We start from the raw sequence: 72,089 nt of genomic DNA, 5'->3' as shown, positions 1-72,089 counted from the left end.
TGAACATACTACTTCAAATCTTGTTCATATGGAATGACATCAACTTCAAAGACTGTAGAGAGGTTAATGATTACTTATGAGCCTATGGAAGTAGTAGAGGTAGAACAAATTGTGTCGTATAATGTATTGTCAGAAGTTCTGAGTGGAGTTGTGATCAAAGGTGATTTGTCTAGTTACATTGATGGAAAGATAGAAGATTTAGGATCTCTATACATTTATACATAGTTGAAATCACTTTGTGATAAGAAAGGAAAGATTGAAACAAAGTATGCTAGGGTTTTTGGAAAGAGTTTTCATAATGCCGCTTACTTTCTTGAAGATTTTGAGGATGAGCATATCGATATCATTTTGAGTTGAGTTCATGGAGAGAATATGTATTTAGAGAGAACTCACACAATAACTAAGGAAGCCATTCAGGTTGTAACTGGTTATTTCTCAACTGATGAAGTATCTACTCTCAGAAGAATTTCAAAAGACATGACATTCTCTTTAACCAGTTCTACTTCTGATAAGCATGTCTTTTCTATCAACAATATTAGAGACCCTGTAGTGAAACTAGCAACAATGGTAATAGGCTATTGAGTATTTAACTCTAGTAGACTTAATAGTGTTCCATCTGCAACAATTCATAATGCTCACAAAATGATTGTTGATGATGCAAATCATGATCTCTGTGAAGCCAATAGAAGGCAATTATTTCAAAATTTGCAATCAGATAAAAAGGATAATAGTAAAAAATTCAAGTATGGTCAACTATTGGTTGGATTATTCTTCTATTTGCAGAACTTTCTACTAGGAATTGGAGACATTGAGTGGTCAAAGGACTCACTGGTCTCGACACAAATTAAGAACAACATCAAGGCTATAAAGAATACTTTCCTTGCTGCCATGAATAAGTATTTTAATGAGTTCCAAAAGAAAATGATCATGAGAATGAGACTACCAGAAGAAGTGGTAAAGAGAGGAAGAAATGGAAGACATGAGTTATGAGGTAAACTATGATCTACTGGTTGGTTATTCTAATACCCTATTAACATCACCTAAAGACAAAAAGAAGGCAAAATTGGACATTGTGGCAGTCCAAGATGCACCTACACAAACCAGTATTGCACCTATTTAAAGTATAAGAGGAAAGAATAAAAAATATGATGAAGCAGCTCCAACAAAAAAGAGTACTAGGGTTACCAGGAGTGTCCTAACCAAAAAGGAACCGGAACCCAAAGTATATACTAAGGAGACAAAGAAGAGAGGCAAAAAATTAATTTTGCAACCAGAGTCTGAGGGAACGGATTCTGATGAAGAACCAAAGAAGCAAAAACAACTAACATAATATCCAAGAAGGTTAAGTGCATGCCAAAGGCAACTGTGCCTATTGATATAGCATTCTTCAAACCAGAAACCCATTTTGAAAGAACAATGAAGACACTAAGGAGGAATAGGTTTGACAATGTAAAAGAGCATTTTGATTCCTTCATTGAAAATGAGAAACAACAAGTGATTCAACAGGTAATCACTCATCTATGTCATTACAGTAGATATCCACATGAACTAGAAAAGGATATCTCAAATTATTTGTACACTATTCTTTTGAATAAATGGGAGGAAGCTATTAAATTAGAAAAATAAATCATTGATGAGGTATTTGTACAATATTTCTCTAAATTTTCTAAAGATGATATTAGTGCCTTAGTTGCTCGATACAAATCTCATTTTACATTCAAAGTAAGAAGACTAAAGTTACTCATTGGAAACAAGGCAATTGTTGAAACTGAGACTCATCAAATAGCTTGTGAGATCAGAAAAATGGAAGAACTCGTCCAATCCTCTATGAATGAGGATAATGTTGATGATGATGTTAATTGACCAGAAATGGATGAAGAAGAGATTATTCAACCTGACGAGGTCTATCCTCTCAAGAAAAAGGATGACTCCATTATTCATGTTGTTGATGACGTTCAGGACACAGTTGACCTATCTAGAGATAACACTGCACCAAATATGGAGCCTCCTGAAAACGCTGATGTATAGGTTACCTTAGTTGAACAATCAACAACTCAACTAAAAGTAGACAATCCACCAGAAATAGAACAACTGGAGAAACCCCAATCTCCACCGGTCATTCAAGCTATTCAAAAGGATCCTACTAAAATTTTTGTCACACAATCCTCTGGAAAGGAAACAAAGAAGAATACAAAGAAATAAATCATTAAGGTTGTATCCCCTGAACTAGCAAAGCAAAAACAACTTGAAGAAGATGATAATGATGATGATTCTCTAAGTATCTCAAGACCTATCGATATGAAAAATTTGAGTGCATCACAAATGATGAAGATTTCAAATGTCATGTAATATAGAGTGCATAAGAAGAGATTCAAAGAGAAAAGGGTTGAAGGGTCAATGCAAGAAGATGAGTCCACTTTTTGGCCAAAAAATGGAAGTGTTTTCCCTGATTTTCAGATTTTGTCTCATTTGAGCTTAAATTTTGAAACACTTAGAGATTGAATCTTGGAAAAAGTTACTAATATAAAAGATAGCCCTCTGAGTTTACTTTCCAAATATGTAATTTATTTTACTACCCACATAATAAAAAATAACTTTTTGAATGGAGTTCTGAAAACTATGTTTTAAAAATGCCTGTTTTAGGACCATACCATGCATGTGTACGACCCACACTTTTTGACACAATTAAAATTATTTTCTCAAACCATTTTGGGAAATGTTTTGTAACACATTGAAGATTGATGAACATATTTTTCTATATTTATTTTTCTAATATTTTTTTTTAATTAATTTTTTAATGGTTGTAATTATCTTTTTAAAAATTTGACGTGTACAACCCACATAATTTGACATAAACTTAACATTTTTTTATTTTGTTTTTTTAAATACAAAAGAATTTTGTGTAGATTGATGACATATTTTTTTTTTCCAAAATTCATTAAAATAAAAAAGTTATTAAATTAACAAAATTAGTTAATATTTCAAATTTATGGACCCGATTTAGTATAAATTAAATGAAAAATAGTTAAAATAACAAATTTTTAAATAAATTTACATATTTAGAATCTAAACAGTATAATCTGAAATGGGTTTTAATTTCGTATAAAAATTCTTTGATTATAGGCACGTAAACTATTTCAGAAGTTCATATTTGTGCTTTCATTCATGGAGATTTGAATTTGTAGATCCATGTCTCAGGTGTGGCCATCCTAGGCCTATCTCAGGCCTAATCCTGAGCCAAGTGGTAGGTTGTGGAATCAACTTCCATAAAATGGGCCCCCATTTTCAAACAAGGGCGACTTGTGGAAAAAAAGAAAAAATACGATTTAGAAACAGGGGCCTGTTTTTAAGAAACGGGCCCCCGTTTTTAAAAACGCGCCTCCATTTCTAAAAAACGGGCCCCCATTTTGTTTAAAAGTGGGCCCCCATTTTAGAACAAAAGGGGGGCCCATTTATTTTTTCTTCGGGCCCTCGTTACCTTTCAGCTCAAGAGCCCGAAGCATAAACAGGCACCCGTTTATAAGAGCGCATTTTCCAACGTGCAGACTTCCGCGAATTTGTGACTCATTACCTTGCACTTGCCCTGAAGCTGAAACAATTTAAATTGCAGTAGATATTTTATCTGGTCTACTACCGGAAACATTATAATACATCTATCTACACCTATTAGAAAACTTGGTCAGTTAGTTGCAGATGCATCTAATCAAATCAAGTCACTAGAAGATGTTGCTCAACTCTATGCTGAAAAGAGTCACAAGAAGAAATATGGAGAAAAAATGATAAAAGATATTGATAGTGGAAAAATGGCTCTATCACACACTAAAAGTTTGCTGAGTAAAGCTATTGAAACATGAGGAAAGTATCTTTCTTCTACCTCCAATATTTTTTTTTCAATAAAAGTGGCATAGCCACTAAACTTTATTATTAATTTTTAGATAATTTTTACAACGGGTTCAAAAGGCATATTGGTAGGAAAGAACCCGCAAGAAAACCTCCGATTGTCACCTTAAAAAACAAAAACTAAACTACCCTTACAAAATAGCTGGATCCCGATGATTCAAAATTTCACCCATATCCATATAATTGCCCTATTTATAGAGATCCCATAGGATAGATGCCTCAACTAATTATATACTCAGTTGGTTACAAAATGAAGAACTGAGCACCAAAAAAGTTTCGTCAAGAAGATCTAGGAGGTGTAAAGATGTAAATCGAGCTAACTTCAATAATGAACCGAAATACTCTTTATTCTTAAATAAACTCATAAATCAGTTACTAAGTCTATTTCATTCCACTTTTCCATTAATAGCTTCATTTGATCATTCCATTAAGATCGTAGTAAACAAAAAAAATTATGTAAAAGATAAAGATTCTTTATTCCATAAATTGATAAAAGTAGTATCTCAATCATACAATACTTACACATTTCAAGTTGTCATAAGTTCAATAACAAAATAATACAAAGTAAAGGGTGAGATGCGTCCATTGATTTGCAACCCAAGCTATCGCTAATGCAATCTTTAGCATGAAGACGAGAACAAGATTTAGGTGCTTTTTCCGCCCACCTTGAAGCTTACGCTTCTGTGGAATTCTTGGTCAATCAAGAATACCCGACCCTGCATGAATTGCTTAGCAAAAGAATTCGAAAGGCAAGATGGAATCTGGTGCATGCCTAGATGATACAAGCATTTTCATTTTTCTACTTCTTTTAAGAAACAAACATTCACTATCATTCAAGGATGTGGTAGAGAGGATAAAATAAAAGAATTCCATATATTTCTATGGATAATTCAAATAATTACTTGGCCGAGTATAATGCCATGCACAACAAAAATAGATAGGTGGAAAATAAACTATTCTCTCTATAATCCACATTTGGCACCCATCCTAGAAGGTAACTTTCCACAAATACAAGCCTATCTAGCTTTGTTCACATAAATCTAGAATAAATTCATACAAAAGACAATCTTTCACCTTTCAATTCTAGCTTCCTATTTCTTGCAAGATAAAAATACTATGCTAAGAAGACAATCTTTCATTTGAATAGAAATTGATAGAGTAAATCTTTTATTACAACCAATCCTATCTGACAGGAAACAATCTTTTATGGATAATCAAATATACATCTAAAAGAAAACAATCTTTCCCTTCTATCTTTCAAGCAATTTAAATACAAGATTAAAATATTAAGAAGGTGTAACACATGTATGTATCTTACATATAAATTGAATAAAATGAGTACACATTCTTTTATTCAATTATCAAAACATAGCATAATCATTAACATGCATTCCATTTCTTATGGTTTAGAATTCTAAGTTTATCTCATCTAAACTCTCTCTATCTTTCCAAGTGTCGTGGTTCATTTACCTCTTTTCTCAAAACATCATATTTAGTTTAATACTAATATGTGACTTTTCATGATTTAAAACTTAACATACCGACTTCACTAATTTACCATAACAACAATCTAATATGATACAAGTTCAGAAAACACCTATCTATAAGGCCTTTCAAATGAGACACTTGATAACCATCTTTATTTTTCATGCAAAATTTGAAAGTGTAAGTCTTTCCTTGTGATATCAAAATAACTTCATTATTTTATAAGTTGTTATCCTATTATTTCATCTTCTTCATGGTTCAATCTCAAAGTTTCTCTCTCTATCCTCTTACTTAATTTCTAGAGGATTGGGTGATCTCATTTATGAGAGTTTTACTAAGTTTATCAACAAAATTTAAGAAAATATTTCACTATTGTATCTTTATTGACATGAACGTAATTTTTGAACAATTAACAATGATTCCTTTTTTGACTCCAACTCTTCCATTAGTATATTGCATAAGTCTAAAACTATATCATCCTTTAGAGAATATGTAAAGCAACCTATAATGTAATTCCTACCACTCTTTATCATCTTTCATGTATGTTCATAGTTAGTTTATCAAATGTACCTCATAATACATTTCTCTATAAGACTATTCAAAAGAGAGTCCACACAATTTTGTTCTAATCATAGCTTGTCTCAATCAAACTTTACTCTAATAAACATTATATAACTTCATGACTCACTCACTATCCTTGCATAATGATGAAAGAATTAAGGTAGATCCTACCTCCTTATGCTCTTGTTACTGGCTTGAGGTGATGGACTTGCTTCCCTCTTCACATTTGCCTGCTCTCTTTCAAGATGGTTCACAAATACTTTGTAGCTCTCCATTTGTCTATTCTTCTACTAACTCCATCCTCCCTATCCTTCTTTTCTATCTCTTTTATTTCTAAACTTTACTTTGAAATTCGACTCTAAATCTGAGATGATCATGGTCGATCTTTTATGACTTGGTTGTAAGCACATCAAAATCTCCATTATTCTATTCTCTCTTATCTCTTTGTCACTCTTCTACATTCTCCTCTATCTTGCTTAACTTCCCATCCTCTTGTGTGTTTCTATTGAGCTTATGTTGCTATTTATACTAATATGGTGCTATGTTTTCTCCTATTGTTTTGGTTTTCATTCACTGTTATAATCAGTCATGATGCCACATCTGTTAGTCATAATTTCATTTCAGTTTCAAAAGGATTAAAACTCATGATGGAATGCTTGCATGTCGTCCATGAACTACAAATATCATTTTAATCATTGATAATCTTGCTATTAATCACCCACCTCATGTTGATTACTCCACATCTAATCACTTCTTATTAACCTACATATTGTGTTCAATATGAACACCAAGTGTTTGATAACAATCTTCATTCACTTAACTTGCGGTTCACTGTTGCTAAGTTTTAGCTAATTGTTACCTAAGTCATACCGTTTTAAACATTAATAGGATTGATCACTACTACTCCATATCGAACTGTCTTCTTCGACTTAGCTAATGTCTACCTAACAGTAAGTGTTTGATATCTAATGCAGATTGCAGTCTCTATTGTTTGGATGGAGTAGTTACAAGATTATCAACTTTGTTTGCCTAGCGATAGCATGCATAGTTTAATTTGCTTTGGAACACTTTAGTGTTAAGTGCAAGTTCATTGCCATCATTGTCGCTTCTCTGCTAGGTTTCACTATAAGTCATGGTGCCTAGGTCGACCAGCCCAAGTCTGTTATTTTACTGTGGGTCGTGGGGTGCCAGGTCGACCACTTGCTATGGTTCCTTTGTCATTTACTGGTAGTCAACTTAAGTTTAAGACTTTAAACTTGCCACCTTTCAATTATTATATAAGTATATATAATAATTGACTATTTTATATATTACATATTTATTTAAAAGAAAGTCCAACATAAAAACTTATGAGAAATAAGATATATAATCTAAATTATATATATGTTTAATCATAAATACATTATTTCGAATGGTCATGATCATATAATAAGGAAATAATCACTTAAGCATAACTAAATATTATATCTATATATATATATATATATATATATATATATATATATATATATATATATATATTATGGATTTTCATAAAATAGTTTAATTCCACAAACCTATTTACATATTCGATAATTACACACTTATCTATAAGTTCGTGATCGAATTATCATTAGAGCTTAGATACATATATATTTAATCTCAAATGATTCTTTATAGATAAGAACAAAATTCATGATGTAATCAAATTTCACAATAATTGGATATTTATATTTTAACTATATAGATATATATGTTTATGATTAAATCTTTCTCATATACATATATATATTATATTATTATCCAATTTACAAAAGTAAACTCATAAGTACGATTTTTCATACATTTATACCTGTCTAAACAAAAAGAAAATATAACCTAGAGTCAATATTCGTTTTAGAATCATTTACACATTTTATCTCTTTTAACTATAAAGCATAATATTTCACAATCACTCATAAAACTTAGATTTAATTCAAACACCACTCACATCATGCAATCAATGCACATGCATAATTATTTAAATCAATCTACTAGTCATTCCAAATTCATCATTTCAATTTGAGCAAACACTCAAATAAGGTCATTTAAATCATCCATCTTTCAAAATGCAAATATAAATCCTAATGTGGTGTGTGAGAGATTCCATCTATCCTAATGAAATACAAGAGCTAAGACAACTCTACCTGAACCATGTTCTCACCTTCATCATTGTTCACCTGTTCCTGCATTCACTTGCACTCAATCGCTCATTAGCAATGATGATCCCAATTCATAAATAAAAATTATTACTGATCATTCAATTGTATATAAATCATTTCAATACATTTGATATCCTATCTTATTTCATTGACAATTCCAATTTTATTTCATTTCCAATTCATTTGCCAAAAATAACAATATTTTTCCTAGTTAAATAATTATGGAAAATTAGGTTCGTGACAGGAGCCCATTAGCTGTTATCACTAGCAAGATACAAAATGTGGAAAATCATGTAGGGGCACCAAGGAGACCATAAATTTGAACCAAAGGGGAGCCAAAACTGAGATAGACCAAGTATATCCAACTCCAAAAATTTGAGTCAATGAGAACTACCCAAAAATCCATCCCATAATCAGCCTGCAAAAAAGTGAGAGGTACTTGCAAAAAATGTGAAATCAGTTAGTCATAAACCAATTACTCGAGCTTTCCTCTAGAGGAGTAGGTAGAGCATCATAAGGAACAAGAGAGTGTATAGGGATTGCAGGGAGGGGAGTAGCAAATGAAACAAAACAAAAATTAATCAGAGCATGAAGGTCAATTAGCACATCTCGTGCCTTGGCCAAAACCCGAGGAGAGATAAAACCATGCAAACTCTCCACAGCTTTTAGTGCTTCATCAATAGTGTTGCAAATCAGACCCATTCTAATTTCAAAAAGCAATTCTCCACAGTGTCCATCTTCCAAAAGATTTTGAACAGAAAGGAAACCCCCATAAGGAAGAGTACCCATATCAAAATTATAACTATCCAAAGCTGACCTCGGATGATGCATATCAAGCATTGGAGGAGCCACAAATTTTGATACAATAAGTTGGACCAGAGTCTTATCCCATAGAAGATCATAACATATAGTTAAAAAATGAGATAAAACTTCTAAAGAAGAGATAAAAGAAGGAGAGAGCAACCAACGATTACCCACCACCCTGTGAATTTCAAACTCCAACTCCAGATTATGTAGAACAAAAACTCTCCCAAGCTTTTCAGAATCATAACCATAATTATCGACAATGTCTACCTTTGGAGTAATTAATGAAACATGATAAATCAGAAACGTACTAGTCATGAGAGATAGTTACCTTTCCCACAAAGATAAATACTCCTCAAGTTACCTTCGACGCAGATAAACAAAAACACACTGCACCAAAAATCAATATATAGCCAAAGCAAAAAAACAAGTAAAACCAAAGTTAATTTTCCACCTTGCACAATAATGAGTGATCCATTCATGTGAAAAGCCAAGAAACAAGAAAAAACATTCCAAGTGATGCATTCCATCCGATTAAGCCAAAAAGCCTATAATATTTAACCGCCTTTCATAATAATGAATGATCTGCTCATGTGAAAAACCAACTATCCAAAAAATCATTTTAAGAGATGCATCTCGGGTGAGCCACAAAAAGACAACAAATAAATAATGATTAAACCTCATTATCACCTCTATGAGAAGTACCAAATATCACCACCAAATCCAAAAAATAGTATAGCATTAATCATTGTATGAAAGGGAAGAGCACGTCACATTTATCAATCCGTAAAATGAATACCCCTCATGTGAGAACAACTTGATAAATTTTTGAGAGAAAACAATAAAAAAAGTAAGCCGACACTCTCAAAAATGTAAAAAGAACAAACCAATCCATTACTCTAAAAGCCAATAAACATAGTCACCCTTATTGCTTATGACAACTCGCAACCAAACTATATATATGACAACAAATTCCCACACACAAATTCAAATTACTAGTTGAACATAAACAATAAACATGCCTATCCTAGCTGGCAATAGAGAGTCAACTTTTCAAGAAAACCTCATGTCATTGCAAGTATTCCAAAACTGAAATAGGAATTTCAACAGAGCTTACATCACGAAGAATAACATTACTATCAATAGCAAGATCAGCCAAAAAATCTGCTATTCTTTTTATCTCTCTATAACAATGAGTAATGAAGAAAGAATCAAAGAATTCCAATTGCTGGAGAATAAGATCAAGAAGATATTGCAATTGCCAACAATTAGAGTTCCTTTTTAAAACACTCTGAATGATCACCAATGAATCCCCTTCAATAATGAGGTCTTTAATTCCTAGGAAAATAGCCAATTCCAGACCCAAAGACAAAGCCTTAAATTCAGCAAAATTATTGGACTGAATACCAATTACATGACACCTAGCATGAATAATATGAGTGTGATGATAAAAAATCACCATACCTACCCCAGCCAAACCAGGATTTCCATGAGAGGCACCATCAAAGTTCAACTTAAACTTACCAAGAGGAGGAGGTTTCCAAGAGGCCAACTTTCTTTTATTCTAACATTTCAAAAAGTTAAATTGAAATAGAGCAAGAACTGGAAAGGATATGCAAGGCATATGTCCCACTCCAGGACCCTATACTTGCCTTTAACAAATTTATAGATAATTTGCATAATAGACTGGACATCTATGATAATGAGAAGGCAAAGAGACTCCGATCTCTTAAAGAACTTAAAAGTCAGCTCACATCACAAGTAGACATACTTCAGAGAGACCACTCCAATGTAGAAGCTATTCTTACAACCCCTTAAACTTGCGCACTAGACTCAATGGAAGAATTTCATTCATAGCTGCTATCTACATTTGAGTATACTGAGAACATATTGGAATCATGGGAAAATGCTTTGTCACAAATGAAGAAAATCTACAATGATATTTTTATGAGATTAGCTAATTCATAAACTTTTAAGTTATTGTTGTATATGTTGAACACTTTGATACAAATTTTCTACATATATATACATATATATATTCCTTTTCAATTTGGCATTATTGTCAAAGGGGGAGTAGAAATATGTATGTGTGTTTTTGAAAATTTTGTATAATGTATGCATTAAGGGGGAGCATGAGTAACTGAGTAAATTCTGTTGTGTATGCACACTTAGCGGTATTACTGTAAAATTTTCTAAGTGTTGTCATCAATGCCAAAGGGGGAGATTGTTGGCTTGATGATGATTGCAATGTATTCATCATTTGTTGTCATTGATGAAACACTCTCTTACACACATATGATTATATTGACTACCGATGTAACTTCAATCTTTTACTCTGTCAACCAGCATGTTAGAGGTTATACCATGAGGTTTATCTCTAACCGGTACTTTGTGTCAACCGGTATGTGCATAAGAGACAGTCTGTGATTATATTAAGTTGGCATCAAGATGAAGATCAAGATGGAGATCAAGTAGATATTTAAGGACAACGGTTCATATGTTTTACTCAAACCGGTATTTGATTGTTCCAACCGGTATTTAGTAATTTTGTGATGAGTTACTACATTTTGTGATGAGTTACTTGCACCAACTGCTTGACAACAATTTTTGTGATGAGTTATGATCACTTGTCCAGATACACTGCACCTAGGATATTGTGTTATGATTTTTTAAAGCCAACATGAAATCATAAGGTATATATATTGACATCGCAATGAATTATTTGATATAGTGATAGTGAAAAGTGTTATGTGCGAAAGGAAAAAGAGTTAAGTTGCAGAGTATGCAGAAGAGCAGTGTTGAATATGTTTAAAAGGATATGATTAAGCAAGTATTTTGCTACTCAGAACAAATCAAAATAATCTTGTTATTTTCTAACCATTACAGCGGAATCAAATCCCCTAACCGGGTTAGCTCTAACAAGATTCATTGTATTAAATCCTTTAATAGGGTGATCCATTATTTTGGATTCAGAAATCCTCCACCGAGGTTACTCCTAATAGGGTACTACCTTTAACAAGGTACAAGCTTCTAATCAAGCTTTGGGATCTCTAACAAGATTCACTCCTAGCAGAGCACTTTGTAGACCTTAACCGATTAGTTATCTACTACTACAAATAGTTAACTTGTGAGTTCCATCTCACCATGGTTTTTACCTATTTGGGTTTTCCACATACAAACACTTGTTTTATGGTGGATGCTTTACTTTTTATGAATGTTGTTATATCATTTTGGATTGCATGCATTGTGTTTAAAATCTTTGTTAAGTTCATCTACCAGTTAGTGTTTGAAGTAGTTTTATATTTGGTGTCATTGATTCATCCCCCCCTCTTAGTGTTTTTCAAGTCCATCATGAAGAGCATTAGCCCTTGTGCAGTTCCCACCATTTTCACACCTACGAAGGAGGGTACTTGGAGGCTTTGTGCTAACTCAAGAACCATCAACCAAATTACAATTAGGTATAGGTTTCCTATTCCAAGAATTAAATATTTGATGGATTGTTTATGGGGTGCTAAGTATTTTACCAAGATAGACCTCAAGAGTGGCTACCACCAAATCAGAATCAAGGAGGGAGATGAGTGGAAGACAACATTCAAAAATACATAAGGCCTTTACGAATGGCTTGTTATGCCATTTGGACTCACAAATTCCCCTAGCACATTCATGAGACTCATGAATGAAGTGCTCAAGGATTACATTGGTAAATTTTTTGTTGTTTATCTAGATGTCATCTTGATTTTTAGTAAGTTTAAAGAAGAACATCTTAGGCATATAGAGATTATCTTGAAGCAATTATGTGATGAGCAACTAACTATCAATTTGGAGAAATGTGAGTTCATGAAATAGGAGTTGGTATATCTTGGGTTTGTAATCTCAAGGGGTGATTTGAAAATGGATACCTGAAAGGTGGAAGCCATAATTAGTTGGCCTACACATAAAACAACAAGTGAAGTGAGGAGTTTTTTATGGTTTGGCACAGTTTTATAGGAATTGCATCAAAGGGTTCAGTGAGATATGTGCACCTATGCTTGATACAATCAAAGGAGGTGTAAAGACTAAGTTTTAGTGGACAAAAGAGGCACAAAGGGGATTTGAACTCTTGAAGGAAAAGGTGGATACTCAACCTATCCTCGTTCTCCCAAGCTTTGACAAACTCTTCACTATTGAATGTGATGCAAGCAACATAGTGGTTGGAGCAGTCCTAAGTCAAGACAATAGACTGGTTGCATTTTTCAATGAAAATCTCAATGAAGCCAAGAAAAGGTATTCTTCCTATGATTTGGAGTTATATGCACTTGTTCAATCACTTGGAAAATGGAGGCATTACTTATTACCTAAAGAATTTGTGGTTTATATTGATAACCAAGCTCTTAGTTTCCTCAACTCCCAAGAAAAGTTAAATCATAGGCATATCAAATGGGTAGTATTTGCAATCTTATACTTTTACCATTAAACATAAGAAAGGTCAATGCAATAAAGTTTCTGATGCATTAAGTAGAAAGTTTCTAACAGTTCAAGAAGTACAGCTCAAGAGCATTGGAGTTGATACTTTTAAAGAGCTATACCATGATGATGAAGATTTTGCTAACATCTACAAGGTTTGCCAAGAGTTTAGAAATCATTTTCATAGTGAATAAGCAGATTTTACTTTGCAAGATAGTCTTTTGTTTAAAGGAGGAAAACTTTGTGTGCCAAGAGGGTCCATGAGAGAGAACTTGATGCAAGAATAGCACAATGGTTGCTTAAGTGGTCATTTTGGGTTGAATAAAACCTTGGAACTTGTTCAAAGATTCTACTATTGGCCAAAGATGCAAAGGGATATAAAAAAGTATGTTGAAGAATGTGTTGTTTGTCAAAGGGCAAAGGGAACCTCTTCAAATGCTAGATTGTATATCTGTTGGCATTACAATAAGCTGGGAGATTGTTGGCATTACAATAAGTTTAATGGTTGATGATATTGAGAAGGTTGTTAGAGATGAATGATATAATTGATAAAGGATGATTACTGTCTTAATATTATTATTTTGTCATTGATGTCAAGCAATTGATTTTCTGATTCAGTATGATGTTGCCATATCTTAAAAAGTATGTTTTGATGAGTATAAAGATGTCGGTAAGTGACACAGAAAGAATGTGAAAATGAAGGGGAGTAATAAGTTATTCAATGGGCAACTATTACCGAGTTAGATAGTGATGAGATTATGATGTTTTGATTGTTTTGATATCCCATATATATGTATTAGAAGATTGAACAAGAAGGGGAAAATATTTCATGTAATAGAATGAGTAAAGGTTTGATACTATTCTATTTTACCGAGCAAGGAGCTAGTTGGTAAACTCCAAGGTTACCGATGTCAGTTAATGAAAGAAAAAGTCACCGAGAAGAGAATGTCTACCGAGTAAAGTTCAGAATTAACTCAGTATCAATTGAGCAGTAACAAAATGCATTAAATAAGTGTATGCATTATTAAATGAAGGATACCAATGAGCTGGAGGTTTATTGAAGATAGGAATGTCATGCAAGAAGTTTGTTAAGGATCAACGACAATTAAAATTCAAGATTAAGATCTACAACATAGATTGAACGATCCTAACCGAGCACAAGTACCAAGAAAGGTTTACAAGTTTCAAGGAAAGATAAAATATTTTTTAGATTGAAGGATACAATGAACCTAGTCAAGTTTGAAGATCTGATGGCTAATATTAATCATGGGAAATGTGATTAAAGAGATTAAGCGATTGGGAATTGCTTATAAATAAAGTAATGTTGATGAACAAAGGATGCAGGCAAACTGAATCACAGTGATGCTACAGAGGTGATCACCGAGTACAAAAGATTGAACATCTGATTGAAGAACAGATTGTGAAGCCTAGAAAGGAGAAAGATAAGTCTTATGACAAGATTATCTTGAGCATATTTAGCACATAGAATGTGCTTTAACATTTTAGATGTGAAGTTGCAGATATATTTTATTACTATTATTTATTTTTGTAAGTGATAGGAGATCTCTTAACCGAGTGGACTTAACAGTCTTATTTGTAAATCCTCTTGGAAGGTAACATTCTAAATGAGTGTTTGAAATCCTTTGACAAGGTCACTTCTAAAAAAGTGAAGATTCTAATAGATCTGAGGGAAATCCCTTGATCGGGTCACATCTAGCAATGTGTATGTAATCTTTAACAGGATTTTCTTTTAACAGAGCATACTCTAGAAGAGTATATTTTCTTGTGGGTCTGAAATCCCACAATTGTTTTTCCCTATTAGGGTTTCCACATTAAATCTGGTGTCAAATGTGATTTAATGTTTCATGTTTATCTGTTTATGAGTTTGAATGATTTACAGTCATAAGTTGCATATCAAGTAAATGCTACCGAGGTTGAATCTTATTAGAGTAATTATAATTGAGGTTATCTAATTCACCCACCCTCTCATCTAACTAACAATTGGTATCAGAGCTTGGACTCCAGAAGATAAGTTTAAAGGTACTTGAGGCAAGATCCAAAGATGTATAAAAGGGATGCACCAAAGCTGAAAAAGTCAAGTTTCACCACATGGCAGAATAGGATGAAGCTGCACTTATCAGGAATTAGAGAATATGCAACATATTATTTGGAGAATGATTACATTACACCTAGCACCTACCCTATGACAATGGAAGAAATAAAGGCAAAGAAAGAACACATTCAAGCAACGATAGAGATAACATCAGCTTTGACCAACTCAGAGTTTAATGATCTAGAAGGTTGTAATGATGCCAAAGCAATGTGGAATAAGCTCACATTTGTGTATGGTGGAGATGAAAATGTTCAAAGAGAAAAAGCAGACAGTCTAAGAGGACAACTTGAATCCATGAGAATGAATGAAGGTGAGAACATAATCTAATATAGTACAAGGTTAAAGGGAATTGTCAATCAAATCAAACGAGCAGGAGGAACTATTGAAGAAAAGGATGTAACAAGTAAGTTGCTAAGAACACTTCTACCTTCTTATGCCATTAGAGTCTCTTCAATTAATGAATTGAGGTCTACACCAAACATGCCAATCTATTTGGATGCTACTATTGGTAAGCTACATGCTTTTGAGTTAAGTAATTTTGATAACAGTGGGTCTTGGGTAAACAAAGTTGAGTATGCATTCAGTTCTTTTCATCTCAATGAATCTAAAGATTATAATGATAGAATGCCTAAGTATGCTGAAGGAAATAATAGTGGAGCAAGTGAGAGATTTCGTAAAAACATGGAAGAAGTAAACAAACTATATGAGGAAATCAGAAAGCAAGAAGAGTTTGAAGCATTATTAGCTAGAACGTTACCGAGAGGCAAAGGTAAGTATAAAGGGAAGTTGCCTTTAAAATGTTTTAACTGTGATAAAATTGGACATATGGCTTCTAACTGTCTTGACAAAGATGATGAAAAGAAAGAATACCGAGATGACAGATAGAAAGACAATCAATACAGAAAGCATCAAGACTTCAGAAGGAGAGAAAGAAAAACATGCCTAGTAGCTGATGAGGAATCCAATGATGATAAATCTGATGAGACTGAGACAAAGGAAGTTGTATATGTGGCTATCAAAGATGGATCAGATGAAGAAAGGTATGAAGAAAAATCCTTAATATCACACATAAATAAAAATGATTCTTGGATCATAGATAGTGGATGCTCACATCACATGATAGGTGATAAACACAAGTTTGTTAAATTAGAAGATTATGATGGAGGTCATGTAAGATTTGGTAATGATGCACCATGTCCTGTGAAAGGTAAAGGTTCAATTACACTTCTTGACAATGCTAAATGTGATGATGTATATTGGGTTGAAGGTCTGAAATACAATTTGTTGAGTGTAGCACAACTAAATAATATAGGATACCAAATAGAATTTCAGAAAGAATTGTCAAAGTTCATGACAAACATGGAAAGTTGGCTACTACCATGACTCAAATAAGAGGTAATACATTTCACCTTGACTCAACTCAGAACAATTGTCTGTATGCAAAAATAGAAGATACCTGGTTATGGCATAAAAGGTTTTGTCATGTAAATTTTGATAATCTGATCAAAATAAGTAAGAAGCATCGTGTAAGAGGTCTACCGAGCTTGGAAAAACCTGAGAATGCAATATGCCGAGGATGCTAGATGGGTAAGATGACAAAATCAAGATTTACAAGTAAGTCTTACACTTCTAAAGGAATTTTAGATCTTGTACACACTGATATTTGTGGTCCTATGAAAGTTCAAAGTTACTATGGTGATAAATACTTCATATTATTTGTGGATTATTGCTCAAGGATGATGTCAGTTATGTTTCTAAAAGAGAAATCATAAGCTTTTCAAATATTCAAATGGTATAAGGCAAGCGTTGAAAAAGAAACAGGAAAACAGTTGAAATTTCTTAGATTTGGTAGAGGAGGAGAATTCATTTCTAATGAATTTAACCTATTTTGCAATGATCATGGTATAAAGAGACAAGTGTCAACACCAAGGACACCACAACAAAATGGAATAGCTGAAAGAAGGAACAGATCAATTGTAGATTGTGCTAGAACTTTGATGATAGAAAAGAGAGCACCTAAAATATTTTGGAGAGAAGCAATAAGAACTGTAGTTTATACCTTGAACCGAGTACAACTGAAGAAAGGAACTATGAAGACACCTTATGAAACCTGGTATGACAAGAAACCAAATGTAAGTTATTTTAAAATATTTGTAAGTAGATATTATGTTCACAAAGATGATAGAAATGGAAAATTTGATCAGAAAAGTGAGGAAGGAACATTTCTTGGTTATTCCTCTAGGAGTAAAGCATTTAAATGTCTGATCAAATCATCTAAAAAAATTATGGAAAGTGAAAATGAGAAAATTAATGAATTTGCAGAAAGGAATGATGAAGGAAACTCCAAAGAACCAGAAGATTATGAAGAGTTTATATATGTACAACCGACAAGTTTTATCGAGAAATCCAATGAAGAAATTACTCAGTTATCAAGTGATGAAGAAGATCATACAGAGCCTACCTAGCCTATATTAGCAAAATATGTCACAAGAAATCATGCATCAAGTCAGATTATAGGAGATAAGGATGCTCCAGTGATGACAAGGAACAAACTGAGACACAACACATGTCTGATATCTGAATTTGAACAGAGCATAGTAAAAGAGGCATTAAGCAATGAAGATTGGGTAAATGCTATGATAGAAGAGATTCATCAAATCAAGAAAAATGAAACATGGACATTGGTCCCAAGACCAAAAGAGAAAAATGTAATTGGTACAAAGTGTATTTTCAGGAATAAGCTAAATGAAAAAGATGAGGTCATTCAGAATAAAGCAAGGCTAGTTTGCAAAGGTTATGCTCAAGAAGAAGGAATAGATTATGGAGAAACTTTTGCACTTGTAGCAAGACTTGAAGGAGTAAAAACATTGTTGGCATATGCTGCTTACAAAAATTTCAAGGTATATCAAATGGATGTTAAATCTGCATTTTTGAATGGTATACTAGAAGAAGAAGTCTATATTGAAGAGCTTGAAGGATTTATTGAAGAGAAGAATAAAGATCAGGTATGTAAGTTGAATAAAGCTTTATATGGTCTAAAGCAAGCACCTAGAGCATGGTATGAAAGGTTGCACTCTTACTTATTAAAGATTGGATTTATTAGGACTAGTGAGAACAACAACATGTATATGAAGAATGATGAGAATGGAATACTGATGTCAGCCATATTTGTTGATGATATTATTTTTGTGGAAATGATTCTTTATGTAAGAACTTTGGAAATGAAATGTGCAAAGAATTTGAGATGTCATTAATTGGTGAGATAAAGTGTTTTATAGGTTTACAAATACTGCAAATGAAAAATGGGATTTTCACTACTCAATCCAAGTATATAAAGGAAATCTTGAAGAAATTTGGAATGGAGGATTCTAAACCTGTAAGTACTCCTATGACTACTAATTGTAAACTATCAAAAAATGATGAATATACATCTATTGATGAGACACTTTATCGATCTATGATTGGAAAGTTACAATATGTAGTTCACAGCAAGCCTGATATAGCACATGCAGTAGGTATAGCTGCAAGATTTTCTATAGATCCCAAAGAAACTCATATGACACCAGTCAAAAGAATTTTCAGATATTTGAGAGGCACTGAAGATTATGGTCTACTATATGAAAAGAGGAATGATTTTGACTTAAAAGTCTATACTGATGTTGATTGGGCAGGAAATATTGATGATAGGAAAAGCACAAGCGGTGGAGATTTGTTTTTGGGAGAAAGACTATTAAGTTGGCTTAGCAAGAAACAAGGATGCATTTCACAGTCAACAGCTAAAGCTGAATATGTCATTACATGATTGAATTGTACCAATATAGCGTGGATCAAACAATTGTTGGAAGGAATTAATGAGATAGTTACCAAGCTAGTAACTATATTTTGTGATAATACAAGTTCTATTAACATTTCAAAGAATCTAGTAATGCACTCTAAGACAAAGCATATCTCTATAAAGTATCATTATCTTAGAGAAGAAGTTCAAGAAAAGAATTTTGTGCTGGAATATGTTAGCACAAAGGAACAAATCACAAACATCTTCACAAAGCCACTACCAAGGGACACTTTTGAGTATCTCAGAAGTAAGCTAGGGGTCCTACCCCTATCTAGCACTCACTAACAGAGCTCAGTGACAACATCAATTCTATGACTCCAAATAATACTATTTGTAAGTTGATTATGATTTACACACTTTAGAAGGATGTCTAAAGTTGTGTAGGAAATAGTGAATGAAGACAAGTTGCACTAACCGAGATACATTTGTATATGTTTGAACTGTAAGAAAATTACTTCACAGGGGGAGTAATTATGGATCAACCTTACTTTTGGCATTGTTGTCAAAGGGGGAGATGATTGTTATAGCTCAAAGGGGAGAAGACTAATAACAGAAGATTACAAGACAAGTTTACAACTCAATGATAACAGGAGAAGAATAATAGCAATTTGAATCAATTGGAATAAATCAAGTTGGTATTGCCATCAATGCCAAAGGGGGAGATTGTTGGCATTACAATAAGTTGGGAGATTGTTGGCATTACAATAAGTTTAATGGTTGATGATATTGAGAACATTGTTGGAGATGAATGATACAATTGATAAAGGATGATTACTATCTTAATATTATTATTTTGTCATTGATGTCAAGCAATTGATTTTTTGATTCAGTATGATGTTGCCATATCTTAAAAAATATGTTTTGATGAGTATAAAGATGTTGGTAAGTGACGTAGAAAGAATGTGAAAATGAAGGGGAGTAATAAGTTATTCAATGGGCAACTATTACCGAGTTAGACAGTGATGAGATTATGATGTTTTAATTGTTTTGATATCCCATATATATGTATTCAAAGACTGAACAAGAAGGGGAAAATATTTCATTCAATAGAATGAGTAAAGGTTTGATACTATTCTATTTTACCGAGCAAGGAGCTAGTCGGTAAGTATGGATTTTGTTGTTGGTTTACCCAAACCAAAACTGGATTTGATAGTATCTATGTTGTGGTAGATAGATTTAGTAAAATGACACATTTCATTCCATGTAAGGTGACTCGTGATGCTAGCCATATTGCTCTTTTTTTTTCAAAGAATTCATTAGGATTCATGATTTTCCAATCAATATAGTGTCAGATAGAGATACCAAATTTATTGGTCATTTTTGGAAAACTTTGTGGCAGAGATTGGGTACTAACTTGTCTTTTAGCTCAGCATACCATCCCCAAATGGATGGACAAATAGAGGTGGTAAATAGGATACTTGGGAACCTTCTCAGATGTTTAACAAAGGAGTAGGGACAAACTTGAGATCAGATCATCATCAAGTTGAATTTTCTTATAATGATAGTGTGAATAGATCAACCAGTAAGAGTCCTTTTGAAGTAGTTTATGGGTTCATCCAAGAGGTGTATTTTACCTTAGAGATCTTGGAAGTATGGAGTAGAGGAGTGGGGCAAGTGCAAGGTAATGAGTCACAAATTCGCGGAAGTCTGCGCGTTGGAAAACGCGCTCTTATAAACGGGGCCCGTTTTCAAAAAACGGGGGCCCGTTTGTGCTTCGAGCTCCCGAGCCGAAAGGTAACGGGGGTCCGAAGCAAAAAAAAACGGGCCCCGTTTTGTTTAAAAGCGGGCCCCCGTTTCTAAATGGCATTTTTCCTTTTTTTCCCTCAAGCCGCTCTTGTTTGAAAACGGGGGCCCGTTTTGTGGAAGTTGATTCCACAACCCGCCACTTGGCTCGGGATTAGGCCCGAGATAGGCCTGGGATGGCCACACTTGAGACATGGACCTGCAAATTCAAACCTCCATGAATGAAAGCACAAATATGAACTTTAGAAATAGTTTACGCGCCTCTAATCAGAGAATTTTTCTACGAAATTAAAACCCATTTCAGATTATACTGTCTAGATTCTAAATATGTAAATTTATTTAAAAATTGATTATTTTAACTATTTTTCATTTAATTTATACTAAATTGGGTCCATAAATTTGAAATATTAACTAATTTTGTTAATTTAATAACTTTTTTATTTTAAAGAATTTTGGAAAAAAAATTATATGTCATCAATCTACACAAAATTCTTTTGTATTTTAAAAAAAAAAAAATCAAAAAATGTTAAAGTTTACATCAAATTATGTGGGTCGTACACGTCAAATTTTTAAAACGATAATTACGGCCATTAAAAAATTAATTTAAAAAAAAATATTAGAAAAAAAAATACAGAAAAATATGCTCATCAATCTTCAATGTGTTACAAACCATTTCCCAAAACGGTTTGAGAAAATAATTTTAATTGTATCAAAAAGTGTGGGACGTACACATGCATGGTATGGTCCTGAAACAGGCATTTTTAAAACATAGTTTTCAGAACTCCATTTAAAAAGTTATTTTTTATTATGTGGGTATTAAAATAAATTATATATTTGGAAAGTACACTCAGAGGGCTATCTTTTATATTACTGACTTTTTCCAAGATTCAATCTCTAAGTGTTTCAAAATTTAAGCTCAAATGAGACAAAATCTGAAAATCAGGGAAAACACTTCCACTTTTTGGCCAAAAAGTGGACTCATCTTCTTGCACTGACCCAGTGGACATGTTGTTGACATGGCTTAGTCCATGAAGGTGATTCATGAGCAAGTTAGGAAGGCTTTACAAGAAAACTCTCAAAGAATTAAGGGCAAACTGGATGAAAAGAGGAAGAATGCCCAATTTTCTATTGGTGACTTGGTAATGGTTCACTTGAAAAAATCAAGGTTTCAAAAAGTGTCCCTAGCAAGCTTCAAATGAGGAGGATTAGACCTTCTAAGGTCTTGGCTAAGTATGGGCAAGATGCTTACAAAATTGATCTACTTGGGGACATAGCTTTGTCTCCTATTTTTAATGTTGCAAACTTGGTGTAGTACAAAGGCACACCTCCAGAGGAATGCATTAGAGTCTCAAATGTCTCTCAATCACTTTCAAACCTAACTTTTCTACCTCCAACCATGATACAAGCGAAGAAAGTGTTGGATTCAAGAATTATCAAGAAGACTAGGCATACCACCTATATGGAGCATTTGGTTAAATGACAACATTCTCCAGAATATAAGGCCACTTGGGTACCTAAAGAAGACTTTCTAAAGTTTGGAATTTATCTCTCTTTGTTGTCTAAAGGAGTCACTTGAATTCTTTCTCATTGGGGAGTATGGTGCAGGAGCACCTAGATTTCTTGATGAATTTTCACAATTTTGGAGTGAATGATCCTCATTGGGTCAATGAGTGAATAAAGTACTATTGGGAGGTCCAAAAGTGTTTTTTAAGTTTATTTGTAGTCTGATTGTCTCTAGTGTTAACTTATTTTCTCAGTTTTGGCCAATGTGCGTTTGTAAGCCTAAAATGACATCATTTAGAAAAATTGGGTAAAACCCCTTGTAAGGCCTCATAAGGATTTTGGAAATTTTGATTTGATGTTAGGAAACCATATTAGTGGGTTTAGATTTTGTAGATATGCACAAGTTTCAAAAATGCATTGTGGGGCAAAAGTTGTCATGTTTGCTTCAAGCATTTTGCAACAATATGAGCAATTTTTAAAAAATGATCAAATTGGTGGTTGGGAGTCTGATGGGTGGTTGGTTGTGAGTGATTAGGCTTATATAAGGCATTTCAAATCATTGTAATAGGGTTGGAAGATTCAGATAATCAAATTCCTCAATAAGCAACTTCAAGCATTTTCTTGTTTTCACAAAAATTGCAAAATTGTTTATTGCAGTTTGTACCAGATGGATTGATTTTCATACTGTACCTTCATGGATTCTTATTTTGTGTTTTTGTGGTGATTATAAAGTATTTGTTTTCAATTATTGTACAGGTTAAGTTGGTGTAAATAAATTCTTTCTAGTTTAGACTGCTCTCGGCCTGAGTAAGGGTTTCAAGCCCTAGAAATGGATCCAACTTGAATTCCCATTGTGGTTTCTCAATGGCCTTTGGGATTCAAGTAATGAAGTATATGTACATTATAAATACTCATGGTTGTGTCGTAAAAGTTGCATTGGAGCAATTTACTATCATATCCTAGGCAAGCTCTGCCATAGCCCGCCTAGGGAACATGACTGCTATTTTCATTATTTTTTGTACGGGTGATCAAATCCAATAGTGTGAATTGATTGGTATTGGGATACTAGATAGTGCTTTAGTATGATTATGGAGGTCTGGCAGAGGGTGGAGATCAATCAAACCCATTGTTGAAAGCATATAAACCTTAAATCCTTGGAAAGTGTCATTTTTGGGGGTCGTACCTGTACGAACGTATTAGACCATCTACTCTCCTAAATGTAAATAATGTCCAAATGGGTATTTAGGTCATAAAATATTTTAGGAGCTATTTTGGAATTTTTTTGAGAAAATGAGCAAAAACCGTGAAGGTAGGCCTAAAAGGGGCTCATAGGGCTAGTAGGCCTTGAAAATAGAAACTTATGAAAGCGATAAGGAAATGAAGGAAAAAAAACTTGAAAACCACATGGTAGGACTTGTTAAACCATCTCAGACTCCTCCTAGTCCCCTACAAGTGAAGGTTAAAGAATTTTACATGTTGGTGGTTGGACTTACTCCTGTGACTCCTAATCTTAATTGAGTAACTAGAGAAAATACACTAATAGAGAGTTATACAAAGTTGTTTGGGAGGTAGATGTTTGTTCAAAAAAGGAGGGAAAGGCATAGGACAAACAAGGATGCCCACAATGAGACCTATCTCTAACCTATAAACCAAATTGCAACTCTTTTGTGAGATTCTTCCTATCAATAACATTGTTATCTCCTTAGGTATATTTTATTTTATGATGGTCATAGGGGATGGTAGTGGGCTTTTTTCCCGAAATAGGAAATCGAGTAGTTTGGTCTTATTTGTGAGGCTTGCATCCATGTAGATACATGGTGTATATGTTATGTTTAATCTCTTGAGGTTGAACAGGTTTGGATGTTGTTATGGCTTTTCACTTGGGGGCATGAAGGAGATATTACTTGGCATAGATGACACTTAAAGGTATTTGTAGAAGGACATGCTATATGTTTATGGTTTGCAGTTTCTCTCTTTGGTCTTAGTGATCTTCCAGGACTAACTGATTCACTTGTCATTGGATATAAGGTTATGTATGGAGCCGTAGTGATCACTAGTTTGTGGTCATTTTTTGTCACTTGGGTGATGACATGAAGATTATTGTATATCTTTCTTCTATTAGATGTGGAGAACATAGGAGACCTATGGAGACTTGTTGAGAGGAATGTTTCTTGCAATAGTTTTGTTTGGAGAATTTGCATATTTTTGTGGATGGTCCTTGGTAATACATGGTTACACTCTCTATGTGTTGTTATTGGTAGACTCGGTATGCCTTTGATCCTTTTAGATTTGACATTACCTATGCAGTGGGAGTTCTTGAATGTGTTTGTTCCTCATTGACTGGTTTGCTCATGGAGCTTGAGGTTGCAGTTTCTTGGGTTGGTTATGTCGGTGGCACGAGTATACTAATGGTGTATACCTTTGAGGTATGGTGATTGGATGGATTAGCACTTATTTTGGGTGCTATTTTTCCTTTCCGTGGGTTTATCAGTTGGATGGGAGCAATCAGTTTGATTGTTGTTGTAGCTAGTGTTTTATCTTGTTTTTTGGAGGATTACTTCACATTTGCATTCTAATTATGGGCTTTGAATTTTTTGTTGTTGATGATTTTGTATTGTTCATGAGCACAATGGAGTGGTGGCAGTATCCTGTAGCCTTTGATATCACTAGGATCTTTTGTTGGTGTTCTTTAGACTAGTGCATTTTCACCTTAGCATATTCTTTTTCTTTCATAGGTGGCATGTTGGAGGATGGTAGTGATTCTTCTTTGAGATGGTGGACATCTTGGATGTTGCTGCATATGTCTTGATGGAGTATGCGAGCATGTTTGGATTTTATGTGGTTTCATGGATGGCAGTGATGATAGGCAACATTGACAATGGCCTTTCAGTATAGGAATTATTCATGAGTTTGAAATTTGACTTCAAGTGGGAGAATGTTGGAAAGTGAAGTCAATTAGGAGTTTGCTTCCTTATATGTCATACAGGCTATCTTCAATTAGGACTCTCCTCTCGTATGTGTCATACATATAGTTGTGTGAGTCGTACTTACTATATTTACTAAGTTGTCTCCAACTTGGACTTTGAAACTCAGTTGTGTTGACTTAGTAAATTATTAAGTGATTCATAGTAGAATCAACTTGGAGTCTATATGTGTCAACCTTTTAGACAATTGAGAGTCACATATAGGCTTAGTCAATAATATGACTATAGTGGTGACATTAGTGATGCAGAGCATCTGTCACAAACCATAAAATCTTCATTCAAGGGTATTACTGACCCAAAAATAATACAAGACCTTCAACTTGAATCAAGAGGCATATAAAAAGATAAAACATTCTTCTCAAATCCAAACCAATTTAAAATATCATATTCTATCCCTACAAACCTTCATTCAATATCTCAAATCATAACATTCACCATAACATGGGAGAACAAATTCTTTAGTGCCATGGAATACCCTAGTTCAGGGTTTCATCCTTTAAAAACAGTTTTCACCAAAATAATCATAAATTATTAAATTATTAACAAAATTAAGTCAGACAAAAAAGAAATGGAAATAATATTCAGAGACCTTTCCAAAACATATAGCCTTTTCTCATTACAATCCCTCATGTGACCACACCGAATGCTACAACCGGACTGCTACTCCCTTCACCAGTCTACCTTTCACCATGAACTATAACAAACAATCATAAATAACTTTTTAAATATTGATCCTAAATAAAATCCCTTCGATCAGACTCTAGATTACCAAGTTACACATTTTTTCTCCAAATTTCATCCTGATCCAACATTACATCAAACGTTATGAACATTTTTCCAAAAACAGGTAACCCTTGGCAGGGTTTTGACAATTTTTGTAAAAACAAACCTATCTTGCTAAATACTCCATAAAAATGCATAAGAAAGGATTGACCTAAAATATATTTCATTAATATATCATTTAATATCATATACATATAAAAATTACACCAAATGTGATCCTTCATGAATCTACGACAGCCATAGATTCCTTAAAACCTCATGACAGTTTGAAGGTTTGATGGATAATATTTGTCAAATCCCCTCCAAACTAATCTACCCCCTTGATTTCGACAAAAAATGGTTTTATAAACCATTTCCAACTCCTTCCTACCTACTCTAACCACCTCATGACCAATGGATTGCATTTTTACATTTTTGTTGCACTTTTTGGCAATGTTGCAACTTTGCAATTTTTGTAATTTTTGCATTTTTGACATAAATGACTCTAACCCTTACAAGGACACTTTTAATACTTCAAGATGGACCAAATATGACATCTTTGGAAAAAATGGATCATTTATCCTTACATATTACGATTCAATGGGCTCAAATAACCTTAATACATTATGAATGACTCAAATACAATAAAATTGCTCATATTATGGCTTTTGACCTCCTAGTATGCTTGTGTGCTTAGGTGCCTCTGCACCATACTCCCAACCTTGAAAAGTTTCCAAGTCCCTTGGAAATGTGGGTACAATGACCTGCAAGAAAAATTTTGAGTGAAATTTTCACCTTTGTCTTCATCTTTACCTCTTTATGCCTCTTTATGCTGCTCTCATCTTCAGTTTGTTGATTCTTCCTTCTCAAACAATCTCTTTGTGACTCCTACCAATGGAGTTTGTAGTGGCTGGCATCCAAGTGCTTTTACCAACCATAAGTCCACCTCTCCATGCTGCCTCACCTCACCAACAACCTCTGTGCCTCATCTATGAGTTCTCCTTTTTGCCTCTCTCCCTAGTTTTTATGCAATCAATGGACCATCCCTTTGGCCCTTGACAAACCTTCCTTTTCTTCCTTCTTGCAGCTAGATGGACGAGCACCTTGCAACCAAAAACTCATTAGCAAAAACCAAATAACAAATCCTTCTTGGCTAGGTCCTAGTGTGAGTTGTCACTCCTCAATTTCTTAGGCTCTTATAGCTCTGATACCAATTTGATGCAGAGGAACTATCACAAACCATAAAACCTTCATTCAAGGGTATTACTGACCCAAAAATAATACAAGGCCTTCAACTTGAAACAAGAGGCATATAAAAAGATAAAATATTCTTCTCAAATCCAAACCAATTTCAAATATTATATTCCATCCCTACAGACCTTAATTAAATATTTTAGATCATAACATTCACCATAACATGAGAGAACAAATTCTTTATAGCCATGGAATACCCTAGTTCAAGGTTTAATCCTTTAAAAACTATTTTCAGCAAAATAATCATAAATTATTCAATTATTACCAAAATTAAGTCAGACAAAAAGAAATGGAAAGAATATTCAGAGAGCTTTCCAAAAAATATAGCCTTTTGTCATTATTATCACTCAAGTGACCACATCGAATGCTGCAACTGGACTGCTACTGCCTTCACCAGTCTGCCTTTCACCATGAACTGTAACAAACAGTCATAAATTTAACTTTTTAAATATTGATCACAAATAAAATCCCTTCGGTCAGACTCTAGATTACTGAGTTACACAAGTTTTATCCAAATTTCATTCTGATCCAATGGTTAAATCAAACTTTATGAGCATTTTTCAAAAAACGGGTAACCCTTGGCAGGGTTTTGACAATTTTTGTAAAAACGAACATATCTTGCCAAATACTCCAAAAAAATGCATAAGAAAGGATTGATCTGAAATCTATGTCATTAATATATCATTCAATAGCATATACATATAAAAATTACACCAAATGTGATCCTCCATGGATCTATGACAGTCATAGATTCCTTAAAACCTCATGACAGTTTGAGGGTTTGATGGATAATCTTTGTCAAATCCCCTCCAAACTGATCTACCCCCTTGATTTCGACCAAAAATGATTTTATAAACCATTTCCAACTCCTTCCTAACTTCTCTAACTACCTCATGACCAATGGATTGCATTTTTACATTTTTGTTGCACTTTTTGGCAATGTTGCAACTTTGCATTTTTGACATAAATGACTCTAACCCTTACATGGACACTTTTAATACTTCAAGATGGACCAAATATGACATCTTTGGACAAAATGGATCATTTATCCTTACATATTATGATTCAATGGACTCAAATAACCTTAATACATTATGAATGACTCCAATACAATAAAATTGCTCATATTATGACTTTTGACCTCTTGGTATGCTTGTGTGCTTAGGTGGCTCTACACCAACTAGAAGGGTTAGAGGTGGAAAATTTGAGAACTTAATTATAGAATTAAGTTTCTCAAATTTGTATATATATAGAGTAGCTTTCCCTCTTTTGAAAAATAAGGGCCAAAGCAGTTTTGAGATTGTATTGACATAATTGTCTTTGTTGCTGAATAATACAATGACTCTAGTTTTGGAGTGTGGGGTTTTTTACCCGAAAGGGTTTTCCCTATGGTAAATTTGTGTTCTATTCTTCCATCTTTTCTTTTGTTTTATGATTATGTGTTGATGAATCTAAATGTATGCATGTTGTTGAAATTGTGGTTTGATCTCACAAGATCTTAAATTGCAATCACTTTCCTCTAAAGGGTTAATGTGAGAAATAAATTGTGCTTGATTCCACTTTAGGGCATAGTAATGAGCGTCTGTGTTGAATGCTAAATGTGCATACTAATCTTAGATAGCTCTTCAAGCATGCTCGATTTTCCCAACAGATGTATGCTTGCCCAAGTCATTGTAATGTACTATATAAAGATAGATATGTTGATCACACACACACACACACATAATGATTAACAAGGCTTCCCTTTTATGATAAAAAGTTTCAATGTGTTATTATTATTAGAAGATTTTGGTTTTAAAGTTTATAATATTTTATTTTTAGTGTATATCAAGTTTATAATAAATTATTTGAGTGTATGGATATTATGGTGGTTTTAGTCTTTATCTTCTTCATTATTTCTTTTCATCATCAAATAAATTTCAGTTTATCAAGTTTATAATAAATGATTTCAATACATCAATGCTATGGTAGTGTTAGTAGTCTTTTTCTTCTTGATTTTCATTTGTCATAATTAAAAAATTAAAAGTTTTCAAATTTATAATTAAATATTTTATTACATAGATATCATGTTATTGGTAGTCTTTTTTAGCTTCCTTTTTTTCTCTTGATCGCCATTCAAACTATTATAATTTTTTCAAGTTTACAATAAATAATTTTAACACATGGATATTAAGGTAGTGCTAGAATCTTTTTCTTCTTCAGTTTTTTTAGTCATGATATGAAAAAATATTTTGATTAAATTTATAATAAATGATTTCAATACATAGCCACTATGATAGTGCTAGTCTCTTTCTTCTTTGTTTTCTTTGGTCATGATCAAGAATACTTTATATATATATATATATATATATATATATATATATATATATATATATATATTCTTCTTAGCATCATCTAGATACCTACAACATGACAATCATAGTTTTTGTCATCTTTGAAAATGAGCAAAGCTTTAAATAAAAATATTAGTTTTTTAATCATAAATGGAAGACTTTGTTTTTTCTTTAATAAATGATTCTAGTTTCTGTTCTTATTGTGAAGAAGATTTTGATTTTTTTATTGAGTTTAAAATATAAATATGTTTCAGTCTCCTAATAATCACTATCTCGAGGGTCTATGTCCGTGGTGATTATTAGGAGACTGAAACATATTTATATTTTAAACTCAATAAAAAAATCAAAATCTTCTTCACAATAAGAACAGAAACTAGAATCATTTATTAAAGAAAAAACAAAGTCTTCCATTTATGATTAAAAAACTAATATTTTTATTTAAAGCTTTGCTCATTTTTAAAGATGACAAAAACTATGATTGTCATGTTGTAGGTATCCAGATGATGCTACCTACAACATCTGGATACCTACAAGATGTTGTAGGTATCTTCTTAGCATCATCTGGATACCTACAACATGACAATCATAGTATATATATATATATATATATATTCTTCTTAGCATCATCTGGATACCTACAACATGACAATCATAGTTTTTGTCATCTTTGAAAATGAGCAAAGCTTTAAATAAAAATATTAGTTTTTTAATCATAAATGGAAGACTTTGTTTTTTCTTTAATAAATGATTCTAGTTTCTGTTCTTATTGTGAAGAAGATTTTGATTTTTTTATTGAGTTTAAAATATAAATATGTTTCAGTCTCCTAATAATCACTATCTCGAGGGTCTATGTCCGTGGTTCAAATCATGTAGGTGTCTGGTCAAGGATGTCCTGTTCCAGTCGCGCGGATACCTATTATCTATTATCTATCTTGTTCACAAAACTGTTCAAGATTCGATTTCCCACCGGAGTGGTGTTGGCTTATCCCGGTCAAGAAATGACAGGTTCCAGTCTCGTGCATATTAATTTTCTTTTTCGAAACTGGAGGCCCCCTTATGCTGGTTTATCTACTTCGATTTACTTAATGATTCATTAGCTACATACTTGACCATTTTTACTGATACGTAAAAATGGAATGTGCAGCATGGAAAAATTCTGTTCGTTTTGTTCTCCGTCTATGGCTGGCGTCTGTGCTAATTTGCATTCCCTTTGTCGTTGGGCAAGACACTAATGGACTAGACGGGCTGAGATTAGGATATTATTCCCCTTCACCGCAAGAAAGCGAAACAATCCTGATATCTCCTGATGGCACATTTTCTGCTGGGTTTTATAATGTGGGCATCAACGCCTATGGTCTGGCTGTATGGTATTCTCTTACACCCAAGACGGTGGTGTGGATGGCCAACAGAGATCAACCCGTCAATGGACAGGATTCCTCTCTCCGTTTTCAAATAGATGGTGACCTCCTCCTGGTGGATGCAGGCGGAATACCCATTTGGAGAACTAACACCAAAGCCGTCGGTGTTAAGGAAGCTCTGCTTCTCAACACAGGAAATCTTGTGTTGCGCAGTGATTCTGAACAGATAGTTTGGCAAAGCTTTGATTTTCCCACTGATACGCTCCTTCCCGAGCAGATATTCAAAAGGAGTAGTAATCTTACATCAAGAATGGAATTGGGTAATTATAAACCTGGCTACTACCGCTTCTACTTCAACGATGACAATTACCTGGCGCTCATTTATGAAGGTCTGAAACTGTCCAGCAAGTATTGGCCTTCTCAACCGAATTATGCATTTGGTGTATTTGACATCGGCAGAACCACCTATAACATTACTCGCCAGGCTTTTCTTGATCGAGCCGGTCGCTTCACATCAAGCGATAAGTTCAGTTTTAATGCCTATGATTATGGAGAAGGCCCCCTCAGAAGATTGACACTGGATATTGACGGAAACCTGAGATTATACAGTCTGGACTCACAGAATCTCACCTGGGAGATTACGTGGGTTGCTCTTGCCAAACAATGTGACGTCCACGGCCTCTGTGGATTCAACGGTGTGTGCACATATACACCAGAGCCCAAGTGCATCTGCCCGCCTGGTTTTGAAATTGAAGATTCAACAGACTGGTTCAAAGGCTGCCGGCTCATTCATAATTTCTCCTGTGCCCTAAATAGTGCTCAGTTTCTCCGGCTTCCTTACACAGATTATTATGGTTACGAGCGGCCTGGGCAATCATACGGGGTATCGCTCCAAGTGTGCAGAAAGATATGTATGGATGACTGCCTTTGTTTAGGCTTTGTTTACACAACTACAGGAACAGGAGAATGCTTCCCAAAGTACCTTCTTACGAGTGGATTGCAATCTCCCAAAGTAGCTCGTGACACGTACATCAAAATATCTGCCAACGATTCTTCAGCGAGAAACGTCTCATCTATGTTGATGCTGATACGATCGGGCTCATCACAGTGTTCTCCTGAGCCCCGACTGCAGCAACAAAATACTTTGTCTGGCGTTTCAAAGAAAGGAAGAAGTCGGATAGTTACTGCCACGGCATCTATTCTTACGGCTATTGGGGTTACAGAGATTGTTTGCATAGCACTCGGATGGGGGTTTCTCTTGCAGATATTTCGCAGTCCTAGCGTCCATAATTACCAAGGTTACTCTGCTGTTCCCGGAGGACTTAGAAGGTTCAAGCTTTCAGATCTTAGGCGGGCGACTAAAAATTTCAAGGATAGTGTGGGAAAGGGTGGATTTGGGAGCGTCTACAAAGGCCTCCTCCTTCTCGATAATAAATTGGTGGCAGTGAAGCGATTGGAAGGAGTGTCTCAAGGAGAAGATGAATTCCGAGCAGAGTTGAGCATGATTGGGCGAGTAAATCACATAAATTTGGTTCAAATGCTTGGATATTGTGCCGAGGGTGATCAAAGGTTGTTAGTTTATGAATATGTTGAGAATGGTTCTCTGGATAATTACCTGTTTACTCAAGACAGCTCAAGAATTCTAGACTGGAACAAGCGGTTTCAAATTGCAGTGGACACGGCAAAAGGTCTGGCTTATTTGCACGAGGATTGCCTTGAATGGATTCTCCACTGTGACATCAAGCCAGAGAACATTCTTCTAGACAAGCACTTTCATGCAAAAGTTTCAGATTTTGGATTGTCGAAGCTGGTAGACAACGGGAATGAAAATGACAGGAAAATCAGCGCACTCGCCTTCTCTAAAATACGAGGGACGCGAGGGTATCTGGCGCCCGAATGGACAATGAACTTTCCAATCACAGCAAAAGCAGATGTTTACAGTTTCGGCATTCTTCTCTTGGAATTAGTTAGCGGGCGGAAGGGTGCTGAATTTAATGTGGCTGGAAGTAATTTTGTGCAATGGGCTTTTGACAATGTTAGAGAAAACAGATGGAGGGAGAACTTGGTCGACCCCAAATTAGGAGGGAGTGATATGGAGTGGAAACCAATGGTGGAAATGGAAAGGGTGTTGAAAACAGCACTGTTGTGCATTGAGCAGGACAAGAATAAGAGGCCTTCCATGAGTCGGGTCGTCGAAATATTGATGCTCCCTATTAACACAGACGACAGTGATCTACAACTGGAAATGGATACTGATATTGCTAGATAACTGATGCTGAGCACGCATCAGCATGAAAAATATAGATAGAAAGGATAGAAAGAAGCTATTAAATAAAGAAAGCTCTTTTAGCTTTACTCCCTGTTTTATTAGAGTTTTCTACTGTTTGTTTTTTTAATGCTGAAAACCTCTGTAGATGTAAGATATAATCGTTTGAATAAATAATATTTTCTGTCCTGTGTGTTGAAGTAATTTGTTTGTATTTATTTGCATGTTTAAATCTGTAAATTGCAATGTTTTCAAAATCTACATTTGATATTAGTGCAGAAGATCGAGGGAATTGAAGTTGAAAGAAGATCAAAGGTTTGTGAAGTTGTAGATCTGCTCCTGTTCAAGAAAGGATTATAGAACTTAGAGAAAAAAATTTCTGCTGGTTGTGAAGAAATCGGTAAAGAGGCCCGTCAATCTAAAAAGTTGGAGGAATAACAAATGGCAATAGTATTTTGGGCATATCTGTGCTACTAGCAAGTTATGAAATAGAATAAAGAGGGATCAGCCAAAGTCAATCAAAAGGAAGATTGTAAAGCCAAGGAAGATTGTAGTTTGCATGCTGCTTATAAAAAGGTGTCTATAGTTTTACAAACCGAAGCAAAAGGAATTCACATGAAATTAAAAGAAATCGTAAAAGTCTAGGAATCAAAGAGAAAGAAGAGGGTAAGAAATATATCAGTGGCAAAAATGGTAAAAAGGTGAAGAAAGAAAATGCAAATTTAATTTGTGAAAATGAAATTTTGGAGGAAGAAGTAATGAAAATTAAGAAATGCAATTTATAATTGATAATAGCTTTAAAAGAGTTTAAAAAAGGAAGATGTGAATATTTATGTGAAATTGAGAATCTAGAAATAATGCAAACTATTTCATAATTGTTGTTGCATAACAACCAACATAGGAGTTAGCTTTTGCCGAGTCAGCCTTGGCATTTGTAAATTTTAAATGGAAGAAATAAATAAAAATCTGTGACTGCAAGGTATGGCAGCCCAAAATTTTGGTTACATTTTGTTCATAATATACGTAGAGTAGAATTGTTTGCTTGCACAATTTGCATCAGTTTGGTATCAGAGCATTAAAAGATGTTGGGATGGAGACTTTGTGAGTACTACTGCCAAAGCCAGTGGGTGTGTGCATCACTTTGCTGCTCTATGTAGAAGAAATGATTAATTCCAAGTTTTCCTATGACTGCATTGAAAGTATTCAATGGTTTAGGATAGAAGGTTTGCCATCCAATAGAAGAATTTGCATATGATAAGAGCAGTAGGGAGTTCCTATAACTAATTGCAATTTTCTAGTTAAGAATATTATCATGATGGGTATCAATTGTTAGAGGTGAGAAAGCTGTTTATTTATTAAATTTTTGTTAGTTGTGAGTTTACATTTTTGAGGAAGCAATCAATATAGGAGGAGATACCCCACTAAAGATGAAAAGAGAGTCATTCCATGGGATCATTGAGGAAAACAAATTGCAAACTATTGTTGATGGGACTTGAGTGACACTGAATTGTGAGGGAGGCCATACAATTTTCATGATACAAATAATGGGTGACTCTACATCAGCTAACATGCGAATTGTAGTTGTTTCATAAGTGCTAATGATGAGAAGATTAATTTGTTTAATAAAAAAATAATGTTGAAGGTTTGAGTTCTGTGGTGCTTAATTTTTTATTTTTGATAACTTCTTCTTTGATTGTGTCATGTTGATGAGGGGAATGTTGTTGTAGTTTGTTGGTATATATGTTTTCAAGTGTAGTTGCCTAAGTTGAGGTCATTTTGGTATAGGTCCGTAGATTATTAATTTGCAAATGTGCTTATCAAATATGTGATAATTTCTTAAAAGAGGTGAAGAGAGTTGCAGCTCCATTTTGGGACCAAAGATATGATTATGGAGTTATATCATAATGCAAGAAAGAGGATAAAAAAAGTGGAGGAAAAAATAAAACAAAGGCAGAGGCAAAAGATAACAAAGGACCAACAAAATGAGTTACAACAATCAGAGCTTGAATTCAAGGAGTTATGTTGCATGTTAGAAGATTATGAGGCATGCAACAATAAGAAGCCAAAAAGAAAGAAATCTATATCGAGGACACTAAAGAGTTGTGAGAAGGTGAAAACAAATGGTGAAAATAAATATACACCTTATGGGGAAGAGTCATTTTCAAAGAGGAAAGCCATTGAGTCAAGGATTAGACAAGGAGTGGAATTGCTAGATCAAGGAAAGATAGAATCTCTTGAAGAACTCGTAGAAATATTAGTAGATAAGAAACCCTTGAATGAGATATTTCAAGAATTATAGGGAGCAAAAATAGATGAATGGGATGATGATAAATAGGATGAGTGGGGTGGAGTTGTTGAGTTGTGTTACCTCAAAGAAGGGGAAGGCATTGAAGATTGCAATGCAAAACGAGAAGAGTTGAAAGACTACAATAAGAAGGAATGTGACATATTGCAAGAAGAGGACGAAATTGTTGTAGCAGTGGAAGCATTCCATGTTGAAGAGGAATCTGCAATAGAGATGGAGATCTTTGGGAGTCTCATATGTGATGAAGATTTATTGGTTTTAGAAAACACAACTTTCCAAAAGTAACTATAAGAATGTCTAGAGGATCCCATTAGTGAAGATGGTGTAAAGGATCATCACTTCCCTGAGGAAGGGACAAGGATGATTGAGGTAGAGAGTAAATATATGTACAATTATGGTATATAGGACAATTTCCAAAAGGATTTCCCTTGTGAACATCACATGGAGCTAAAAAGGGAAGGCATGCCTAAATGGTATAACATGGAAGAGGAGAAAATACATGTGGGAGATTTTTATCCCTTTAACTTCATTTTTGTTTTAAATAGTTTATGTGCAAGTGATACTAATGGTGTGAACAAAAATGTTGATTTTTGATGGAAGAGAACTCCTAAGCTTTCAAAGAGCTACAGAAAAAGGAAGACATGTTAGCAAAGGAGGAGGATCTCTAACCTAACAAGTGGTGGGAAGCAAAAGAAAAAATGTGATGATTTGAAGAGATAACTAATTTGGTGGAAGATAACACCATGGCATGAATTCTTCAAGTCAGAAGGATGGTTCTATCATCTATTCCAAACTCTTTTCTAGATATTTGCTGTAGTGGCATCTCTGAATAAGAGGAAATCCTACATCACAAAGGAAAAATGTAATACTTAGGTTGTTGAGATTTTAAAAGTGTTTAATTGTTGAGGTGTATTGATGTAAATGGCCTTTGAAACAGGAGGTTCAAAATTTTAAAAGAAGGGGAGAATGATTCAAACTATTCCATAATTGTTGATGCATAACAACCAATGTAGGAGTTAGCTTTTGCTGAGTAGACAATTTAGGAGATAAAATAGGATTTGATTTTTAGTTTATTTTTCTTTTGCATTGAGTCGACGTAGGAGGGAATTGAGGGATTAATTTCTAGTTCAATCATTTTTAACTATGTTTGTTTGGCAATACACATGGGTGTGAGTTAAGTTTTTGGTTACTATATAAAAAGAGGGAATGTTGGTAAATCAGAGTTAGTCTTGGTATTTGGAAATTTTAGATGGAAGATATAAATAAAGATTTGTGACTACAAGGTATGGCAACCTAGAGTTATAGTTACTTTTTGTTCATAATATACATAGACTAGAATTGTTTGCTTGTAGAATTTCTATCAAGAAAGGGGATTGGAGAATGGTAGAGAAAAAAATAAAGATCTAGAAGACAAATTGAATTTTCTTAGTGAAGTTAAAAAGAAGAATGAAGATTTGGAAGCAAACTTAAAAGTAGTCTAAGATTGAAGCCATTAGTATGTGACATCTTATATGATGCAAGTAATTTGTGTCCTTCATTTGATATGGATGATGTAGCTAAAGTTTCTCTAGGTAAAGAATTTGAAGTTCAAGGTAAGGATGTGTTTGACTCTACAAATATTGTGGCTTGTGATATTAATAACAAATGTTGGAATGAAAAAATTATTGGTTTGAAGATTATGAAGAGAATGATTTATGAACGAAAAGGTCTGGGAAAGAATGGGCAAGGAATCGTCAAGCCCATTCAACCAATTATGAGGTCTAAGAATGAAGTTCTTGAATATTGTAAGAAAGATAGAGCTGATGTTGTTAGTGTTGCAAGTTCATGCAAACTAGTTGAAAAAATGGAATGCATGCCATGTTCTCATTGTCACAAAGGACACAAAATAGAGAAGTGTTGGGATCTTCAACCTTGTATAATTTGTGGGTTGAAGAGTCACTCTGATAATTCATGTTGGAATAGAGAGTGGAATGGAGAATCTAAGAAAGATTGTATGTAGATTGATTATAGATGGATTGATGGATGTAGTTGGGAAAAGATAACAAATATATTCAAAAGGCTGTATAATCTTAAAATTTTGCATGTAAACGGTCTATTAAGGAGCTTAGTTGGGTTCAAACCAACCAAGACAATTTGATTGTTGAGTGGGAGAGACCTTTGGAGGGATGGTGGAAAGTGAATTTTGATGGTGCCTCTAAAGGCAACCCAAGATGTTCAGGGGCAGGGTTTATTGTGAGGAATTCGAAGGGTGAAATTTTGGCTATAGGTGCTTAGAGGTTGGTTGAAGGTTCAAATAATTTGGCTGAAGCGACAACAACATTGTTAGCCATTAGGATGTGTATGATGTTAGGTGCTAGAAAAGTGCATTTAGAGGGAGATTCTCTAATTATCATTCTGGCATTAATGAAGAAAGGAATTGAGACATGGCACCTGCAAAGTTGGATCCACAACATCATTGAAGAGCTTAAGCATTTTGATGATTTCCAATTAAGCCATGTTAAATGTACTGGCAATGTTGAGGTTGATATCCTTTCCAAATGGGCTCTCACATTTAATGCAGTTAGAGATTTAGATTGGAAGATTTTTTGAATGTTTGTTTTGAAGAGGAAGCAGGTGGTGAATATTTATGACATAGAAGATAGTTTGTATGGTTGTCAGAGGAATGTGAGATAAGGTTGTGTTTCAGTTTGGTGAGGATACTTCTTAATGATGATTTTAAAGATCTATGAATTGGCATTTATTTCTTTCCTCTTTTTCTCGAGGCTTCCTTGAGACAATAGCCATAGTTTTAGCAGAGCTCTGTGAAGTTTTCAGACATTGTTTTGGGCGATGGTGAAGCAGGGAGTGTGGTGGGTATAAAAGCTAATTTCACTTTTCGAACCAGGAGACGAATTTACTCTTTCTATTGGGAAATTACTATGATGCAGTTGGAAAGGATGTTTAAATCTTCGAATGAGTTATTGGCTTAGAGTGTAGCAATTGTGGTTGGGGGAACCTTCAGTTTACTCAAATTCAAATCAAAGATGGATGTGTTCTCCCTTATCATGGCTTGGGGGTTGGAGCTGGGAGAACCCATGGCAACGGTTAGGAAGGTTATGCAGACAATTGTCCATTTTCCTGGTAGGGATGGATTCATTCCTTGAGTGGGCTAAGCTAGGTGTGGGGTTTGATGCTCGAGAGGGATTGGTGGCCAGTGACAATGGTGGTAATGTAGGTTTATACCCCTTTCTTCGGTGGGCAAGGGGAATGTGTAAATTTCATTGCAGGAAGGAGGCTAGAAGGGATTGGGATGCTTGAAGATGTTTGTAGAAATCAAAGAGTTAGACGAAATCATTGCACAGGCCAAGGCAGAGGTTGAGGATGCTTAGAGATGGGTGTTGCGTCCTAGACCGATGAGGGTGATGGAGAACAAAGATGCTAGGGTGGCGAGGAATAAACATCGACGACAAGTCCAGTGAGTTGATGTTTTCCATTTTTTGGTGGTGACTTGTCATTTTTGGACTGGCATCTTTTTAGACTTGGTTTAACTAGTTTCTTGATGTAATTGGGAAGGTTTGTGGGGTAGCCTTGTAGTGGCAATTTTGGTAGGGTTTGATACTTTATGTCAGGTTGGATGTTTATCCCTTTTTGTGGTTTTAGATACTTGTTTAGACATGTTAAGCAAACGGTTTTTTGAATATTAATAAAATATAAATTATTACTGAGCAAAAACAAAGAAGTTTGCATGTAAACAAAAACTTATGGTAAATAAAGGTTTTGAAAGTTCGAATCAAGTTGTTGATGATTGCTTGTTATTATTGGCACATTAAAGTGTCATAAGTCTTCTCTATGCTGGATAAAGGAAGAGAAAGCCTTGTGATAATATTTTTACTTACAATGTAATCTACCTAGAAAACATACTTTCATCAAACAATAAATATGTAGTTACTACAATCTTTAATTTATTACCCTGAATAATTCCTCTCACAAACCTATGTCAAAATTACAAACCCTTGAGTCATATTCTAACTTCTACAATTGATCAATACTCATGAGTGTACACTCTACTATGCATCAACATCCACTATAACATTTATACTCCTGTAATGGCAACCATTAACATAAATGATCTAACAATTTACTGAAAATTATTTCATATAACTCCTCATATGATATAAATTCAAACCATCCTCATGGTGATTCACCAATTATTACCTCCTTGTACTCAAATTCTAAGATCTCCTTGGACCATTGATTTATGTAATCATGCATGCCACTTTCAAAACTATTCCTTACATCACGAGCAAATTACTTGAACATCTAGACAATAAAACTAAAATAATAGCGAAATTCACTTGTGCATGCTAGATCGATAAACTACCATTTAGAAAGCCTAGCTTAGTACATCAATATATTAGTTCAAAGACTACTCAACCAAGGAGCACAATAGATCTAAAATTCTCTACTAACCGTAGTCATATTGTATGTATGGATTGAATCACAAATAAAGAAATGAACAAATCATGTGCCACATAGTAAATAATATGTAGATATGAGTGAACAAGCTTCTCCATTCGTCCACTATTTACATATATTTCTAATTCTAATTATTTGTTATAACATATTAATAAATCAACTTTAAAAATCAACTTTAAAATCACCATATCGTTAAAATCAATTAAATACTCTTATTCAAGATAATTATTCAATTCTAAACTCTTTCATATTCATTTCTTTTGAGCAATCGAATCCATCTTTTTCATGTTTCTATATAGCATCAAATTTTGCTTCTTTAACAGCAGAAGTCATGGCACGAGAATTATGAGCTTAGACGGTGAAAACAAACTCGCGCGGGCTTTGTTGTTTTATATGTTGACGATTTATAAACTCCCTCCCCGCGGCCTTACCAATGCTGTCCATTTTCAACTTGCAGTTGTAAGTTTTTGAATTTAGTGAGGTGTTAAGGTCAAGTCATTTGAATTTAGTGACGAGCTAAGTTAAGGTCAAGTCATTTGAATTTAGTGGCGAGCTAAGGTCAAGAAATAAGCGAAAACTCAAATGACTTGACCTAGCTCCTCACTAAATTCAAAAAACGTCCAATTGTTAGTTGAATATGTAGGACACAAACGTATATTGACTGAAATCCCCCGTCATCAATACCTAGAGATATGCAACAACATGGATGACGGGATCAAAGCTATGGAAGATCTATCTGTAGTTTTTCTATATTTTTCGTTTTGTTTGATGATTAGGAATTCTCTCAGCTGTCTGTCGCAACGAAAAGTATCATCCCCTCTTGTAACTACCAAAGCCATGGCTGCTGCGTGGGTTTTACTTGTTATTTTCATGGTGCTGATTTGTGTGACGGAGAGCGAGGGAGAAGAGTATAAGACAGTAGCTCGTCTATCTTCTACTCTTTTGAATTCATCCGGTTGGAAACCCAATGAAAACATGTACTTGGTTTCTTCAAATGGAATGTTTTGTGCTGGGTTTTACAATGTGAGGGCAAATCGCTATGCCTTCGCTGTGTGGTACGCCAACGACTCGCACCGAACTATGGCGTGGATGGCGAACTCAACTTCTCTTGTGGGTCGCAATTCTTCTTTGCACTTGAGAGACGGGTTTCTCTCCATTTCAGATGAGAATGGTGTAATTGCGTGGATGAGTAAGGACACGTATGATTCTAAATATATCTCGGAACTTACTTTGCAGGAGTCGGGCAATATGGTGCTCAATGGATGGCAAAGCTTCAGGGAATTCCCTACATTTAATCTTCTTCCAAAACAAGATTTCACCACAGAAGATGTTTTGCTGTCGAGATCTCCAAACGGTACTTATGGCAGAGACGGCAACTACTATTCTCTTTCTTTAGAGCAACAGTCCAGCAAACTTTCCTTGTATTATAATTACAGGAGGGCAGACGGAGTGTGGGAAAGCAAAATGTACTGGCAGTCTGGTAGGTTTCTGGAAGTTAAACTGGACGAGTCTGGGTTTCTGAATACAACCGAAATCGACATGGGTTTCATGATCATGGCGACCGACGGGGGCGAGGAGGACCGGTTGAGAAGACTGACTTTAGAGAGCAACGGAAATCTCGTCATGTACAGTAGGACAAAATATCCTCCTCCTTCTTCATGGACTGTAGCGTGGCAAGCCCTCCCAAGACACTGCCAAATCCCCGGTGCCTGTGGAGACAACGCTGTGTGTAAGATAAATTTGAAGTGGGAGCCAACGTGCGAATGCCCACCTGGTTTTGACCCGAGCCCGGTCGATAATCGAAGCTGCAAGCCGCACAACGATATCACGAAGCTCAGCAATGTAACATTTGTTCCGTTGGACTTCGTCAGTTTTGAAGCATTGACATTTACAACACAGACTACCACAATACTACAAGAGTGCATGGATTTTTGTAGGAACAACAGCAGCTGTGTGGGTTTCACGCACCATGTGGACAGTGGGAACTGTGACCATCTGTTCGGCAATTTAATCTACGGATATTGGTCTCAAGCAGTGGCAACGCGGCTTTATTTGAAGATCTCTGCAAGCGAGGAAGACACTCCAAATCTCTTTCATGGGTTGCCCTCAGTACTCGAAAATGTTTGTCCGATCCTTCTTAAACTGCCACTCCCGCCATCTCAATCGGACCACAAGCCGCGAAATCTCATCATAATCTTCTTCATCTTTGGCTTGGAGCTGTTGTTGGGAGCTTATGCCTTCCGCGCGTTTTTGAGAAAGTACTCGAAATTCAGAGACATGGCCCGAATATTTGCCCTCGATCTTCTCCCTTCCGGCGGGCCTAAGCAATTCTCGTACGCAGAGCTGAAAGCGGCCACCAATGACTTCAGCGATATGCTGGGAAGGGGAGGATTTGGGCCGGTCTACAGGGGCCTTTTGCCCGATCAGAGGCAGATTGCAGTGAAAAAATTGGAAGGCCTTCGTCAAGGAGAGCAACAATTCTGGGCAGAGGTCTCCATCATAGGGCGAATCCATCACCTCAATCTTGTTCGCATGTGGGGATTCTGCGCAGAAGGCGAGCACAGACTGGTGGTTTACGAGTACATACCTAATGGGTCACTGGAGAAGCATTTGTTCAATACAGAGGGAGGGACTTCAATGGAGTGGGGCATCCGATACCGCATAGCTTTGGGGGTAGCGAGAGCCATTGCATACCTGCATGAGGAGTGCCTGGAATGGGTTCTTCATTGTGACATCAAACCGGAGAACATCTTGGTCGACGAGGATTTTTGCCCTAAGGTTTCTGATTTTGGACTGGCTAAATTGGTTGAAAAAGACCATAGCTTGAATGTGTCTAGGATCAGAGGGACACGGGGATACCTAGCTCCAGAGTGGTTTCAAAGCAATTCCATCAGTGCAAAGGTTGACGTGTATAGTTTTGGAATGGTGCTTTTCGAAATGGTTATGGGGAAAAGGAATGCGTATGTCTTCCATTCGACTGAACAAGACAGGGAGTTCTATTTTCCTGAATGGGCATTTGAGATGGTAATGATAAAAAGGAAAATGGAAGAGGTTGTGGATAAAAGGTTAAACGAAATAAAGGAAAATCAAAGTGAAATGGAAGCCGTGCAAAGAATGGTGAAGACAGCACTGTGGTGTATCCAGAGTCGTCCGGAAGAAAGGCCTTCAATGGGCAAGGTAGCCAAAATGTTGGAAGGAGCCATAGAAATTGAGGACCCTCCTAAGCCCTCATTATTGGAGGACAGTGGTGCAGGTCCACGATCGCCTATTAGTACCGGCATGAAATCATCCATCAAGAGTTCTGGACGTAGCCACTTCTAGTTGCTACTAGGGGACGATATGAAGCATTAGGGTCAAACGTCTGGTTTTCCGCTTTTTAATGTGGAAGATGGCAGGCTGATTGTTTTATAGGCTATTTAATGTTTAGCCTCGTTTCTTTTTGTGTGTCAAGTTGTGTGGTTTGAGATTTATGAATCCATGTTTCTGTTTGTGAAATGGGAGCTTTTAAGAAATAAAAGCAAGACAAAGGGGTTCTTTGGTTGTTTTATATATTTTATTTATTATGAAACTTATCTATGTAAGTCTAAATATTTTAATTTGTGAGTATATGATAGGAATTCAAGTGTATACTATGTCTTATAAAGAATGTATTGTTTTTTATTAAAAAAGTGGAAAAAAGTCTCACATTTATAAGTCACAGTATTGGATTAATTATGTAATTCAACAGAATATAAAAGAAAAGTTGCATCAATATAATAATCAGAGGAGTTAAAAAAGAGATACATAACAAAAATCTACAATCTAGAAAGTAATAACAAACTAAGATGTTATCATTTTGTGGAGGCTCATAAGAGTGTTCCACTCATCTACAATCTAGTTAAACATCTTATTTATTCTATATCGAATAGAGGAGCATTTCAAATATTTTGATAGAGAGGAAATGTGATATAAATTAGTTTGAAAGGTGAGTACTTTATACTTTTTGAATAAAAATTAATATGACCAAACAAGAATTTTTAGAAATTTGTAAAAATAACTTAGTAACTACCACTACCAGTGCCATCTCCTTCATGATTGCATATAAGAACTAATGAAAAGATTCTCAAGGAATATTAATTATCATTTACGTTTTAATTACATGCTAAGAATCAAAAGAAAGTCTTGAAGAGTGTTGGAGTTCCATAAAATATAAATAAGATTGTTATGTACATGGTAGCTTAATCATAGTAAATTTAAGCCAATAAAATTTAAAAATCTTCCTCAATTTATTCTCTCTATTAAGTTGCAACTGAAAATAAAAACTATAAAATTATCCCTAAATTGCACATGCTTAAAGAAAAGATATAATAATTGATAAAGAAAGATCCTTCCATTTTGGGGAGATGGAACAAAAGGCTCTATTATAAACATTTTTGAGGAATTATTTTTACCATAGGTTGAATTCATTTTAGGAAAGACTAATTAGTCTCATTTTCTCTCATATGAGGATGCAATTTCTTCAACTTCCTTAACTTATTTTTCAAGAAGTTAGAAATAAGTGATAAAAATGAATTAAGAGCTCTAGATTTATTATAATAGGAAAGAAAATATGATATAGACAAGGTCCACACAACAAAATTCAAAACCCATTATTGAAAACTCTAATTGCACATTAAAAAGAAAACTTAATTAGAAGAGGTTGCACTTCTAACCTAATTTCTATTAGAGGGTCACTTCCCTCATCTTGCTTGCATCGATCCAATCCTTCATTATCATGAATTCTTGCAATTATCAAAAACATCTTGCTAGTAAGAAGCCAAATCCTAGAGAAAACCTCCAACTAAAATAAGGTAGCCAAGATTCTATCGAAGGAAAAAATAGCATAAACATTAAATACTAGGGTTGGAAAAAATCAAACTGGGTGCTAAAGACAATCATACATGAGAGTATATATGCATTCCTCATTATGAGTATTATTTTATTTTTAGTTATGTTTCTCACCTTTTCTTATAATCACAAATGATATAAATGACCTATTGGAATATAAAATTATAAAGCATTAACAATTTTGTTACATGTTAAGATAAAAATTTAAAATATGTTATTTCCAATTGAAATCTAAAATTTGTAGTCCACTATCATATTAGCTAAATTTCAAGATAAATGTTTTTAAATGTATTTTTCTAATGACCAAAATGTAAATAAAATTAAACTATTATAATACTAAAAGCTAAACTATCCTATATATGACATAATAAATACTTACTACCATGTGATTGGCTATAGAGAGTGCTTTAGTGCTCTAAAATACTTATACAAATCTTGAGGTGAAATCTAACATATTGTATATGTTTTATAAACCTTAACATATACTAACGTCTTTGGAAAGTATTCCTCAAAATTTATTCTAAAGATAAAAATTTGATGTTTCTATGTAAAGATTAGGAGGCCTTCTCAATAAGTTTTTGAGGGAATTTGAGTTATAAACAGAGTTTTACTTCTTTTTTTTCCTAATTAAATGAACATGGGGTGAAAAGACATGTTGGATAAGAGAATGAGGATACTACATGTTTCTTATGTTCAAAGCCACGAAGAAGTCTTAATGTTGGAGATAGCTCAATTTTCTAGGATTAGTAAAGGAGAAGGTTTGCAACTTAGAAGTGGTGGTTCTTGAGCATGGAACTATCTGGGAAGTGAGGTTTCAAAAACTCAAAGTTGCTTCTTACACTAGGATTAAGATGTAGTGTCCAATAAAATAATTTGATTGAAGAAATGAAAAGATGACAAGGTAAAAGGTTTTAGAGGTGGAACATATACATTAAATAGACAAAAGAAAATGAACAATAAAACATGGAGTAATACTTACATAACAACAAGTGAAGACTAAAGGTGATAAAAAGAAACATTAAATAATAAATCAGAACATGCATGTCACAAAATGAGTAAAATGAATGTAAATTATGATAAAGAAAAATTACAAAAAAATTATTAAATATTTAAATTTCAATCTTACCAAAAAAATCAAATCACCTCATCAAATTAATTTATAATAATAAAAAAAGCAACTGAAAAATATTAAAATATTAATAATCTTTTTTTTTTTAATTATAAAAATATACTTTCCCATAAGAAGAGAGAATAATAAATAATAATAACACTTTGAAATGACTTGGGCTTGTCCTGAAATTTGCATTATAAAATATTATGATAGACATTAATAACAATTCTCCTTATAAACACAATCTGATTATATTGTTATAAGATTTTACTATATTCATAATGTATCGGTCAAACAAAAAGGAAAATTAAAAGAAAAAATTCATTTAATATAAATAACCAAATGAAAATGAAAGGTGGTGGGGTTAGCCACGTTACCTCCCCAAAATTATTAATAAATGTTCTCTAGAACTTCATTATTGACAAAAGCTTTAGCCAAATCAACCATAATAAATTTTCTATTGACATTAAAAAAATCCACTGTCAAAGCTTCTAGAGGATGTATGAGTCAAATATAATTTCATTGAATCTATGGAGAAGTGGACCCAATTTTACGTGAAAGAACAGAATCTTACAAAAAAAGACGAGTAGAAGAGACAAGTGACCATAAGAAGTGACATTAATGGAAAAAATGCAAAAGCATGATATTGAAATTTTAGATTATTTAAATGGTATAAAATAAAAAGTGAATGACAATTTTGCTTACTTAATAAAGATTTTATGATTAAATATTCATCAAATCTTTAAAAATTGATTTATGGATATTTTTTATTAAGTATGGTGATTTGACAAGTAATGTTATTTGACTTGCACTTTGGGATTTTAATTGTAGATAGATAAGAACCTATATCAAATTTCTAGCAAAAACAAATATCATATGAAATTTTATGTAACTAATATATAATCACAAAATTAATCTCTATGGTTACTAACCCCTCTCCTCTAAATGATCCCCTAGTGAACAAAGCAAAATTTCATTTGTTTATCAAATATAAAGACTGTCATCCCAGTGATCGCAACCATCAACATCAAATCACAAAAAAAATGTTGGTGGTTAGACATCGGTGGGGAAAAAACACGCTCTTAGCTATAGACATACTCCATGTGACCTTATAAGAAATAAAAAATATATTTCCTCCAACCTTTGCAATGGTAATCATTAACCATGTGCTGGCCATCATTCCACATTTGCTTGTATGTTGCATCCTCTACCATAATGTCACAACAATAGCTTTACACTCATTAGATGAGAAGGGAAGAGAATAACTGTTACTCTAGAATCAACATGGCAATGCTCATATTGTTTGCTTAAGGCATTTCATCGATACTTGATCCTATAACAACAATTTTATTATTATAATAATTATTCTTACTATAAATTTCATTCTTTCATTCAACTATCATGGACCTTTTGATACAATTAATCCTTCAATCATCTTCTTTACTAGCATTTGCACCAAAAGAAGGTGAAATGGTTACACTGATTGTAATTTACATAAGATGCCTTAGAGGTCTATAGTTGAATTTATAAATACTTATTAAAAAAGTGGAAGGACATCAAAAGCATGTGTTAACAATTAATAATCATTTAGAAGTCTTCATAGAAAATTAGATCATGTGTCTTGACACAAGTGACATCATTTACATGGCTTGATACAACATTATATGGTGAATTTTAACATGGGTCATTGCTGTGATTTTCAAAGTCATGCCTATAAACATTTTGAACTTTGGTTTTTGTTGAATATAGAATTGGGAAAATTCAACATCACTTAGATGGATCTACAACAACAAATAATATAGAGGTAGCATAAATAAGGAAGTGTAATCTATATATTTGTATCTCTTTCGAATTCATTGAAACAAAAATATTTTGCTACATTTTATGATAATTTTTTTTGTTATGCATAAAATAACATATATAAAATTGTTGTTAATCATAAGCATAGTCTTGAAATAGGAAAGTGAAATTTACAAAATAATTGTGTTATATATCTCTTTGTCCATTAATATTTATTGATTTATTTAGTGTTGACCTTTTGTAGATAAGTATGTGATGCATTAAAGTGTGTTTTGAGTGTGTGATTTGATGAAAAATGTACAATGAGAATGTATGAAGGTGACCAACAAATAAATTATTAAGTGTAGATTTAAATTACTTTCTAAGTATTTTTAAACAAATTATTGTTCTTACTTTTTAAATATTACTATAAATAACTTAATCTCTAAATATCTACTTAACTCAATTTCATTACACTAAAATATAGAATAATAGATATAAATAGATGTTTTTTTTGTTGGAGAATATTACATTAGTTGGTTAGTTTTAGGATAAATAAATGAGACTAAATAAAATTAAAAAGTTAGTTTATAGTTTTATATACTTAGATAGTTAGGTAGGTGGGAAGTTACATTCCAATACTAAAAAATAAGGATTTAAAAAGTCAATGTTATGTATTGTAAGATCAACCTAATTGAATTAATTGAATATGATTTTCAATATTGTCAGTGTGCAACAATGATTTGATATAATTTTTTGTTAGAATAAGTAATAATAGTTGATGCAGATGGGTAAGTGCACCCAGATGGTGTGCAAAAAGGGGGTATAAGTGGACACTTTTTTTTTGAAATCAAGTAAACTTGAACTTGGAGGAGAAAGTTGAGAGCCATCCAATCAAGATATGAAGATACTCAAAGAACAAAGGTTGTATTACTCTGAATCTAGTTTCCAAACTAATATTTTTTTTCAGAATTAGATAAGATTAAGGGGGTCAAATCCTTCTTGTACAAAAAATAGACCCTGATTTTTTTCAGAAAAAACATAACATAGTGTCTAACGTGCGCATCAAAAAAGTCATAGTTAGATTTAGTATTTTGACAAATCCTTTGGCAGAAAGATAGGTAAGAGTGAGCACTACAAGTTGTGTATTTTTTTGTAATTTTTTGTTGAGTATTTTTTTTTAATGATTTTTCCAATCGGGCACATCTTGAAAATCAGGTACTTGTTCGTGCGCGAACCATAACTTGCACCAAAACAATCAAAAAATGTAATTTTTTCTTTTAAATTTTAATTTATCAAGTTTACTACTATAATAAATAAAGTTTTTTAAACTTGGATAAGTAGATCAAAAGTTATGAAAAAAATGGTACACGTATGTCTCTGAGAACTATGGAGACATTGGTAAAAGAAATTCAATAATAAGTTATTATTCAATTTTTGTTTAAAATATATAGTTAGAAAGCTCAGAAGATGGGTGAAAATATGGTTGCAATTTTAGAAATACCCACTTGATGAAGTGTAAACCTAATGATGACAAAGTCGAGAAACCAAGTTCATAAAACAAAACATGTCAAAAAAGAGGGAAATGGAGGGAAATCAAACTTCCAAACCGTAGCTTTGTCATCGAAGCCTATTCACAAGCCTAAATAGACAAGAGCGCGTATGGGGATTCTTTTGAATAAGAACCGCATGCAGAGTTTCTTTTGAATAACAACCGCATACAGAGTTCCTTTTGAATAAGCAACGCATACGAGGTTTCTTTTGAATAAGCAGTGCGTATGGGGTTTCTTTTGAATAAGCAGTGCATACGCAGTTCTGCATGTGATACTATTGTTAATATTTTGGATATGTTGATATGGTTTTGTCATTGATGTCAACACCTATTAACGCTTATCAACTCTGGCACTTGGAGAATTGGAAATGATCATCGGCAAGCAAGTGACTTATGCATAGTCACCGGTATCTGGTACACCGGCATGATATATTGTTCACCGATACCTGGAATGACATAGAAAATACTTGGTTATGTTGAAGATATCGTTTGGACACTTTTTCTTGAATATTTGTTCATTGGTATATTCATGATTGCATATTTGCTATTATCGGCAAATACGTCCAGGATAAGCACCGGCAAGCTTATCTATTCCAGATCAACACAACACACTATGGAGATGATTTATTAATGTTGTAAATGCATTAAGTTGACATGTTGAATCAGATATTGCATCGGTTATTGTTTTACTTGTAAATTGTTTTATTATAATATCTTTTGTAGAGCCGACCTACTCAATTGGTCTTAAGCTTTGGTATAAATGTAAGATCTTATTTGTAAGATCAATATGTGAATGTGGAAAGGATTGTAATTCGGTATATGCGAATATCAGCAGAGCTATACATGCAGACATCATTTGAAGGTTGAAGGAAGGTTTCTGTGAAGACATATCAGAACTGAACCGGTACTGAATCCATCATATGAATATGCTATTTTGAGCAGTACATCATTATTGGATTTAACCATCCAATTGTAGTAAGTGTGACTCCTATTTGTGTTTGAGTAGTGAGATCTAGATGCTTGGCCTTTCTGCATGTGCAGACCCCCTATTGTATACACATACTATCTACAATAGTATCATCTGATTGTGGGTAAGGTTTGCCACGGTGGTTTTTCCCATTACAGGGTTTCCACGTACAAATATTGGTGTTATGTGTTGTGGATGTCATTGTCTTTCTATTTCATGCATTAATCTTTATCGGTACTACAATTAACTGATAAACTATCTACCGGCATAAAGTTTGGTTTACTGGTATTAAGCATTAAGTTTGGTTATGTTATGTTTTGTTTGAATTTATTTGACAACTCATTCACCCCCCCCTCTTAGTTTTCTCCAAGACCTAACAATTGGTATCGGAGCAGAGTCCTCTTTTTGTGGAATTTTAATAGCTTGAGGAGATCCAGTGTCTTCTAACTATTTCAGGAAGGACAGTCCTAAACTTGATGGAACCAACTATGACATATGGAAGATCAGGATGGAGACACATTCGAATTGCATTGGAAAGGACATTTGGGAAGTTACAAAGAATGGATATATTGCTCCTACTCAAGGTCAACCTAATCCACCTAACTTGGCTAAGGATGAGGAAACTGATTGCAAAGCAAGGGAAGCACTTTTGAGCGCATTGTCAGATCAGAAAATCATGAGATTATTAGATAGATCTACTGCTAAATCTATTTGGGACCATTTGGAAACATTGAATGAAGGAGATTCCATAGTCAAAATTGCAAAACTTGAAAGCTTTCAGGTCAAGTATGAAATTCTGAAAATGGAAGAAGATAAAAGGATTTTTGCTTTTATGGAAAGAGTAAATGAAATTGTTTTGGGTATTAAATATTGTGGAGGAACCTTAAGTGAAGATGAAATTGTTTCAAAAGTGTTAAGAGGATTGCCACTGGCATACAAAATGAAAGTTACTACTATAAATGAGTTAAGAACAATGCCTAATACATTAGTAACTAGAGATACATTGTTTGGAAAACTTTTAGCTTTTGAAATTGAGGAATTTGGCCCTATTTCTACTATAAAGACAAATTTAGCTTTTAAGGCATCAACATCATCTGCATCATCATTTGACAAGTCTGATTGGAAAGCCTTTTATGCAAGAGAACTTGAAGAAACAAGAAGAGAAAATGAAGAACTTGAAGCACTATTTGCAAGGAAAATGCCTAAAGGTCCAACTGGAAGTAAGTATGAAGGTAAGGCACCCTTTAAATGTTTTAACTATAATAAGATTGGTCATATGGCTTCAAGATTCCTTGATGGAAATGCAATATTGAAAGAAGAAGCTAGAAGAACATACAAGCCTAACCCTGAATATCAGAGATACAGATTTAAGAAGAATAAAGACAAGTCTTGTTATCTTGTTGATGAAGGAGTCACTGATGATTCTGATGAGAATCCATAGACAATGGATGGGTCTTTGTTTCTATAATAGAAGATCAACTGACACCTACTATTCAACCAGTAGAGCAGGCCTTGGCAGCTAAAGTTGAAGTTAAGGATGAATGGATCATTGATTTAGGATGTTCAGATCATATGATTGGTGATAAAGGTAAATTCTTGACTTTTCAGGAATATAATGGAGGTCTAGTAAGATTTGGAGATGATAAAGCTTATTTGATAAAAGGAAAAAGTACTATATCTCTTGATGGTAAGCATAATACTGACAATGTTTACAATGTTGAAGGTTTAAAGCATAATCTTATGAGTGTTGATCAATTAGTTGAAAAAGGATTTCAATTACAATTCAAGAATGAGAAATGCAAAATTATGAATAGAACTGGTTTGAAAATTGCAACCGGTAATCAAACTAGAGTTAATATCTTTCATTTGAATAACAATGAAAAGACATGCTTGATTGCACATATTGATGAAAGTTGGCTATGGCATAAGAGACTCTGTCATGTAAATTTTGATTGAATTATAAAAATTAGCACAACTAAAGTAGTTAGAGATTTATCTAAGATTGTTAAACCTCACAATCCAATATGTAAGGAATGTCAATTTGGAAAACAAGTTAGAGAATCTTTTCAAAAGTATTCCAGAAAAATCCAATAATGCTCTTGACTTAATTCATACTGATTTATGTGGTCCAACTAGAACTAAAATCTTACAAGGTGATAGATATTTCATGCTAATCATTGATGACTATTCTAGAATGTGTTGGGTTACTTTTCTCAGAGAAAAATTAGAAGCGCTTGGGAAATTCAAGCTATTCAAGGTGATGGTAGAAAATGAAACCAGTAAGAAAATCAAATGTTTGAGATCAGATCAAGGAGGTGAATTTACATCTAAGGAATTTAATACATTTTGTGAAGTAAATGGAATCATAAGACAGTTATCAACACCCCAGACACCACAACAGAATGGAGTTGTAGAAAGGAAAAATAGAACTATCTTGGATGCAGCTAGAAGTATGTTATCAGAAGCAAATCTACCACATATATATTGGAGAGAGGCAATAAGCACAGTAGTCTACACATTCAACAAAGTTCACATCAAAGGTGAAACTGGTAAGACCCCTCATGAACTATGGTTTGGTATTACTCCTACTCTTACATATTTCAGAGTATTTGGAAGTAAATTTTATATTAGAAGAGATGAGTATATTGGGAAATTTGATCCTAGAAGTGATGAAGGAATATTTCTTGGTTATCCATCTAAGAGCAAGGCATATAGATGTTTTAACAAGAGATTTCAGAAAATCGTTGAGAGTACAAATGTGAAAATTGATGAACAGTTTAGAGGAACTTCAAGGTATATAGACTCTGAACCAGCAACAGAGATATTGACAATTGAACCTACATTGAACCCACCAGTACAGAATGAAGATCTAGTTACACTGGTATCATCTGAAAATTCCATTGTAACTGGAGAACTGCAACAAACAAAGACACCCCGATATGTAAGATTGAACCACTCTAAAAATCAGATAATGGGAATAAATACCAAGGAGTTATGACAAGAGGAAGATTGGCAAATGAAAAGGTATATCTTGTTTCTCAAATTGAACCAGCATCAATTAATGAGGCATGTGAAGATAAACATTGGATTAAAGCTATGGAAGAAGAATTAGAACAAATTGAAAAGAATAACACATGGACATTAGTTCCCCGGCCTAAAGACAAAAATGTAATGGGTATTCAGAAACACACTTAATGAAGATGGTTAGGTAATCAGAAATAAAGCAAGACTAGTGTGTAAGGGATATTCACAGAAAGAAGGAATTGATTATAATGAAACCTTTGCATTGGTAGATATAATTGAGGCAGTCAAATTATTCTTGGCTTTTGCAACACACAAGAACTATAAAGTATATCAAATGAAAATTAAATGTGCATTTTTGAATGGAGATCTTGAAGAAGAAGTTTACATTGAACAACCTGATGGATTTTCTTTGACAGATAACAAAGATATGGTTTGCAGGTTGAGGAAAGCTTTGTATGGGTTGAAGCAAACTCCAAGAGTTTGGTATGCTAGATTGGATAAATATCTTTTGAAGATTGTTTTTTCTAAAAGGTAATGCTAACAACAACTTATACTATAAAGTGACTAATGATGACATCTTGGTTATAGAAGTTTTCATTGATGATATAATCTTTGGAGGAGAAAATGGATTATGTAAAGACTTTTCTATTAAAATGCAGCAAGAATTTGAAATGTCTATGATTGGAGAGATAAAATTATTTTTAGGATTGCAAATTTCATAGACTAATAAAGGCATATTCTTGATTCAATCCAAGTACTTGAAGGAGTTACTAAAGAAATTTGGCATTTAAAACTCTAAACCAGTAAGCACATCTATAACTACAAATGATAAATTATCACTAAGGGATAAATCTACACCTGTTAATCTAACTAGGTACAAATATATGATAGGAGGTCTACTGTATTTGACACAAACAAAACCTAATATTATGAATACAGTGTGTATTGTTTCAAGATTTCAAAGTAATCCTAGAGAAAATCATGAATCAGTAGTAAAAAGGATTTTCTGGTACTTACAAGGCACTACAAATCTTGGCCTATGGTATCCTAGAGATGAAAACTTTGAATTATGTGCATACATAGATGCAAATTGGGCAAGAGATGTAAATGACAGAAAAAGCACCACTGACGGAGCATTTTTTCTTGGAAGCAGATTAATTTCTTGGTTGAGTAAGAAACAAAATTGCACATCTTTATCAACAGCATAATCAAAATATGTTGCAACAACAACTAACTGTAGACATATATTATGGCTTAAGCAAATGCTGAAGGACATAAAGGTAAAATGAAAGGAACCTATAACTATCTATTGTGATAATACAACAGCAATTGATATATCTAAGAATCCGATACTACATTCTAAAACTAAACATGTTTCTATCAAACTGAATTTTTTGAAAGAGAATTTTGAAGCAAAAGAAGTAAAAGTGGTTTATGTGAATACTAAAGAGAAGATTGCAGATATTTTCACTAAGCCTTTACCTAAGGAGACTTTTGAATATCTCAGAGATCAGCTTGGGGTCATACCCCCACCGGTAGAAACTTAGACAATTGATGTTTGTCATCAACCGATAGAACTAACAAAAAAATCTTTTACTCTGGCTTTGATGAGGTGAGATACTTCTCAGGGGGAGAAGTTGGTATACTAAATAAGATTGGTATTTTGTATCTGAACCTGGTTTTTGTATTGCTTTGGCATTTGATGTCAAAGGGGGAGAGATTGATATGGAAAAACACATGTTACTCCTAGGGGGAGATATTTTTATTTTGGGAGAGACTGATTACTCTTTGTACCTGAATTTTGATTTCTAGTTTTGATCTCTTTTGGGAGATTGTTGGTTTATGGTATTTGGCATTTCTATTTTGGCACTTTGATGGTTTTTCCATCTTGTGTTTCCATCAATGCCAAACAGGGAGATTGTTGGTATTTTGGATATGTTGATATGGTTTTGTCATTGATGTCAAAACCTGTTAACACTTATCAACTCTGGCACTTGGAGAATTGGAAATGATCACCAACAAGCAAGTGACTTATGCATAGTCATAGGTATCTGGTACACCGGTAGGATATATTGTTCACTGGTACTTGGAATGACATGGAAAATACTTGGTTATGTCGAAGACATCGTTTGGACACTTTGTCTTGAAGATTTGTTCATTGGTATATTCATGATTGCATATTTGTTGTTACCGGCAAATAGGTCCAGGATAAGCACTAGCAGGTTTATCTATTCCAGATCAACATGACATGCTATGGAGATGATTTATTAATGTTTTAAATGCATTAAGTTGACATGTTGAATCAGATATTGCATCGGTTATTGTTTTACTTGTAAATTGTTTTATTGTAATATCTTTTATAGAGCCAACCTACTCAATTGGTTTTAGGCTTTGGTATAAATATAAGATCTTATTTGTAAGATCGATATGTGAATGTGGAAAGGATTATAATTCAGTATATGCGAATATCAACAGAGATATACACACAGACATCATTTGAAGGTTGAAGGAAGGTTTCTGTGAAGACATATCAGAACTGAACCAGTACTGAATCTAGCATATGAAGATGTTATTTTGAGCAGTACATCATTATTGGATTTAACCATCCAGTTGTAGTTAGTGTGACTCCTATTTTTGTTTGAGCAGTGATCTCTAGGCACTTGGCCTTTCTGCATGTGTAGACCCCCTATTGTATACACATACTAGCTGTAGTAGTATCATCTGATTGTGGGTAAGGTTTCCCATCGTGATTTTTACCCTTACAGGGTTTCCATGTACAAATATTGGTGTTATGTGTTGTGGATGTCATTTTCTTTCTATTTCATGCATTAATCTTTACTAGTACTGCAATTAACTGATAAACCGTCTATTAGCATAAAGTTTGGTTTACTAGTATTAAGCATTAAGTTTGGTTAAGTTGTTTTTGGTTTGAATTTATTTGACAACTAATTCAGCCCCCCTCTCAGTTGTCACCAGGACCTAACAACTATAACATAAAGAAAATAATGTGTATGTTTAAAATGTATGTGTGTGCATACATATATATGTATATGTATAATATGTATATATTTAGATATTGTATTGATATATGTATATATAATATGTGTATGATGTATGTATACATATATGTATGTTTATAATATATATATATATATATATATATATATATATATATAATATGTATGTATATGTATCATCTTTTGATATTTTATGTGTATTATATATATATATATGTATGTACATGTACACGCATATTGATATATAGTGTCTTTTGATATCTTATCGTACATTGTATTCCTCTCTCTCTCTCTATCAGGACCCCACATAACACTAAATGACATCATGTAAAGTCCCTTAGCACACATTTGACCCCTTAAGACCATATGATGTCCTAGGGGGTCATTGTTAGAATGCTCAGATACCAATTGTTAGAATGAACCAAAAGAAAACTGAGAGGGGGGGGTGAATCAGTTTTCCACAAGATAAACAATTGTTGCAGATTATAAACCTTCTACCAGAGAAAAATGAAAACAACATAGTGGATGATAAAGAATGAGAGTACACAGCACACAAAACCAATTCTTTTACATGGAAAACCTGATGAAGGGAAAAACCACTATGGAAAAACCTAACCACAATTAGATAATACTTATGTAGCAGTATGTGAAAATATTACAATGGGGATTGCAGTTGCAATCAGGCCCACCGCCTAGAGGACACTCCTCAACACAAAAGGGAAGTCTCATTGACTTACATAAACATCAAACTACAATCCAGAGGAAATGAACTGTTGAAGTAGCATCTCCTAATGCTTAGTTACAATTTCAGTTAAGCCCAGTTGTCTTTCCTGCAACACCAAACTCTCCTCAACACTTCACTGAATGATATATCCTTGTTCGCACATTTACCTCTCTCTAATAATGCAGACAAAATATTGATACCAAAATCATATAAGCATATCTCCTTTATATACATATCATTAACCTTGATAACAAGGTCAGCTAAACCCTCAACCCTCAACTCATAATTACAAAAATTACATTACATGATACAAATAATGACCATCAGACTAATATTATGAATTGCATTACATAGCATGGACCAAATTCAAATTCCCAAACAATTACATCCCCCAGAAATCCCACCAAAGTTAAACAACAACACGTTACACCAGCTAGGAAAAAACCTCAGTGTCAATAACACAAAATATCCTACTAGATCCAAATGGGATCACAAAATTTTCACCCTAGCCAATGTGAAGCCACCAAAGAATTGAGACACGATCAAGAATGCCTTTAACATGTTAAGAACCATTTCTAGAAGCCACATCAAAACCACTTAACAATTTCATCAAATATCACCAACCGAGACCAAGAATATCAACCGATAGTCTAGAACATAATAAATATCTTATGGAGCACCAAATCATGAACCAACTAAATATGACATACATATAATCATCATGAATGTCCTTTTAAAATCGAATCTAACAATTTGATCATACCAGAGTAGAATCTTTGATAACCTCTGCCAAAACCATGTCCAACCAGAGTAGTGTTGACATCAAGGACAACACATAATCAATTCCTTCATATTGCCAAAAATCTCCCCCTTTGGCATTGATGGAAACACTGAATGTGAAAAAAATCCAAGTGCCAAGGAATGCCAACAATCTTCAAGAAACTCTCTCCCAAGATAACAACAAAAGAACTGACTAATCTCTCCCCCATACTGGAATATGATTTTTTGTTTTTCACATGGACATCTCTCCCCCTTTGATATCAATGACAAAGGGTTGAACCAGTAAGCTAACTACTCCCCCTGAGTAGTAGCACCATCTCATCAACTTAGATTAGAAGATATTTCTGATAAGAGCTCACTAGATTGATGCATATTTTCATCTCTAAGTCTCTTCTAGAGGGGTGGTTACCCCTAATTGATTTCTAAGATATTCAAAAGTATCTTTAGACATTTTTTCTTGAGTGGGTACATATGCCAATCTGACTTCCTTTGCTTCAGCCTTTTTCTTCTATCTCCCATATCTTAGCTCCAAGACATCTTAGATGAATCTTCATTCACTCATTCCATAATTTATAATTTGTACCATCAAATTTAAGACTCTCCTTCTGGTGGAAATTAGATGAATAAATTGATGTCATCAGATCTCCTCACGTGGTTAGGCTTCTATAGAGAGGACCTTTCTCTCATACCAATTGTTAGAATGAAATGGAGAAAAACTGAGAAGGGGGGGCGTGAATCATTTTTCCACAAGTTAAACAATTATTGCAGATTATAAACCTTCTACTAGAGAAAAATGAAAACAAAATAGTGGATGATAAAGCATGAGAGTACACAACACACAACACCAATATTTTGATGTGGAAACCCGGTGAATGGAAAAATCATTATGGGAAACCCTACCCATGCAATCAGATAATACTTCTGCAGTAGTATGCAAAAATATTACTATGGGGATTGCATTTGCAATCAGGCCAACCGCCTAAAGGATAGTCCTCAACACAAAAGGGAAGTCTCACTGACTTACATAAACATCATACTACAATCTAGATGAAATGAACTATGGAAATAGCATCTCCTAATTTTTTGTTACAGTTCTGGTTAAGCACAATTGTCTGCCTTCCAACACCAAACTCTCCTCAACACTTTGTTGAATGATATATCCTTGTTTTCACATTTACCTCTCTCTAAAAATGTAGATAGACTACCGATACCAAAATTACATAAACATATCTCCTATATATACAAATCATCAACCTTGATACCAAGGTGGGCTAAACCCTCAAACTTGAACTCGTTAATTACAAAAATTACATTACACAATACAAATATCGACCACCGGACCAATATTATGATTTGCATTACATAGCATGGACTTAATTCAAATTCCCAAACAATTACATCCACCAAAAATCCTGGCAAGATCAACCACAACACATTACATCAACCAAGAAAAAACCTTAGTGTCAATAACATAGAATATCCTACTGGACCCAAATCAGATCACCAAATATTCACGCTAGCTAATGCGAAGCCACAAAACAATTGGGACATGGTAAAGAAAGCCTTTAACATGTTAAGAACCATTTCTAGAAGCCACATCAAAACCACTTAATCATTTCATCAAATACCACCAACCAGGACCAAGAATATCAACTGATAGTCTAGAACATAATCAATAGCTTCCGGAGCACCAAATCGCAAACCAACTGAATATGACATACATATAATCATCAAGAGTATCCTTCCAAAACCGAATCTGACAATACCAGAGAATAATCTCTCATAACCTCTGCCAAAACCATGTCCAACTGGAGAACATCAGCAACCAACTAGAGCAATGTTGACATCAATGACCACATAATCAATTCCTTCATATTTGAAACATTCATATGATGTTCTAGCACATTTGTGGCCCCATTATGACCATACATGACCTCCAATGATGCCATATGACCCCTTAAGACCATGTATGATATCTTAAGGGTCTATATGGTGTCTTAAGGGGTCATATTGTGTTGTAACACATGCATGGATCAATTAGGGCATGACCCTTAACATCATCATGTGACATCTCTTCCTCTCCTCCCATCTCCTTCCCTCCCTTTTTTATTTCTCCCTCCCTCCCTCCCTCCCTCTCTCTCTCTCTCTCTCTCTCTCTCTCTCTCTCTCTCTCTCTCTCTCCCCCTTAGGACCCCGCATAACACCACATGACCCTTTAGGAGCATATGATGTTCTAAGGGGTCAAGCATATGATGTCCTAAGGGGTCAAGAAGGCAAGATGGCATTACAGTATTGTAAGGTGGCAAGACGAACCATTATTACAATATAAAAGGTAGCACCAATACTACTTACAAGATCAACAAACCAGCATGCTCCCCCTCTTTGCCTTTCTCCATACCCCATCCCTCTCTCTCTCTCTCTCTCTCTCTCTCTCTCTCTCTCTCTCTCTCTCTCTCTCCCTCCCCTTTCTTTCTATCTCCCTTACTTTCCCTTCCCCCCCTCTCTCTCTCTCTCCCCCTTAGGACCCCACATAACACCTAATGACATCATGTGACCCCTTAGCACACCACATGACCCTTTAGGAGCATATGATGTCCTAAGGGGTCATATGGTGTCCTAAGGTGGCAAGATGAACCATTATTACAATATAAAAAACATTACCAATACTGCTTATAAAAATAACAAACCAACATGCTTCCCCCTCTCCCTTTCTACATACCCCATCCATACACAAATTCAACTTGGTAAACAACTTCTTTATCTGAAAATTGGCTGTAAGCCTCATAGGTTGTTTATAATCTGCAAAAATTTCATTATCACCCACTTTTCTTGTGTAGAGAAAATTCATAACAACTTTCAAAATTTCTCCTCCTACCTCCTCCACTATCACTTTTACTCTTTCGTTCTCCATAAAACCTGAAACCTGATACACAATACTTTCTCCTCCCACCTCTTTCATCACTATATTTTGCTTACCCATCTTGTTATATACCACTTGGAACATAATAATCTTATCTCCCACCTCCTTTATCACAATCACTCATTTCTTTTGAATGATCAGATCCCCTTCAAACATGGCTTGAAAAACATCTAACCTGTTCACCTGCCAATATATTATAAAACAAAAGACAATGGAATATCCTTAATCTGAGCTCTCTCTCTCTCCATCCCTTCATCCCTCTCTCTCCATCTCCCCCTTTCTCCCCCTCTCCCTCTCCCTCTCCATCCTCTCTCCTAACCCTCTCTCTCTCTCTCCCTCTCCCTCTATCTCCCTCACTCTCTCTTCCCCTCTCTCTCTCTCCCTCTCTCTCTCCATCCCTCTCTCTCCCTCTCCCCATTTCTCTACCTCTCCCTCCCTCTCTCTCTCTCCCTCTCTCCCTCTCTCCCTCTCCATCCTCTCTCACGCCCCTCTCTCTCCCTCTCCCTCTCTCTCCCTCTCTCTCTCCATCACTCTCTCTCTCTCTCCATACCTCTCCCTCTCCCCCTTTCTCTCCCTCTCCCTCTCCCTCTCTCTCTCCCTCTCCCCCTTTCTCTCCCTCTCTCTCTCTCTCTCTCTCTCTCTCTCTCTCTCTCTCTCTCTCTCTCTCTCCCTCCCTCTCTCTATATATGTCTCCCCTCTCTCTCTATATCTCTCTCCCCCCCCTCTCTCTCTCCCTCTCCCTCTCCCTTCCTCTCTCCCTTTTCCTTAACATTTTCTTTACTGCAAGTAATGCATATGAGGTACTGGGAATATGGATGTTGGCCTGCTAAGCATTTTTAGGGACTAAAAGCATACACAGGGTCATTGAACATACCACATACATGATTCGTAGACGTAATTTTAGTTTCCCAACAGCCTCAATGACCTCAAAAGACATTTTTGAGCTTGTTGAATACCCCACTACAACTGTTACTATGCTTTTGTGATAGTTTTATATGTAGAAGTAAGTAAAAATTTTGTTCTGCATGATTTCAAATGATTGAATTGTTGTTCTAATTAGTTTGGTCAATGTTATTGTGATTGTTTAATAGTTTTGATTTAAGAAAATAATTATAATGCTCAATTTTATGGTTATTTGATTGTTTAAGAACTTTTGTTTACATATATATGTAAAATTATTCTATTTAGGACAAGAGGTAGTAATGATGGGAAAGAACAAGAGACTAAAAAGGAAAGACAAAGGCAGCATATGAACAAATTGTGTGACATAAGAACAATGGGACAAGAAGGTACGTCATCCTCAACTTCTCAATTCAATTTACCAAATGAACATAATGTAATTGAAGAAGAGATCACAATGAATAATCAAACAAAAGATGATGATGTACAAATAACATTTGATTTACTATATGAAACTAATGCAATGAATGTACCCAATGCATGCAATGATGAACAAACACTGACTCTATTTGATGTGATGAATGTATCTAATGCACGCAATGCACCAATGTTAACACATCCTAGAATCATTCGTAGGAAACCAAATTATCTAATTGACATCAATAAGAATTTTTTGAATCCAATGCTCGATAAAATGAATGAACGAACTTGAAGGAGAATGGTTAAAAGAATATGGAAAAACTATTTTGAAAACTTAAATCAAACTACAAGATGCCAATTAATTATTAAAATGATTAAAAATTTAAATTTTAGAGAGACAATGAAAATTCTAGGCCTAAGATCATCTGAAAGTAATAGGGAAATAACTATTGTGAGAAATCTATTTGATGCATATCAAGCTATTGGTTCAAAATCATGTACTAAAGATTTTAATGTTACTCGACATGTTCTTACATCAACTATAATGAGCAAGAAAATAAAAAAATTGTTTGATAAGCAAAACAAGTAAGTCATTAAACATAAGAAGAACAACATTATGTAAAGCATTAGATAGGTGGGAGAAAATAGAGGATCCTAACAATAATTCTCTTTGGGCATTCTCGGGTAGACTACCACACAAAGACAAGGTTCTTGTTGATGCACTAAGAACATTAATTGAAACTTTTTGGTACGACAACACAAGGATTTCGCCTAACCAAAGAGATGTTGTTAGAAGGTGAATTGGATCTAGAATTCATGAGCCAGATGCCAAATACTATTTGGATATGACTCAAACAAAATTTTATGAAAGATTCCTTCAAAAGTTTCCTCAAATAAGAATGTCAAAGATTTTTTGAAATGTCAAAACCTTTTTATATTAAGATTAATCATGTATGCACCACATGTTGTAGGATGTGTTGGAAATTGACACTCAATTGGTTGGTTTCACTATGTTGTCGTTGATGGCAACATGGTATCTTGTTCTAGCTTCATGTTTTGGTTCAACTGTGTATCGACAAGAACTTCACCGGCACCGGCAGGTTGGAAGGAATTCTCAGGTCACTGACAATGCAGGCCAACATGGTTTAGAATGAGGTTATTAGTATTGGAGCCTGACATCCTTTGGATCTGGCATCGATAATTATTTTTTGATATTCATGTGTTTATGTTATCTAGCTGACATTTATATTGATATTGTAATTATATTTGTAAGCCGACATAAGGAATGATAAATTGTATATGGTATATAGGTCAGTTGGATAGATCATTTTGTGATGTAATGGTATGGATACAAATATGGATGTTAAGTAATGTGAAATATATCAGAGGGATCATGTATGTGAGGATATTTTTTTAAAGGGTTACTCTGGTAAAGGGTTTACGGGTTTTAGACCATAACAGATAGAGCTTAACCGAAACTGTATTCTGGCATTGAAGATGCTATCTTAGCAGTTCATTCATTTCTCTGGATTGTAGTATGGACTTATATGTAGTCAGTGAGGCTCCTTTGGGGATTGAGCAGTGTTCTCTAGGTTGTAAACCTTCTTGCAAGTGCAGGCCCCTATGTTTTGTAATATCTCTTCATATGGCCAATGGATTGATATTGTGGGTCACAAATCCCACCGTGGGTTTTCCTTTTTGAGGTTTTCCACATATAATTTTGTGTGTTATGGTGTTTATCTATGTGATTGGCTTATTGGTTGCTTTACTTCTTTCAATTTTGTATGTACCGGTATACCGGTTGGTGTATGTATGCTTTAATAAGGTTAAAATTGATCATACTAGTAGAACATTGATTCACGCCCCCCCCTCTCAGTGTTCTTTGATTCCAATAATTGGTATCAGAGCCTTGTGCCTCGGAGGAAGTTTAATAGCTTGAGGGAGATCTTGAATCCAAAATCCATGGATACGGGTTTGGAAAAGCAACTTGAGATGGCACTTCAAGATTATGATGCTAAAAGGATGAAGAAATTAAAGCTACAAGATGAATTGAATTTTGCTAAGGAATTCATTCTTGTCCTACAGGAGAGGCTATCATCTGTTCAAGCTAGGAGAAAGGAACTTTTGCAAAATCGGGATGATGAAGAGAAAGATGCACTTAATGAATAGTTTTAGGAGAACATGGTTATGAGAAATTAAATGCAAGATATAACTATGAGAATGTCTAAAATAGATTGAGGACTGGAAGAAAAAGAAAGAAAATCTTGTTGTATCTCTAAAGAACAAATTTGAAGAACATGGTAGGTTCGTTCATGAGAATGATATGTTGAGAACTAATTTAGTACAATCCCAGAGTAATCAACAAGAGCTTGAGACACAAATGGTAACTCTAAGCCCGATGATCTAACTATTACAAGTGAGTATAAAAAAAATCAAGATTAGTTCAGCACAACTAGATGAGTTATTGAAGAGACAAAGGCAAAATGGAGATTCCAGTGGACTTGGATTTGAACAAGGATAGAGTTTCAGTACTACTAATGAAGATCAAAACCATATGACACTGGTAAGACAATTCAATGCTTATAAATTTAATGGTAGATATTTTCTTTGGAATAAATTTGGTCACATGGCTAGGCAATGTAGAAATAGAGCAATTCAGAACCCTGATTCTGCTCCCGGTCAATGTTCTAAATGTAGTAAGTATGGTCATAAGACAAAATATTACAGAATGAATGTAAAATGTTATGCATGTGGAAAATTTGGACATATGGCTAATTAGTGCAAGTCAAGAAATTTCACCAGTTTTAGCAAAGCAATTCAAAAGAACAATGTTACATGTTATGCATGTAATGAGGTTGGACATATTGTTAAATTTTGTAGAAGCAAAAATCCATCGATTGGTAATGGAGGGTCAAATGAGAAAGGTAAAGAAAAGGTTAATGAAATCTAGCAAGATCATACCCAAAGATAGGTTAGGAAGTCTGAAGAACAATCTGCAGATGGGAATGCACCTATTACTTATCCAATGGAGGAGGTTTCTCTTGCATCGACAGGAAGCTCATCTGGTAACTAAGGCAGATTCCTTAGGGGTAGGTAAAATTCATGAAGATGTTGCATATGCCTTGGGAAGAGGTTCTAGAAGATGTTCTAGATATTGGAGATGCTTATCCGACATGGAGATGTTTTATCGGGATCTGGTGTCTTTCACCGGAAGTCATTGATGTCAATGAAAGATTAGGGTTTTTCTTTTTCTTGGAGGATAAAAGGTTGAATCTACTTCAATTTGTATCACCTTGCATTCAAAGCAATTAAAGGTGATTCGGTGTGATCAGATATCTTCTTTAGTGATTTTACCAGTGATTGGAAGAGGTCTTTAGGGTTTTTTCACTAGCAGTGATTTATAGGTATTTATCTTTAATCATGGAAGTGGTCAAACTCTAGAAGATCTGGACTGAGGAGATGGGCTATGAAGTTGATGCACAAATCATTGATGCTTATGTAAAGATGTTGATTGGTGGAGATATTAATGAAGTTGAGAAACCTTGTGGTACTGCAAAGAAGAAGTTACAAGAGGTTGAAATTGAGCTCAACCGAAAGAAGAGAGAGAAGCAGGAAGAAAAGGCAAGTAAATTTGTTGAAAAAGTTTCACATGACATCAAAGCATTGATTGATGTTGTCTTGGAGAAAGGCAGGAAGAGAAAAGAACTAGAAGTATTCATTGATCCTATTGCAGCTGAATCTACATCTGAGGATGACACATCCCTGGCTTTCAAAAAGGTAATAAGGAATAATCAGAAGAAACCAAGGTAGAGGCTAAAAAGAAACTGGTTAGGAAAGTTACTTTCAAGTTATTGGCATAGAAACGAGCCCCAAAAGAAACACCTCCAGCTCCATCCAGTACTGAAAGAAGAAAGAAGAAGGATGGCATCGATCTGGCAATTGAATCTGGTAATGTAACTATCATTCCACCAAAAACTTGTGCAATGTTAGTTAATGACATTACTAAGGATGGTATGTTAAACAATGTATAATTTTATTATGAAAATTTAGAGAATGATGAACAAAGAGAAGTAGAGTGTGAGGCCCTACCCTGACTCATCCTGACATTTCTGTTATTTTCATATTGAGACTATTATGGATGCTTTATTTTATGCATTATGGATCTAGAACTTATATGATTCCATCATTTGGATCACATTGACGTATATTGATGCTTCATTTTATGCATTATGAATATGAAACTTTATATGTTCCTAGAATAGAATTACTTTGAAATGATGAATGCCATTATTAGATTTGCAGGACTTCATTTTGATGATAAAAATAGGATGCTTATAATATGGATGGTTCAATTTTGAGGATTATGATAATTGCTTATGTGGAATCGAATTGGAATATATGAGATATTGATTTATTATTGTCAATTGTATGAGTGTTTGATGTGTAATGGAATTCATGTGTTTAATTATATATTTGTGATTATTTGGAATTACTAATGTGTTAATTGAGATGCGCAGGAAAATTATCCATGTGACCATGGAAATAATATGGAGAACCAAACCTAGACCTATGTACGTTTGTTAAGCCAGGGGTTGTATATTTGGAGAGACAACACCCCATTTGTATTGTATTTTATTTGTGAAAGTAAATGATGCATGTGTGTTAAGTTGATTTTATTTATTTGTGTAAACCTACAAGAGACAAATTCCATGTGTGATTTTTATATTGTATTTTATTGTGTCACTTGACACATGTGCTGATTAGTGTCATTGATTTTGACTTGTCCCTTAGAGGGAGTTTTCTTTCTACCAAAGCCATTCAAACATATGAGTGTGGTCCAAAATTTGCCTTGGGTAGGGAGTCTTGGGTGTGGTCAACTCAGGTTTGACCCGTAGGTTAACTTCAATTGGGTTTCTAAGGGGTCAAATGGACTCCTAGGGTCAGTTTTCGGGATTTTCCAAAGGTCCAAAGGGTATACCTATGGGTTAGGGGTATTTTTAAACATGTGACTACTCCCATGTGACTGTTTAGTCACCTCAAAAAGTGGTTTTCCCAAGGTGAGCGAAAATTCAACTTAGAAGGTTCCTCCTAGGATAGACAACCTTCCCTTTTGGTGTCAGACTCTCTTCCCCATCCTCTCTTACCTTTTCTCTTTCTAGTTTTAGCAACATGTAAGAGGTTGGGAAGAACAACCAATGGGAACTCTCACTTTTCCCAAGGGGTTGGGAAGAGTGAGAGAGGCCTTCTTAGGAAAGGATTAGGGACTTAGTGAGTAATCACCCACTCTCCATTGTTGGAGATTATGCAATTTTTGAAAGGAATAGTTGTAGGATAGAATTTTTTGGTGAAGTGTTGGTGAAGAGTTTGTGTGGATTTGGGCTACTCATCCCCAACTAAGTTTATCATACCTTTTGGCAGAATAAGGTTGGTTTTTACTTCTTTTTAGTTATGTTGTTTATATTTGTTTGGAAAAAAATGCTTGTATGGAAAAGATGTATATATATATTTTGCTCTGTAGAAGAAAGACGTAATTTTCCTTCCTATATTTCTTTTTATGTTTTCTTGAATTGGGAGTGTCCAAGGCCTCCTACTCTTGGGAGGGTAGGATGGTTTTGGGGTGGAAGAAGTATGACAGCCTTGGAGGAGAGGCTTTCCTTATGGAGAGTGATCTCAAGGGTGTTCTTTGTGACCCTTGCTGCATAGCCTTGTGTATGCATTTGGGGGTCATAAGGGGAGAAGATATGGCTTATATGCCTTTGGGGGGCATAAGGGTGTGGAGATGTATTTTGTTGTATTTTGATGGCCATGAGGTAGCTTGAGTTGTTCCATGCTTGCAGTCTCCCCAATGGTATTTGGTCCACTTCCACCCATGGAAAGATCATCACAAGTTGTGGTGAAAGTGTAGCTTGGGTTCACAAAATGTATGTTGAATGTGTTGCCCTTTGTTTGTTGTGTTTGTTTGTTTGTGACCCGTCTAGTGCTTGATTCTCCAAGCTCGGGGGTGGCTTCTAGTAAGCCTAGGTTGGGAGGTGAGCTCTCCATGGTCAAGTTTGTATTATATTTGTAGGTTGTTTGGGATGGGAAAGAAAAGATGAAGAGATTTGTTGTTGTTTTATGTTGCAAAAAAGATTCAAAAAAAATTGTATTTATTATTGTAGTTTGTAAGGAAAAAGCCAGTGTTGTATTTATTTTTCCAAAAGTAAAGAAATGCTGTATTTTTATTCATAAGTTCTCATTCAATGGAAATGAGAATTCTAGTAGGGTTTTCAAACCCATTTGTAATGATATTTACATTGTATTTTAATATGCTTAAAGAAATGCATTTTCCTATTTGGTTATTTTTGCAAAAGAAAAGATGAAATATATGAGCATGTATTAAGACCTTCATTTACAAAAGGAAAAGATAAATTTGTTTGCATTCATGTTGTTTTAGTGTAGAGTTCATTTATTTCTTATGTAAGTAAACTTATATAAAAAAGAATAGCATGCACATAGGCCTTGATGCTTAATACAACTATAAATTTAGTGGAATAGTTTTTAATATATTTTACTTTAAGTGATTCTTTTAAATGTTTTCTAGACTAATATAGTTGCAGCTATAGTTTATTACTTCTATCATTTAAATAAATTACAGGAAAATGAAACTAAATAGTTATACACTTTTAAAGTTAGCATCATGGACTTGCAAAATAAAAATAAATATGAAGTAAAGCTTGTTGTTTGTGTGCATTTTAAATATTACTTACAGAATGCTTAAAACACACACAAAAAAGAGCACAATATAAAACACCTATTTTTCAGCCTATTAGAAAAGAATATTTCCCCATTATCATGCTGTAATGATATTATTAATTTTCTGTATGTATAAAAGATTTTTTTTTTTTTTTAAAAAAGAGAAAAAGGGATTTGCTTAAAGTGTGTTAATGTAAAAATAAACACCCATATATATATATATATATATATATATATATATATATATATATATATATATATATATATATATATATATTTAACCCATAAAATATTCAACCTGGGAACCTACATGGGAAAAGACAGAATATAAATGTAACATGCAGGGATTTATGTATATAAATATATATATAAATATATATATATACACATATATATATATACATACATATATACATATATATATATATATACATATACATATATATATATATATATATACATAGTTTTTTTATTAATTTAAAAAAAAAATTATGCAAAAAAATTAAACAAGCAAAAACAAAAAAAATATTGAATGGGCTTACCCCCCCCCGCCCTCAGTCCTGTGGAAGTTTCACGCAAGTGAGGGCAGGGAGGCGCCCCCCGCGCTGTGGGTGGCGACCCCTAGCGGCGGCCACAACCGCCTCTGTGGGCCGCAACCCACAAATGGGGAAGCCTCGACTTCCCCTTGTGGGTGGCGCCCCGTAGCGGCAGTGCAGCTGGTCTGCGGCCGCGTACCGCAGTAGCAGCCTTGGCCGCCTCTGCGAGCCGTGACCCGCAGGCACGGTTGCGGCCATCCCTATAGGGAGCCCCTGCGGGAAGCCGCTACCCCCCCCCCTTCTCCGCTCCCCTCTCCTTCTTTGAAAACATAGTCCGCTCGGCCTCGGCCTTGCGCAAATCAAACCCTCCGCCTGTGACAAAAACCAACGCCGCCCCCATGGCCGCCGACCCTCACACCTGCACACACACACACATACACAAAGCCCTAACCCAATTTTCAGGTTAGGGCAAAACACATATAAAATTTATAAAACAAAAATATGTGTGTGGGGTTGTATAAAAAAGAAAGGGGCTAGGGATTCATATATTATTAAAAAAAAAAAAAGAAGTATTGGGGAAATAAAAAGGGGGGAAACCCTATTTGAAATTTAAATAGGGTATCCCCATAAGACCTTGCAAACAAGGTTTTATATTATTTTTAACCTACCTTTCCTTACATATATATATATTTTAAGGTGTATTAGCTACATATATATATTAGATGTATAAAATTGAGATTGTAATTAGTTTAAACTTTCAATAGTGATATTTCATTTGTTATTGAGTAGAGTTCTTTTTTTTTAAAGGTTTTATTTAAGAGCTAGATTTAGAATCCTTTTGAATTGAATTTATTAGGCATTTAATTAATGGAAAGTTGGTCTTATAGGTTTATTTAACCTAAGAGCTAGGGCAAATTAATTTAGACCCTAGGCAATTAAAGGACTATATGAGATTATTAATATCTCTTATCAATTAATTAGAGATTTTGTTAAGTAAGTTTAATTATTTTTAATTGGGGAATATTAATAATTCTTTTGGGAGAATTATTATCCCGCTTTTAACGTAGATTATTTTTCGCCTAATTGATTTAGTTGTTAGATTCACTCAAACATAGTTAAGACTAAACTAGTTCTGCATTATTTTAATAAGTTAGTTGTACTAGGTTAAGTAGTTTTTTAAAAAAAAATTATTTCGTTTGTGCCCAAAAATTTGGGCATGACATTTTGGTATTAGAGCAAGGTTTCCAACACTAGGAACCTTTGTCCATTACGTTTCGCTTTAATTATTTAATTAATTAAATTATATATATATATATTTATTTTTAATTAGTTAAATTTCTCTCCAAAAATATTTATATATTTCATTTTATTTTATTTTCATATAAGGATGCCTCCAACTATGCAACAAGCTCGCAAACGTGGTAGAGGCCCTAGGCATGAACGCATGGCATGCGAAGATGTCGATAGGGAGGAATCGGTTCCGGAAGTGAACCCAGAAGCTCCTCCCAAACGACCAGTTGACCTGAACCGAGACATATTGGTAGCTCTACAGAACCTGATTGGCACAGTTCAGGATAGGCTTCCGGCAGTAGATCATAATGTTGAGAACCAGGACTCAGGGAGCCATAGAATTGTAGAACAGGAACAGAGTAGGAGTCCACCTCCTAATCCCATAGAGAGTCAGGCTGGGCATGAGCCCAAGTCCGTTCACCTACTAGCACCACCTCCAGTCATAGAACTAGTGTATTATGAGAGGGCACATCGGGATCTAGGGGATCTAATCAAAGAGGTTATGCATCTTCAGCCACCATCTTTTGGGGGATTTACCGATGGGGTAGAAGCAGAGGTGTGGCTTTTGAGCCTAGATAGGTGCTTTGCATTGCACTCTTATGAGAGTAATCTAAAAGCATGTGCAGTAGTCCACCTATTGCGAGGAATAGCCTCCACATGGTGGAGACAGGAGGAATATAAGTGTGGCTTAGTGATAGATACTCTCACTTGGGAGATTTTCACAAAGAGATTCAAGGAGAGGTACTTATCAGAGCATTATAGACAACATAGGGTGGATGAGTTCCATGACCTCCAGCAGAAGGGTCTTTCAGTGACCTAGTACGAGAACAAGTTCTTTGAACTCTTACCATACATAGACTACCTGAAAGACGAGAAGCTTCTTGTCAATTGATTTATCAGAGGGTTGAATGCTGGCATAGCAGGACCAGTGAGGATAGTTGCTCTAGGGAGCCTTTGGGTTGCCATGGAGAAGGCTTTGATAGCAAAGGAGATTTAGGTCAGACCCCAGGACTCGAGGGTTCAATTCCAAAACCGTAACCCTACACCCCAGACTTATAGGTTTCAGAAACCCCATTGGAAGGGTAACAACAGACACACATCGGGGTTCTCCAAACCCCCTCCTCCATAGCAGTCACAGTAGAACTAGAGGCAAAGGCCTCTGCAAAGTTAGCAGGGCACAAAGCCCA

General features: G+C 34.5%; 2 protein-coding genes across 2 annotated transcripts; both read left to right on the top strand.

Moving 5' to 3' along the window:
• Nucleotides 1-31,031: 31,031 nt before the first annotated feature.
• On the top strand, nucleotides 31,032-33,637 carry LOC131040352 (putative receptor protein kinase ZmPK1). The gene has a single exon (XM_057973257.2). It carries the CDS (start codon nucleotides 31,032-31,034, stop codon nucleotides 33,525-33,527), a length of 2,496 nt encoding a protein of 831 aa, XP_057829240.2. The 3' UTR covers nucleotides 33,528-33,637.
• A 7,447-nt stretch (nucleotides 33,638-41,084) lies between these two features.
• LOC131040362 (G-type lectin S-receptor-like serine/threonine-protein kinase At1g34300) lies at nucleotides 41,085-43,661 on the top strand. The gene has a single exon (XM_057973265.2). The coding sequence runs from the start codon at nucleotides 41,122-41,124 to the stop codon at nucleotides 43,603-43,605; it is 2,484 nt and encodes an 827-aa protein (XP_057829248.2). The 5' UTR covers nucleotides 41,085-41,121; the 3' UTR covers nucleotides 43,606-43,661.
• The last annotated feature ends 28,428 nt before the right edge of the window (nucleotides 43,662-72,089 follow it).

Source organism: Cryptomeria japonica, chromosome 1 (assembly GCF_030272615.1).
Source record: "Cryptomeria japonica chromosome 1, Sugi_1.0, whole genome shotgun sequence".
In the NCBI taxonomy this organism is placed as follows: Eukaryota; Viridiplantae; Streptophyta; class Pinopsida; order Cupressales; family Cupressaceae; genus Cryptomeria; species Cryptomeria japonica.
The sequence above is the reverse complement of the archived record's forward strand: the minus strand, read 5'-3'. Positions and strand labels throughout refer to the sequence as shown.

What these genes read in the sequence shown, in the direction of transcription:
- LOC131040352 (XM_057973257.2), top strand. Translation starts at nt 31,032, where the DNA reads ATGGAATGTGCAGCATGGAAAAATTCTGTTCGTTTTGTTCTCCGTCTA.
- LOC131040362 (XM_057973265.2), top strand. Translation starts at nt 41,122, where the DNA reads ATGGCTGCTGCGTGGGTTTTACTTGTTATTTTCATGGTGCTGATTTGT.